Source organism: Eublepharis macularius, chromosome 12 (genome assembly GCF_028583425.1).
Source record: "Eublepharis macularius isolate TG4126 chromosome 12, MPM_Emac_v1.0, whole genome shotgun sequence".
NCBI lineage: Eukaryota > Metazoa > Chordata > Lepidosauria > Squamata > Eublepharidae > Eublepharis > Eublepharis macularius.
Genome location: NC_072801.1, coordinates 54754839 through 54826581, shown reverse-complemented (window position 1 = coordinate 54826581; position 71743 = coordinate 54754839). Strand labels below are relative to the sequence as shown.

Sequence of the window (71743 nt, the reverse complement as noted above, 5' to 3'; positions counted from 1 at the left end):
TCATAGAGTCAGAAGGAGAACAATGACTGCAAAGCAGGAAACAACAAACGTGAGTCTGCAAAGTGAGACCGTGTTTGAATGGGGCTTACCACCAGTGGTGAAAATGGAAGAACAGGACCCAGCAGACTCAATGCCAGAGGAGAAACTGAAGAGTGTAAGAAAACCCACTTTTGTTATCCAGGCGGGGACATCTGAAGAGTTTCTGAGATGGGTGGCATTGCCACAATCCAGGAATCAACACCAGGAGACAGAAGGGAGATGGGAGGTCCAGCGGCCAGAGATGGTTGTTCCTCAGGTTACATCAGCTTCCTCTCCTGCATGGGGCAACCTTCAAGTGCCTCAGCTCACTGTGGCAGATGATATCGAGGTCTATTTGTCCACCTTTGAACGTGTGGCTGATGTCTGCCAGTGGCCAAGAGAGCAGTGGGTGGTCCGACTTGTGCCTGCCCTTAGTGGGGCAGCCCAAGAGGTCTACAACAGCCTGAACTTGAGAGACAGAGAAGATTATGAGAAGGTGAAAGCTGCTATCTTGTGCTGCTGTGACATTGGCTGTGAGACTCGACGGCAGCGCTTCAGGCAGTTTGGTTTCCAGGAGGCTGGAGACCCCCGCCAGGCTTGCGGATACTTGCGTGAACTTTGCCATCGTTGGCTGAAGCCAGAGATTCGCACTAAGGAGCAGATTCTGGAGCTGTTGATTCTGGAACAGTTCCTGAACATCTTGCCAGAGAAAATACAGACTTGGGTTTGGGAATGTCATCCAGAGACCTGTGCCCAGGCTGTGGCCCTTGTGGAAGAGTTTACCTTCAGACAGCAAGAGGCCAAGAAATCAGATTTGCAGGTGAGCGAACCTTAGATGTCCCAGGTTTGAAGGGTGTGAGAAAGAAAGCTTTACTTCTGGAACCAGTAGTATACACAACTACCGTGGACTCATTTCACTCTATGGGATCTATATCTTTTATTTGGTGTCTTATTTGTTTTCTCCCATACAAGGAAAGAAGCAGAAGGTTATTTAATCTCCCCTGCATGACGGCAACACAGATTCTGTCTGTATTCTCTTTTTCTGTACTTTAGTTGTTCACTTGTTGGCTTATGTCTAGAAGTGAGTAGCAGAGCTTCATTATAAGGGAAGAGCCTTGCTAAAGCTTCTGCTGCAGTTGATCTCTCTGCCCACACAGCCTTGCTGTGAAATCACAGCGAAATAGCCATTTATTGCCAAACATAACTAGCATGTTCACAGAAAGCATGCTGCAAGCAATCTGTGTGGGTCTGTAGTGGAAACACTTCATGACTTCTTAAGATTAGAAGAGCTCAAGAAGTCCTCCCGCTTAGCCGCCAGCTGTGCGGCATGCGCCTCCGCCCCCGGCGCCCCCTCCGGCCCCCCACACTTGAGGCGGGGGCCTACCAGCCTCAATGGGCACTACATGGGTTTAAAGAGCTCTGGCTATGTGTATTATCAGAATAAGAAACATGGAAATGTTGATTCTAATATTTTAAAAATAAGAACCACTTCAAAACTGCTAACGATGATTCTTAGACAGAGCTAGATTCTGACCAGTGGCTAGGAGCTGTTAACCTGAAACCCCTAGTGATAGTTTGATGGTTACATGTCAGGTATAGAGTTATTTGGGGCAATTCGTCTTCAGGTCTACTGCAGTACAGAGTTTTATGGCAGTGCCATTAATGAAGGGCCCTCATCACACCTCAGGCATCCCATTCCAACTTGGAAATTATATGTTTGGTTCACTCTTCAGGTCACTGTTGGCATGAAAGTGGAGGAAGTGACCTCTGAAGAGGAGCTAACATCTCCCGCCCCATTGTGGGATGTTCCTGGCTCTCAGTCCCACCCTACATGCCACGCACAGGAGGCAGTGGGACGGAATGAACCCCTAGAAGCCCGGCATGGCCTGCCTAGAGAAGAGACTCAGCCTCCACAGGAGATAGGTAATTTATTTTATTTATTTAATTTTATTTATACCCTGCTTTTTTCCCTCTTGGGGACTCAAAGTGGACTATTACATTATTCTTCCTTCTTCCACTCAGTCATTGTACCATAAAATAGATTAGGCTGAGAGATTGTGAGGGGCCCAAAGTTATCTGGCAAGCTTCCATGGTAGAGCGGGGCTTTGAACCTGTTTATCTCACATCCTAGTGTGACACTTTAAGCACTACCACTGGAGTCTGTGAGCTGTGTAATCTTTGTATTAAACTTAAGGGCCCTATTTAAAGATCAAGGGGGGTTGTCTTACTGGTATCTCCTGACTTAGCCCCAAGTTTATATGTCTGGGTAAATTCTTCCTTACGCCCACATCTGTGATGGAGCAAACTAAAAATGTTCATGAAAATAAAAGGAAGAAAACTGGCTGGTTTTTCAAACACGTGAAAGTGTCCTTCAAGTCCAAGGAGTTTTAGTCCAAAGTTTAAGTATATGGCAGAAAAATCTATTTCAGTACTGATTGTTCTGCTGGAATAGAATGGCTATCCTGGATACCTTACTTCTGTAAAAACCCGAAGCTGAGAATATCCTTGTGGGGGATGCAACTCATCTGGTACACGGGCCTTGCTCCTCAGCAGTGATTTGATGCTTGTACTGGATTCTGATGCAGCCATTCTTCCCAGTAAGTGACAAATTCCGCAAGTGTGCAAAGAAAGCGAGTCGCATCAGAACAGTCTTGCCCAGCTTAGTCATAAGTGTAAAAAGTGTAATTCTGGCGGTACCAAGTTACTGCATTATCTCTATATTTCAAAAAAATCTGTACAATTGAACATCTAAGCAAGCCCTGCCTGGCTATGCAGATTAAATGGTTTTGCAGTGAATTTGGCAGGCTCTGTATATATGTGTGTGTTTTCCATTAACAAGTGTCCATAGTTGGTCAGGAGACTGACCAAGAGAGAGATCTTGGAGTCATGATAGATAACTCACTAAAAACGTCAGCACAGTGTGCGACTGCCATAAAAAAAGCTAATGCTATGCTAGGGGTTATTAGGAAAGGGATTGAAAACAAATCAGCCGGTATCATAATGCCTCTGTATAAATCGATGGTGAGGCCTCATTTGGAGTACTGTGTACAGTTCTGGTCGCCACACCTTAAAAAAGATATCATAGCACTGGAAAAAGTACAGAGAAGGGCAACTAAAATGATTAAAGGGTTGGAACACTTTCCCTATGAGGAAAGATTGAGGCGCTTGGGGCTCTTTAGCCTGGAGAAAAGACGACTGAGGGGAGACATGATAGAGGTTTACAAGATAATGCACGGGTTAGAGAAGGTAGAGAAAGATGTGTTTTTCTCCCTTTCTCACAATACAAGAACTCGTGGGCACTCTATGAAATTATTGAGCAGTCGGGTTAGAACAGATAGAAGAAAATACTACTTTACACAAAGGGTGATAAACACATGGAATTCGTTGCCACAGGAGGTGGTGGCAGCTACAGGCATTGCCAGCTTCAAGAGGGGACTGGACAAATATATGGAGCAGAGGTCCATCAGTGGCTATTAGCCACAGGAGATAGATGGTATTCTCTTTGTGGGGAGGTGGTGCTCTGTTGTCTTGGTGCTGGAAGGAAGGCAGTGGGAGGGCATCTGGTGTCCTGGCCTCACTGACAGTCCTTTAGATGGCACTGGATTTCTAGCCACTGTGTGTGACAGAATGTTGGACTGGATGGGCCACTGGCCTGATCCAACATGGCTTTGCTTATGTTCTTATGCTTAGTTTTAAGTTTTGGCATTTCCTGTATGTTAGGTGAGTTCTGAGGGATTGCCGTAGAAGGAAGGGCCCAGGGCTATATTTATTGCTTCTTTTAAGTCCCGCCCTTCCTCCAGTGAAGACCCGGGTTGTGCAGGCAATGACAAACCACCTCTGTTAGCCTCTTGCCATGAAAACCCCACCAGGGGTCGCCATAAATCAACTCTGACTTGAGGGCACTCCCCACCACCCCCTGATTGTCCCCGCCTCCGTTAGGTTAGGCAGAGTGATGGTGACTGGCTAAAAGTCACCCAGTGCACTAAGTGGGGTCTGAATCTGAATCTCTTAAATCCTCATCTGACCAGGACGCTACTCTTGCTCTCCTTATGTGAAGCTGCTTTATACCGAAGGAGATCATTGGTCCGTCGAGGTTAGTATTGTCTACTCAGACTGACAGCAGCAGAGGTCTTTCACCTCATCTACAAACTGACCTTTTAAACGGGAGATGCAAGGGATTGAATTTCGGACCTTCTGCAAGATAAGCAGATCTTTACCCCTCCCCAAATAGATGGATTATGCTGAGCTATTATCCTTGAAATCAATACAAAAATCGTGGAGCCTCCTTGTCCAGAGGACAATCCGTCGAATATCGTTGCTGGGGTGCGACAGGGGAAGGACTTGGTCTCCATACCCTGCCTGTAAGCCTTTTAGGGTTCTCTGGTTGGCTGCTGTGGAAAAGAGGATGTTGGATTAGATGGACCACAAGTTTCTTTACTCAACAAGTAATGAAATTGCAGAATTCACTCTCAGTGGAGGTAGCAATGACTGTGAACACAGATGGCTTTAAAAGTAGGTCAGACAACTCCAGGTTAGTAAAAGGAACCTTCAAGTTCATAGGCTAGGAGTGCTAGGATGTTGCCTCCAATGCTAGGAGGCAACATCAGGGAAGAGTGGGCTGATCTGAAAAAAGATACAATTTAACAAAGATAAGTGCTGGGTTCTGCACCTATGTAACAAAAATGCAAAGCGTGCATACTGGATGGGGGACAGGCTTCTGGGTAGCATTGTGTGTGAAGATCTTGGAATACAGGTGGATGGGAAGCTAAATATGAGCAGTCAGTGTGATGCAGCAGCAAAAAAGTCAAGTGCAATCTTCGGATGTATCAACAAAGGCATAGCATCCAAATCACAGGATGTCATTGTCACATTGGTCAGGATGTCATATACCACATTGGTCAGGCCCCGTCTGGAATATTGTGTGCAGTTCTGGAGACCTCACTTCAACAAGGACGTGGACAAATTGCAATGGGTGCAGAAGAGAGCAATCAGGATGATCAGGGGCCTGGAGACCAAGCCCTACGAAGAAAAACTGAGGGACCTGGGAATGTTCAGTTTGGAGAAGAGGTTGAGGGGAGACATGATTGCTCTCTTTAAGTAATTGAAAGGCTATCACTCAGGGGAGGGAGCTGTTCCTGTTGGCAACAGAGGATAGGACTTAAAATAATGGGTTTAAACTACAGGAGGGAGGATATTGGCTGGATATTAGGAAAAACGTCTTCACATTAAGTGTAGTTCAGCAGTGGAATCAGCTGCCTGGGGATATGGTGGGTTCCCCCTCATTGGCAGTCTTCGGGGAGCAGCTGGACGAATACTTGCCAGGGATGCTTTAGAATATCCCTGCATTGAGCAGGAGGTTGGGCTGGATGGTCTGTACGACCCCTCCCAGCTCTATGATTCTAAGGCTTCAGCCTCTATGCCCTGTTGTTGGACTTCCAAAGTTACTGGTAAACTGCTGTGTGAAAACAGATGCTGTACTCGATGAACCAAAGGTCCTGATTCAGCAGGACTCTTACGTTCTTATGACCATCAGTCTGGTGCAGCATGTCTCTCCTTATGTAAGTCCTAGCTATCTGTGGAGATGCCTCCACTGATAGAGATAAGTATACCAGTGGTCATAGATCCAGAGGAGTTAGCCGTGTTAGTCTGTAGTAGCAAAATCGAAAAGAGTCCAGTAGCACCTTTAAGACTAACCAACTTTACTGTAGCCTAAGCTTTCGAGAATCAGTTCTCTTCATCAGAAGCCAGTGCTGGTACGATTCTTCATGCTTTCTTTTGCACTATGGCTGTTAGTTGATTTTAGTTATTTATCACATTACCATTCCTCCAGGGTATTCCATTTTTTCTTCACAACAATCATGTGAGAAAGGCAAGCTTGAGATGAAGTTACTTGCTCAAGGCCATTTATTAAGCCTTCTGGGTGAGTAGAGGTTGAACCTAGGTCCCTGCTGTAGTAGGCTCAACATGTTAATACACATATTTCTCTCTACAGCTGTTTCTGGGTTTCTTGTTCACAGGGCCGGATTGACGGGGGGCAGGGGGGTAGTCTGCCCCCAGCGCCGCCAAAGAGGGGGTGCCGGGTGCAGCTGCCAGCCCCAGGAGCATGCGGGCAGCAGGACAGGGGGCGCTCTTGCCACGCGCGCCTTGTCCTGCGGGGCAGGCGAAAGGCAGCACGCATGGCTGGCTGGTCTTCGGTTGCCCTGGGCATCGGCAACCGTAGATCCAGCCCTGCTTGTTCATATGTGTTTCCTTCTATCAAGTCTATGGGGGATGTTTTGGGTTTGAGACTTTTTATTAAAATAATGAGAATATGCATAGGTTGCTTTCACCATTATAGTCAGTTGCTGATAACTTGCAAGAGTAAATTTTTTAAAAAGGGGAGTCAAGGGACCTTCTCTTTCTACAAGATGTGGGGCTATGTAGTATCAGGAATGCATAAACAAAAAGAGGTTAGAAAAGGCACATAGGTAGAGATGCACTTTTTCAGTGTAGTAGGGAATTGGTTAGAATGGGGGATATAACCTGATGTCCAGACAACCATAATAAAGAATATGGCCAAATGCTAGTATTCTGTCCATCCATACACACAAAACAAAATCGGGACTGTAATCTAGGCAGGATGTTATATAAGAGCATTGGACAAGCTATACATGCGGCATGAATTATATAGAAGAAAGTTGCTGCAGAAAATACTGAATTTTTGTCTCCTATTTCGTAGTATAGTTTGTGTTGCATTTCTTTTTGGACCTCTATTGCCAGTTTTATTGGTGTGTGTGTGTGTGTGTGTGTGTGTTCCTCTCGAAGGGACAAAAACAGTCACTTTTGACATAGTATGTGTTAACCTGGATATGAATGTGCTCCTTCATGCACAGCAACTCTTACCGGTCCAGCAAGCTCCTGTAGCAGGTTTGGGCAGACTGCCCCTTGTAGTGGTTGCTGGCCTTGCTAGTACAGGCCATGACTGATTTTGTGGGTGGGTGCTGGGATACCTACCCATGAGCCCCTAGGGCTGGACATGGTACTGTGAGCATAGGCAACTTGGTTGCTAAGTAACCCTGGAGAACATAGGGATCTTGTTTGTTCTTTAAACCACTTGGAAATCCAACCGGAACAAGCTGGAGTGGGGAGCTGGGCCTTGCTGGGCAGTAGTGGAAAATGAAGTTCAGCTTCATTTTTTTAACCTTAGCATAGCGTTCTTAGAAGACTGTTTACAGAAACATGATATTCCATCCACACAATGGATATGAAATTTCTCCAGTGCAGGGAAAGGAAAACAAGAATATAGTAAAAAAAAAAGAAAAGAAATCATGTGAGATGTAGGGCCAACAAAATAGCAAATGTATGTGTGGGTAGAGGGAGAAAGGAGTGGGAATTAGTGCTGTTTCCTTTTTAAAGAACAAATAAGCACCTCCGCAAAGGAATCGCATGAGCATTGGGAAAGTGCACAACATATAAAGCTTTTTGAAAACAGGGAGCTCTCAAAGTAGTATGGAGGCAAACTATTCTGTCTGCTGTTTATATTCCTGCTTATAGCTACTGCTGTAAAGGGATTCACAGTCTACAATGTGCAGATGAAACATGCATTTGGATTGCTCATTATTTGAGAGCAGGGAACGATCCCTCTGTCTCTCTTTATTTTCTTGTTTCTGTTAACTCTGTGAAGTACAGTGTCCATTGGCAGTGCATTTTCAGTCCCTGGCTTCTTGTCATATTATTGTTATGTATAATGATACATGATAATAATATGACAAGAAGCCAGGGACTTAAAATATGATGCCAACAGAATGAAAAGGTTCCAGTCTCGCAACACGGTATTCCCATCTCTTTCCCCCCGGCTTTGCAAAGATAATTGACTATGAGGGGCGGTTCTTGTCAATTGAGATATTTGTGAATGCACGGGGGGGGGGGGGGGGGCGGGAAATCATAGTGATTGGCACTTTTTAATTTCCCGTCTACCCAAAATGCAAACTAGGGACTTTGGATGCATGCTTCAAATTGCATTTTTGCAGACTTAGGTCCAATTTATATGTACAGCAGAATCAAGATGTAATACTTTTCTAGGGCTGTACCATTTCAGTCTGCAGACTGAAATTCATAATGCTCTGTGAAAAAGCCCTATGTGCCTAGAAAAATGGCATGCAAGGGAAGAAGGCTCAACTGATTTTTTTCCTGACATGCATGCTTTTTACATAAAATGAGGTTTTTTTGACCAAAAAAATATGTATGGTGAACCGTTCAGATCATCTGCAACATGATGTGGTACAGTCCAGGAACAGCTTCTATCGCTTGCTTTTGCTGTGTCTATAAATGGCGTCCCAGAGATAGCATCCTGTTGCTAAGAATAATTTGAATGGTGGTGAGAATAAAATTTGGATTATCTTCCTTTTTTTAAAAAAAATCAGCAGGTGCCAGGACTGCCCACCAGACTGCAGCTACCCCATCTGTGGATGACCCTGTAGCGCCAGAGATGCCCAGGGATATATGGAGGAATATGGCTGAGGCAACATCCTCAGAGTGGGAGGAGGACAAACATCCAGGTGAGCAGGACGGCTCTTCAGAAGACGAGCTTGCTATCCAAACAAGAGGACCCAGAGAGTGTCCAGCCTTCCTCCGTTCACTGGCCCTTAAGACTAGGGAGGAACCGAAGGGCACAGAAAGCCAAGCAAGGGCATTCTTCTGGGGAGAAAAACCTCACCAGTGTCGCGAGTGTGGGGACAGCTTCAGAGCAAAGCAAGAACTTGCCTTGCACAAGGGAATTCACCGGCGGGAGAGGCCCTTCCCCTGTGCTGTTTGCGGGAAGAGATTCACCCGACTGTACCACCTCACCACGCACTTGCGGATTCACTCTGGAGAGAAGCCTTACCACTGCATCGAGTGTGGGAAGCGATACGCAGATGCCTCCAATTTTTACAAACACCAGAGGAGCCACGCCGCTGAGAAGCCCTACCAGTGTGCAGAATGTGGGAAAACCTTTGGGGACCAGTCCCATTTTTATAAACACCAGAAGGGGCACCGAGGGGACAGACCTTACATTTGCAATGCATGCGGAGACTGTTTCAGCAAACAAAAGGATCTTGTTGCTCACCAGAAAATTCATGAGGATGGGAGGGTGCCCTCTCTGTATTGACTGGAGGTTGCAGGTGGAGTCACCACTCATTGTGACGTCTCCTTGGCGGTGTTGTAAGCTGTGCCCACAAAGCAGCCTGTGATGGAATACGGGACACTGGGCCAGGTCCCCTTGTGGCAGTGCTGTTGTGCCCTACTGGAGGAAATAACAGTGGGTCCAGAATTGTTGCTGCATGCTGGCGCACCTGTGGGTCATGCTCTCTAAGCTCTGATAAAACGTGCTTGGGAAATGCAGAAATGGAGGCTGGGAGGCTAAGGAACTGCAACAACATGGCACCACTCAAAGCGTTTTCCTAAGGGAAGCAGGAATACAGGAAAGGGGGCATGATGTACAAACGCTCAAATATACTTCCATTGTTTAACTCTGGAAGGTGGATGGCTATCAGTTTGCAATTGAAAATGCCTACCACTAATCATTCTTTTATGGATGCATATTCTGGGGCAGTGAATGGAGATTAAGGGAAGAATCTCTTAAGGTGGTACATTCTGCCTCATGAGTTTTCATCTCAGGGAGATTTTCTTTTTAGCAAAAAGTACAGAAATAAAATATAGATATCATACGGATGCCATTCTACGGAAGATTTCTTTATAAACTGGCAAATTCCAACACATGAAACCATCATTCTTTACTTGAATTACCATCATCGGGTTGGATCCCATGGAAGAATTCGGTGTGGGCAACTGTTCTTGCACTTGCAGAAGTCCTAAAAATTACTCCACGCTAATTACTACTTGTGCTAAGTGAAAGTGACTGTACCTCCACTATCTCTGCCTGCATGTCAGACATAACACAAAATTTTTCTTTTGATCCAATTCCAAAACCAGATTAAATGAAATCAGTTCAAATTATATTGAAATGCCGTGCTTTGTTGTAGCTGTGCTACTGCTTGGACAAGCGGAATTGCACAAAGTACATTTTCCTTTTTGCATACACAGCAGTTCAAATGGAGAGGCTTTGAAAAGATATCTCCATTAATGTCTGTATTTCATATTTTTAAGCATTTTCAGAAGCAGTTCTAAGAGCCCTGCCCCCAGCTCTTGCCAATGTTTACAGGGAGACGCCTGAAGCAAAAGTTCTGCTGCCCCTCTAACAAGCATAAGAACCCTATTGCAGGCCAGCCTGTCTAGTCAAGCATTCTGTTTGACTCAGAGGCCAGCCAGTTTCCTGGAGGCCAGCCAGCAGCGCATAGCAGCCAAGGCCTTCCCCAGATGTTGCCTCCTAGCATTGGTGTTTGGAGATTTACTTCCTCTAAAAATGGAGATTCCCTTTGGTCACCATAGCCACTGATGGACCGATCCTCTAGTCTCCTTTTAAAGCCATCCATGCTCATGGTCATCACTTCCTCCACTGGCAAGTGAGCACATCCTTTCAGCCTCGGCTTGTCAGAATAACAATATTGTGCATACAGATTGGTTTTTCAACAGTGGCCCTTCCATGTAAGGTGTATCAATTTATTATTATTCCCATGTGGGAGGCTGTAACTGGTTTACCAAAGGCCTCCTGGGAATTCATGGCCAAGAACTTGAACCGCAGGCTTTGGTTCCCAGCCCAGTCTCATGGCTGCCATGTTTTGTGCAATCCCAGGAGGTAAAGGGGAGCATGAAAGCACTTTCCACTGGCCAAAATGCACAGGTGAGCTAGGGAGAATGTGCTTATCCATCTCCTAAACTCATATCAGATAGATAAAGATGGGTAGCCTTCTTAGTCTGTCTGTAGCAGTAGAAAAGAGCAAGAGTCCAGAAGAGTCAGAAGTGAGCCGTGACTCATGAAAGCTCATATCCTATCACAATTTTTTTTAGTCTTATAGGTGCTGCTGGACTCTTGCCCATATCGGGTAGGATGAGCAAGCATTTTTTCCATGTAGATTTTACTTTTTTGAGGTGTGAGCCAGTCCTGAAACAGCTCAGACTGGTTTTCATTAGCTTCCCCTGTGGTTGCTTTTCAGCCACCTGCTTTCTACATGAAGGTAATTGCGTGCATCCAAACCAGAGCACAGCAAAGGAACCTGAATACTGCAGATTTAGCTCCCTGTGCCTAGCCTGGCCTGGTGTCTGTGGGAGAAAACATTAGAAACACCAGGCCAGGCTGGAACAGCAAACAATTTCTGCAAATTACCATTCCGTCCTCCATTAGTCCATGATAATTTTACTGTGTATGTACATAAATAAAAATTTATTACGGTCGTTGACCAGTAAACACTTTGAAAGAAAGCTGGTAAATAACAATTAAGACAACAGTGATGTTAAAATAGAATACATCCCCATATAAACAGAGGTTTAAAATTTCAGATATTCTAAAAATTAAGTTAAAAAATCAAAATTGAAGATACAATTAAAACCTATCTATACTTCTTTATTTCTTTCCTAATTTGGTAAGCCGACCATCCAAATTTGGCAACCATCCTGGTCAACTTTTGATTGTTTCCTACCAACGTAACTGACAAAAGAATTCTTCTGTTGTGACCTGGATAAGCATTAATAATAGGGTTGATAAAAACTTCCCTGATGTTATGGTATAAACTACAGTAAAAAAAAGACATGTTCTAACATTAACACTGTTAATTTCACAGTGTACAGTGTTTCTTTTTCAACAGATAGCTTTGGAACATTTTCCCCACTTTTAAAACTTACATTTCTATGTTCTGTCTAATTTCAATTTAATTTGGTCATTAGAGTTGATGGTGGATGATCTTGAAATTCTGGCACTGGCAATTAAATTAATGATGGCTCATTCACACATGTGAGCAGTCACTGGAATCAATGAAGGATAAACATGCAAGTGTGAACTGATCCTCAGGCATCTTTGGTTTGCCTTGGGGTATATACTATTTGTTGTCACTCAGGGTCTAGCTGATGTTATGTCAGGGAAAGGGGAAATTTGCCATGATCTCAGTGGCTTTAAGGCGATGTACTTTCCCTCAGTCCCTGTCAGCAATATGGAGACAATAAAACTGACGTATCTTAAGTAGTTGGAAGAGATACTGAGATGATGTCTGGAAAGGGCCATGTACAGTTTAAAGCAATACACAAATGCTAAGGGTTGGATCCAGCCAGCTTTCCCACTCTGTCTCCTTATATCTGCCCTAGTCCCACATGGCTTTAGCCCATGATCCCTAGCATAGTCTTTTTGGGAGTCAGAGGGGATTCCTCCTTCCTTTTTTCAAATAGTTGGCTCTAACTGGGCAAGGCTAAATGAAAAATGTCTAGATCCAGCCCTGCAGTGGGAGTATACATGCAGTGTACAGCCAGATTTATCTGTGTGTTTTGTTTGTGTGCTTTGTTTGAAGCCGATTTGGGCCCCAAATGGGTCAAATTGGACCTGTATGAAGCATGGGAGCGCTCCCGTGGCTGGTGCGACAACGTCACTTCTGGCGGATCTCAGTGCCACATGAGGTGAGTGCCAGGTCCTACCCTCTCCAGGCAGCAGAGGGTATAGGGACCTGGCAAAAGAAAAATTTAACCGAGGAGGTACACTTTAGAGAGAAAATGGTGGCCAGGGAAATGGCATAATTTTCCTTTGCTTCATACACCTCTTCAAGTAGCCTCTCTTTTTTAAAAAGTGTGTGTTTATATGTGTGCGTGCGTGGGGGAAGCGTTTTGATAATACAGTTATGTATGTGCCCAGCCCCTGAGAAATGCAGGTCTGATTTGTTAAAGAAATCGAATTTTGCTGCAAGAAAGTTCTATGGCTCCCCCTGGTGTTCAAATCTCCAAATAGCTACCTGTGAAGTACTGGCCTGATGGCAGAGCAGAAAAACTCTTCATTCAGTTTGAAGAAGTAAATGTGACGAGGTCAAGAAACTTTCAGCATCTTACTAGAGAACTGGAAGAAAAAATCTCCTACAGGGATGACCTTGTAACCGAACTTTTTCTCAGTTCACCAGATGCATACAACATCACCTCAGATCTTTGGCTACTCCCCTTACAAGCAGGGCCGGCGCACCAATTAAGGCCAGGTAGGCGGTGGCCGCAGGCGCGGGGTGCCGGAGGGAGCGCCGGAGGAGGTGCGGCGGGCGGGAGCGCGCACCACAAAGCACCAGCCTCCTATCCCACCCCACACCGCTGCTGCCGCCAGCACAAGCCCCCAGCCAGGCGCAGCCACCGCGGGCAGGCATCTGTGGCGGCACAGGCAACCGAGCGGGAGAGCTCGGAGGCCGCCCGCCGCAGCAATCGGGCTGGTGGCGGCGTGCGTGCTCCCTTGATGATGTCCTGCGTGATGTCATCACGCAGGCGCACGCGGGGGCGCCCGGCCGGCCGACCGCAAGCGTGGCAGATCCTTGCGCCGCCCCTGCTTACAAGTATCTAAGCATGAACAAAAGGGGGTTTCAGCCAACTTTCCCTGTCACTCTTGCCCAATTGGCCTTCTTAGTACAGTTCCTGCTCCACATGACATTTCTTTGTGCAGGCCACACAATCGATCCCTAGCATAGCTTTTTTGGTTGGTCAAAGGAGACCTCCCTTTTTGACTAGAGGACAGAAGCTGGTTGGATCTATTGCAGTGTGCTTTCCCCCTCCCTAGTGAACCTCTGCAGCCTGTTTCCACATACTTGGAATGAAGGAGCGAGGATATACTGCAGGGGTCCCCAACCCTTTTCAGCCTGCAGGCACCTTTGGAATTCTAATACAATGTGGTGGTGAGCACAGCCACAAAATGGCTGCCACAGGAGGCAGAGCCAGCCACTAAATGGCTGCCACAGCTTACCTTCAGTCACACAGTGAAGATCTTTGAACTATGGAGGCAGCTGCTGCCAAAGCAATGTCTTTTATAAATCTACACAGCCAAATACATTTTCAATGGCCAGTTAGAAGCCTTGTGAGGCAAAAGCCTCACCTGGCCCCACCCACTTTCTAAAAACATTTGACAGGCACCAGGAAAGGAGTTGTCACTCAGGCACTATTGCGCTCACAGCACCACGCTGATGTACTGATGTACTGCACTGACCTCACTTGAATAGCATTCTGAGAACAGCAGCACCTCTGTCCTTTAATAAACTGTCAGCAAATTGTTCCTGAGACAGTGTACAATAATAAATAAAAAAATGTGAAAAGATAATACATAAAACATAATTTACAAACAAGCCCATTTCCACCATATAATCGAAAACCAGCAGAAAACAAAACAATAAGAAATATAGGCAGTTAACTGGCAATAGCACAAGAAGGAAACCTGCCTAATAAATCTGTCACAAAATTCTTTGTTTGTTCTGTAACAGTCCAATGCAGCCACCACTCTGGAATGCGATAAGCCAGACATCCATAACACACTGAAGAGAATTACATGTCTCCCTTCCTTCATCAGTTTTCTAATAGGGTGGTGATGTGTGGTAAAATCCTCCACAGCACTTGGCTGGACATTACAAATGACCCACTTAACACTATGTGGTTACAAAAGAAAAGAGAAAACAAAGAATGTGTGATCTATGTTAGAGGATCAGAACAGGCAGAATCCCCATTCTGCCATGGAAGTTGTTCCTTGACCTTAGTCCAGTCACACACTCACAGCATGACTTACCTCACAGGGTTGTTGTGAGGATAAAATGGGGAAGGATGTAAGCCACTTTTGAGTCCCCGTCGGTGTTGTAATGTGTTAAAGCAGCCTCTAGCTTTGCGCATCTACAGGGCTGCTGTAGCAAATTGGTAAATAATCCAGTAGCATCTTTAAGACTAACCAACTTTATTGTAGCATAAGCTACAATAACTAAATTAAAGTTGGTTAGTCTTAAAGGTGCTACAGGACTCTACTATTTTGCACCTACAGACTAACACAGCTAACTCTTCTGGATCTGTAGCAAATTGGGGGCTGCTGCGCAGATGCTTAACTGAGAGGCTGACTAAAATGCAGGCTAAGCCAGAGTGAGAGCTGAATAAAAACCTGTTTATTGTATAAAAAGGATAAACTGAAGCTCCATCTTGGCAAACGACCAGCCTCAGGAGGGAGTGTTTCTCTACTTTTTGGTTGATGTTGTAAGTAGCTCCTCAAAATCGGAGAAAATGATTGCCACTGTGGGGACTGTGTCACAATTTGATCTGCGGCAACAAACTTGGGTCCTATCCTCTGCTGCCAACTGGAACAGCTCCTTGCCCTCCTCCAAATGACAGCCTTTCAAATATTTAAAGAGAGCAATCATGTCCCTCCTCAATCTCCTCCAAACTAAACATTCCCAAGGTCCTCAGTCTTTCCTCATAGGGCTCAGTCTCCAGACCAGATTTAGGATATAAAGTGGATGCTCAAGGGTTAAGCCCGGCAATGGACAAAATCCAAGCAATTCAGAATGCTCCCAGACCAAAGAATGGTCAAATCCACATTACTCATTCTAAGTCGCATGTTCCCCGCATTCCCCACGCAATCCCGAGTGCCGGTCACATTACCTCATTAAACAGACGCATTTCATTCGCATTTCTCCCGAATATGGGGTCACAGGTTTTCAACGGGAGTTTCATGGTGGCCGTGAACGGGCCAATGCGCAATTTACGTGGTTTTTTTAAAAACCACCCCCCTTCCTGTCTCTCCAGCCGTTCCGAGAGTTCCTATTGGCTGATTCAACTTGCAAGTGCTCCGTAGTCTGCAAAAGACTGTTTTTGACTTCATAGCATTGGATTTATTGATTATGCTGTTTCTGAATCAAATCTGGTAGTTTGAAAAATCATTTTGGGGTGAATCCATCCTCAGAACAGACTCGCGAAACTTCCTTTGTAACTGTTTTTTTTATTTTATTTTATATTACTGTAATATCGAAATTATGAAATATTGAAATGATGACACTCCAAGGAAGTGAAACTTCAGTAAAGTTCAGGCACTGAACTGTCCTGCATAAGAAATGCCCACGAAAGCTTCCCACATGCTTCCAAATTTCCAAAAAGAGCCATCAGTGCTGTCAGTGGGGGAAAGAGAGGCATCATTATTTTCAATGATGTTTCTTTATAAGGCAAGATCAAAATAACAGAAAAGTGCGCTCAAATTTTTTTTTAAAAAGTGGGCAGGGAAAAAAAGGTCCCGCCCCAAAAAGCGGTTTTCGAGCAGCCGTGTGACCAGAGGGACGCGCGAGAAAGATGGATTGGAAGCAGGAATGTGAACGAAGAGGAAAAAATCGCGGATTGGAGGCAAACGGAAGATATCTGATAAACATGCGGGTAATGGGTGAATGTGGATTTGACCAATGTTTCCTTGCTAAAAGCTTACTAAGGGCTACTTAATTATTATAGTACATTTTTATCTAACTTTGTAATGTTTCTCCAGGGCCGGATCGAGGGGGGGAAGGGGGGGTAGTCTGCCCCTGGCGCTGCCAAGGAGGGGGTGCCGGGCGCAGCTGCCAGCCTCTGGGAGTGCGCCGATGGCAGCGTGGACGGCTGAGTGGCTGCCCGTGCCATTCGCTTGCCCAGCAGGACACAGGGAGCGCACAGCAAGCTGGCCGCCCCTCAGCTGGGCAGGCGAATGGCACAGAGAGCTGGGAGGCCGCTTGCGCCACGCCCCTGCCCCGCTGAGGGGGCGGCCAGTTTGCCGCGTGATCCCTGTCCTACTGGGCGAGTGGCACTGTGTTTCTCTGGCCTCTTTACACATTGCTTAATAAAAGGGTCACATGGCCCTGGGGAGCATCTTAAGAACAGGTGTTTGAGAAATCAAAACCTCTGCAAACTGCAGATCTATGATCCATTATCAACCAGATAAAGACTTATTTATAACATGTAATGCTTCACCTTAGAGAATTGGGGCAATTTTGGCTCATCAGATAAAGGATGGTCTGAGAAACCCTAGGATTTGTGTCACAAACTTTATTTCCTGCTGAGCACAATTATTCACAGCTGGATCAGAAAGGATTAGCTGTTATGTTGCGAGTTCGAAAATTCTACAAATATATTCATGGGCAAAATTTTACAATTTGCGCGGATCACAAACCTCTGATTTCCTTATTTATTGAGATGAAAGCAGTACCACAGATGGCTTCGCCAAGGATCCAGAGATGGGCTGTCACTTTGTGAGCCTATGAATATAATACTGTATATAGAGCTGGAAAAGAACTGGGCCATGCAGATGCTTTGAGCTGCCTACCATTACCCGAAGGTCCTACAACTGCAAATGATGATGATTGTGTCTTACTCATAGATTGCCTTGCCTCTCTGCCAGTGACAGACAAATAAAAGCATGGACTGATACAGATCCCATATTAGCCAAAGTCAGGGAATTTGTTTTGAGTGGATGGCCACGTACTTTGAAAGACAAAAAACTTGTATTATTCTACCAACATTGATGTGAATTGAGTGTCTATGATGGATATGTATTATGGAGTCCCCATAGAGTAATTCCAACACAGGGATTGGAGACCATATTATGAGATCTGTACCAGGCTCACCTTGGAATCATGAAGATGAAAGATTTAGCTAGAAGTGCCCTATGGTGGCTGGGAAGGGACCAAGAAATTGAGCATATGGAATAGGCATGTGAATTATGCCAAGAAAGCCAAAAAATGCCTGCTGTGGCTCCCCTCCATCCTTGGGAGTGGCCAGCTCAAGCTTGGAGGTGATTACATATAATGCTGATCCTGTTCATGCTAAGATGTTCCTTCTATTGATGGACGTGCATTCTAAATGGATGATTTAGCCAATGTTTATGTCCACTAGTGAAGCTACCATTGAGCAGTTAAGGAGGTATTTCAATATACATGGACTGCCTGAAATGCTTGTGATGGATAATGGAAGTTCCTTTACAAAGTCAACAATTATAAAAAAAAGGAACAAAATGGCATTAAGCATGTTATGTCTGCACCATATCCCTCATCATCAAATGGACTAACGGAATGTGCAGTGCCGTCTTTTAAGGAAGGCATTTCCCAGAATATCAGGTGAAAGTCTCAATATGAAGCTTGCTCGTTATTTGTTCAATTATAGAATTACACTGCATTCCACTACAAATCTATCTCCAGCTTAAATGTTGAAGGGAAGCAAATTGAGGTCTAGGTATGATTTGTTACACCCATACCTTACAGGACGTATTCATCACAAACAACAACATGACAGGCGAGTGAGGGTTTTTTTTTCTGATAGGAGATGCAGTTTCTATTAAAAGCTTTGGCTCGAATCCATTGTGAATACAGTGACAGGGCTGGTGTCCTATTCTGTCACCTTACAGCATGGACAGATTGTGCAAAGACATGTGGATCAATTGAAGAGGCGAGTTCTCTTGCCCTGTCCCTAATATTGCATCCAAGTAGCAAGCCATGGGCCCAAACTATCTGGTGTCTCTTTCAGAATTAGGAGGGCCACTATAGGTCTCTCTGGGAGCCTGGTAACAAATGCTGAGAATTTGGATAAAACTGTCTGCTGTTGTGTACCCGGCAACCAGCCTTGGAATCTTCTACTGTGTAAAGGGATTCAACACTAGAATCTCAAAAATTCCTACTCATCATTCCCTGGCTGTGGAAAGTTTGAAAATCATTGATGAGACCTATAGGTATTACACATCCACACTCAATAACCCAGTGGGTCCCAATGAGGAAAAGACATACAATGAATAAGGACATTCTCCCCCCCCCCCAAAGCCACCTGTATTCCCTTTGCAATGTGAGGTTGAGCCATTTTTAAAAATGCTGTTTTTCCTATTCTCAAGTTATCAATGTGCATTGCATGCACTTCAGAATACTTTTGAAATGACCGTAGTGCTTCTGACAGCACTACCTTCTAATTTTCCTACCAAATTTCAGTGCATCCTTTTTAAAATGTATGTAGATTAGTGCTATAGCACTGTATCATTGTAACAATAAGTGTAGCAGGTTTTCTGAATTCCCAGCCAGTGTGGTGTAGTGGTTAGAATGTTGGCCTGTGACCTGGGAGCCCCAGCTTCCCCACTCTGCCATGGAGGCTTGCCTGCTCACTGTGGGCCAGTCACACCCTCTCAGCCTAACCTACCTCACAAAATTATTTTGAGGATAACATGCAGGAGAGGAGAATGATGTAAACTGCTTTGTGTGCTCATTGGGAAGAAAAATGAAGTACATAAATAAACAACAATGTTAGTACCCAGCACCAAACGAGACACTGTACGATTTAAAGCAGCCTTCACTGAGTTACTGAGCTAACGCTGCAGTGTTTTATGTAAACGTTCTTCCCACTTCTTGTGCACCTGACCTTTAGAAATTTATGATGATCTGGCAGGGAAATCACACCAGTTACAATAACTGCAGTAACCATAAGGAAGAAAAATAGGTGTGTTACCAAGCCATGACTGGGAAATCTTGCCAGTTAATATAACTACAATAATCATAAGGAAGTAAAATAACCTCCACAATTTAAGCCCAGTCAACACTCCTCTTTTGACCTTTGTACACAAGTGCAGAAATTGTTTTCTGTACTGTAGGATTGCACCACTCTTCAGTGTACATGGGAGAAAATATTTTCTGCTCGATTACATCTCATTGAGGCTCCATTTCGGAATATACTGGAGTTGAAAATATCTTTTATGCTATTCCAGTTTTTACCTTTCTTTCCCTCAGAACCCCTCGATTGTCACCAGTCAGAATTTCCTACCAACATTAAAGAAATTGTTCCCAATGCGTATGAGGGATAAGGGCTTTTGTTCAGCTAGCCACCTTCCTGCTTTTCTGAATACAGCCAGCAGAGGGCAATAGGACACAACTCTTAGAAAATACACCTCAATCTGTTTTCTGCATCTAGCTTCAATCCTGAGACCTCCGATTCGATTAAACAGACATAGAGGAACAGGAGGCATCTGCCAGGTTCTCTAGAACACATAAGTATATGAGTCCCCCAAAATTATTTCTTATTTAACAAGCAAGGTTCAATTTGGTATCCTTCCCTGCTTTTTTGCATGATGGATATACTATTGGGTTCCTTGATGGATATCATCATTTATATGTAGCAATCCGATCTATTAGCCTGTGCAACCTGGCCTCTGTCATTTTAGATGTTTAAATTATAGAGAATCAAGCTGTGTTTATGGCTCAAAATGGAAGCTGGACATGTACCCTTAGCACCAGAAGACTCAAAACATTTGTCAGCCTTTGGACCTGGATATAGGGGAGAAATTGTTGCTGCCATGAAGTCCATTATTCCATTGCACAGAGAGAGAAATTGAACTATTGGCTGCAAAAAGTAAAACTGAAATCAGGAGTGAAAAACCCTTCTCTGAAGAGATTAACTTTTGTGAATCATGCTGTGGAAATACATGTGAAACTCTTGTAACTGCAAGAGACAAAGTGGCTGCAAAAACTAGGCATATTCATTAAGATACAATACTAGACATGCATTAACAAAAAAATTAAAAAGAAGGAAGAGCTGATGTAGTAGTAAATACCTCAAAATACACGTTAAGATCATTAGAGACGCAACCACTCTGATTCAGCCTAGCATCTATTTTGAGTAGTTTGACTGTTCTTTCCTTTGAGGTTTTGTTAATGCACTTTTAGTGTTTTACCTTGATGGGTATATTTAGCTTTTGCAGTTGCATTTTTTGTAAGTTTGTCTGCCTGTCACACATGGTCACTGTACTCGCAGAGGTGGGTAATGGAAAATTACTCTGAGGACTTGATAAAGACAGTGCAAAGAAAGAATGCATTCCCCAGTCACTTAGATTGCACTGGTTGACTGTCATATCAAGCACAAATTCCAAACATCAATAGTCTTTTATGTGGTATGACCCTTTGAGCCATGGCATTGAACAGATTTTGGCCTTTACACTTGTGGCAGATTAAGGGAATTCCTATAATATAACGCTCCCTTGATTCCCTTCAAATCCAACTGTGCAAAAGAAGTTGTTGCAGTAAATTGACATTTTAGACAAAAAAATGTGATGGGATACACAATGAAACAATTCAAACCAAGCAGAGAATTCCTGCGTCACTTCCTTACAAACTATTTCTAAGTTACCTCATCAGTGGCTGTAGGTTATCTTCTCACACTGCTCCTTGAGGGCATAGGAGGAAGGCTATTAATGTCCTTATAAAGCAAAGTGATTGGGATTTCTTTTAAGCAAGTATCAACCTACCCAAGGCTGGGGCAAATATTCAAAGATAGATTATGTATGGGCAGATTATGTATAGGCATTTCCCCCCATATGAACTTGCCTGACAGGTGAGAGCATTTTGGAGGCCCTTCTCTGGGTGTCCTCACCTTCACAGCTTAATGACTACTAGAAGTCTGGTTACGGAAGAATTCCTTTCTGAGGGTTTGCCCATTGGGTGCCAGCTCTGATATCTTTTGAATCTGTTCTCTTTGCCAGTGTTTTGGAGTTTTAGTAGTGTTTTTTCCTTCTCCATGTTTTTTCACATGGAGAAGTGGGGCAGCTGCCAGGGCCCATGGCTTCTTGTGGGACCCACTGCTGCTGACTCCCTTTGATGCCTGCACTCACACCCTTCCACTGCCTGCTTGTGAGTGCGCTGCTACCTCTGCTCTCAGCTGCCTAGCATTGCTAGAGAAGGACATGTGGGTGGTGCACAAAGCATCAGCACTCCTGATGTCATGGAAATAGCACTCCTAGCTGCACCCTCCAACCCGCACCATCAGGGAAAGGACATGCAGGCAGTTTGGGAAGCTGTGACTGCAGGTGGTAAGAGAGCTCGTGAGTGGGCAAAGAAAGGACGCACAGGCATGCGGGGGCATGTGGGTGAGAGGAAAAGAAGGGGAGTCTAGTAGTAGGCATGGGGGGAACCTTAGCATTCTCTGCCCAGCCCCTCCCTGAAAACCTGGAACCTGCCCTGCCTATAATATATATTTCTTACTGCTGTTTTGTTGGTGATTGGATTTATTCTTATTGCTCTTTTATTATACTTTGGACTGTCCATTTTAGTTTTACTGCATTTTTGTTTTGTATTAATTGTTTTAAACTTGTTGTTGTTAAACTTGTTTTTGTTTGCATGTGCACTTGTTGTGAATGGTGGCTGTTCTGTGGAATATGAACATTGCCTTGAAGGCCATGTCTGGGCAGAAGGCATTTTTCAAATAAACATGGGTCTTTAAAAGTAGACGTGCTAGTTGGGGGTTCATTATGGGAACAGGAAAAGTGCCTAATGTGGTACTGGGAGTATAATTCAATTGCTTAAGCACCTCAGTTTTAATTTCTTAAAGCATTTTTTTTGTTTTTGAAATGATGCCAACAGGTTTGAAAGCTCATAAACAAGACCGGCTCCAGGAAAGAAGAGGAGCAATTTGGGTAGGGTTGCCCACTCCAGGATGGGAAATTCATAAAGATTTGGGGCTAGACCCTGAAGAGGGTGGGATTTGGGGAGGGACCTCAGCAGAGTATAAGGCCATAAAGTCCACCTTCCAAATCAACCATTTTCTCCAGGGGAACTGATCTCTGTGGCCTGGAAATCAGTGGTAATCCTAGGAGATCTCCAGCCACAATCTGGAGATTGAGCAAGAAGAGTGGATAACACACGAGTAGGAAACAAAACTCAATCACAACAAGTATCAAAATAATATAATGGAGTAAAAAACTCTCCACATCCAATCAAAGAATCATATACATCATAGTCAAAATGCCATGCACCCAATAAAGTAACACAATGCACCTAAAAATGTCCACAAATGGAACGATGTAAAGTCCAGTAAAGGAAGACATTTAACAGGTAAGTACCAATGAAGTCAGTAAATAGTTTCAATAAAGTCAGTAAGTAGTATTCTTCTCTTTTCAGATGGAGTGTTGACGGTGGGTTGCAGCTGAATGAGTCCACCATGCCATTTTCTCCAAGGGAACTAATCTCTGTGGCTTGGAAATCAGTGGTAATCCTAGGAGATCTCCAGCCACAATCTGGAGATTGGCAACTCTAAACTTGGGCTCTGATGAACAAGTTCAATGTAAAAAAAATCCAAACCTCTTTGTTCAGAAATAAGGGCTGCTGTAAAAGATACAAGAGCAAGGTATGTTGGTGTGGTCTTGCAACACTGTATGAACAAGGGTTGCCAGGTACCTAGTTTTTCCCTGGACAGTTTGGTTTTTTATCCAGCTCTCTAGGGAAATGCTGCAAAAACACTGAACATATAAAAGTCTGGTATTTTTGCTCGTGGGGGAAGTGCCCAGCTGGCCAGCCTCCTCCATGTCCGGGAAGAGGTGAGCCTGCTTGCCCCTGAACATCAGAGGAGTGCCCAGCTGGGGCAACCTCTTTCGTGCCCGGGAAGCAACAGACCTGCTCACCCCGCGAGCATTGGAGAAGCACCCAGCCAGGCCAGCCTCCTCCATGCCTGGGAAGCAGCAAGCCTGCTTGCCCACCTGCGCGTTGGAGAAACATCCAGCTGAGCCAGCCTTCTCTTGTGCCTGGGGAGTGGTGAGCCCCTTCGTCCCTGAGCGTCATTGGGGCAGTGATGCCGATGACATCACTGAGTGATATTGTCACACAGGAGATTTGAGTGTGTGTGCCCGCAAAAACGAGAGTGACAGGGCTCCTTTTTCCAGTTTGGTGGGGAGGCCATCTGGAAACCCTAGCATGAAACCAAATGCATTTTTTACTTGCAAAGACCTAGATGCAATCCCCTACGGTGTCCCCAGTAGATTTTTTTTGGATAATCATATGTAATTCATTTGAGCTTCTATTTTATGCTTTCCTCCAATACCACAAAACCTGTTCTGGTAGAATGTACTTAATGTATTTAAAGAAATTGTGGTCCAGGTGCTCCCTGGTTTCTAGCCCACATGACGCATTCAGCAGAAAGTGGCAACCACAATGTTGTTTTCAAAGTTCTGCCTCTACACAGTGTTATTGGAAAAGCTAGATCTAAATGTGGTATCTAGTTCTAGCGAGCTATTTTGCATACTTTGATTATGTAATTTTTTTTCCTTCCCAGTATCTGCATGTACATTCTCACAGTGCATTAATGGCTTATTAATATACTTTGACAACCGTCTCATACAATATGGTTAGTTGGAACCATAAAATGGTGAGTCTCATTTACTACTCCGTTCTCATGCATAGTGGACAATTCCAAACTGCTGATAGCTGAATTTCTTGATGCTTGATTTCAGAAAGAATCTCAGCAATCACAAGTAATATTCAAGAATATGCAGGAAAACAAATTATTTCCACCCTTTCACAATTCTCAGAAAACTTGTAATTGCTAGACCTATTAAATTAGCCACCGTACCCTTTGTGCCAAAAATCAGCCTCCATAAACCTCCTCAACTGAAGGCTGCTGCTCTGGAAGCCAGAGAGATTTCTTTTTCCTCTGTCTGACCTTGAATGCTTCTATGGTAGCATTCAAGGGATTAGGGAGTCTGGGTAATGTAGTATTTTCCCTTGAATTGATCGTATCAGTTGAGAGAGAGAGGGAGGAGGGGAGGGGAGGGCATGATTCCCTACAGCACTGGCTGAAACCAGGGCTGTTTCCCGATGGCTTACCTTCACCCGGGACGTCGCATTTTCCCCACAACGAGGTGCGACATCCCGGGTGAAGGTAAGCCATCTGGAAACAGCCCAGGAAGAAGGCAGTAGAGACAGAGAGAGAAATCCCTGTTTCAGCACCAGGCAGTTAAGTGGATGGGAATGGGAGGGGAACAGAGTTCTTCCTAAACTTCAGTTAAAGTCCAAGCTAGAGATGAACAGATGGGGCTAATGTTCACCTTATATTAAAGGAAAACCCAATCAAAAATCATTGTAAAGCTAAATGAATATGTTTTTTTCTACACAGAATCAACAAGCATTGCTTTACTCAAGGAACAAGAATAATTAACCAAGTGTATTCAATTAATTAAACAGCAAACCATGCAAGCTCAGACCGCTTTCATGAAATAATCTCAGTATGCCAAGTTCAAACAGCCAAAGAGGCGTATCCCATTTGCCCAACACCAGGGCTGGCAAGACGCTGCCTGCTGTTCCATCCGTAGGTACCTCCTCCAGGGCGGTTGCAAACCCACCACAATTTCTCAGCCACAACTATTGACTACAGGAGAATACACATTATGGATGACAATAAGTGTACTCTAAGAGAATCTATGGTAAATTGTAGATTTACACCAGTGAATGATGTCATTCAACAACTTTGTCTGGGAATCTCAACATTCATGCAAAAATGTTGGACATTCACCAATTTGGACATTCTCTCTAAGATTTTTATTAGATTTAAACTGATTGAATAGGCACTCTCTAAATCCTGAAAATTGTGTTTTGGAAAGGGTATGAGCCCAGATCACACTTTATTTTCCTCTGCTGTAAAAGTTCTACTCTGCTATGTATGACCATTTGTGCATTGTTCTACTGTTCTGTCAACTGTTCTATTTATTTTACTTTGTCAGCCATAACTTGCCAAAGTCAGTTTCCTTTTGTCATTTTGTTAGCTGCCACTTTGTTAAACCATAGTACAGCCATGCTTTGCACAGATTGCTCTGCCTTAAGCATGTCAAATAACCCTGCTCTGCTAAATTAACATATGAGCATTGAATGTTTGTAAAGTGTCACACCAAGGCTGAAGATAAAGGGAAGGGGAGATCAAAAGAAGAAATGAAGCAGAACCAAGGCCATCCAGGAGAACCTGCACATGTAGATTCTTCCAGGTGGAGATAACTACACGTGGACAATTTACCAGCACTCTTGTTGGGGGGTAGAGAGGAGACTGTGTTCTGACTGAGAGATCAGAAGATCATCTGGGGAGATTAATAACAGAGCAGAGTGGTGAAAACTCATTCAGACCTCAGTGGATTGTTGACTGGCCAGCTATAAGAAGACCTCACTCCAAATCACTCATCAGAGTCCATTCAACATCCACCAACCTTGAGAGACCAGCATGGGCACGGCTTCTCCCTTCTCCCTACATCTCATTGGAGACTACAGTGGGGAGAGGGGAAATCAGCAAATATCAAGAAGAAAGGCTGATTGGAGCCAAAAAGGAAAAAAAAGAAGAAAAAGAAGCACAGTAGTAGCGTTTCCATGAAATATAAAAAGACAAAACCCTTCAAATCAAGCCCAATGTTGTGCTAAAACTAGTACTTTAATTTTCCACCCAATTTTTTTTCTTCTGCCGGAGTGCCACCATCTTCCTCTGCACCATAGAAAGCAAATACAACATATATTCAAAGTGAAACACTGTGCTAAAAACATTTATTTATTTTTTGCCCTACAGGAACACACCAATGTTTCTGAACAATAAAGCAACAATAAAAATAAACCCCTATAACCAAATCCGTTCAAAGATTTGCTTTCGCTTCTACTTATTTTTAAGTGACTACATTTCAGAAATACAACTCCAGAAGCATGTCCTATTCAGATGCTCACCCCACTTGCCTATCCCATAGCTCGCTGTGCTTGCACTAATTATTGACAGTTTGAATACTGAGTGAGCAATTATGACTCTTGCTGAAAGCAGTTTACATTGTTGTCTTTTCCATTTTATCATCACAACAACCCTGTGAAGTAGGGCCGATTCCAGACGGCCCTCCCCATGCCGAAACGTCGCACGTCGTCGTGCGGAAAATGCGAAATATCGCGTTTTCTCGTGTGAGTTTTGCATGATGTTGCGCAACGTTGCGCAAAACTCGCGCGAGAAAACGCAATATTTTGCATTTTACGCGCAACGACGCACGACGTTTTGGCATGGGGAGGGCCGTCTGGAATTGGCCTAGGTCTGGCTGAAACAGTGTGACTACCCCAAAGTCAGCCAGAAACCTTCTGTGGCCAAACTTGGATCTCTTTGGTCCTCCTAACCTGACATTCTAATCACTGTATCACACAGGCTCTGATAGGTCAGGTCAGGTCAGGTCAGGTCAGGTCAGGTTTTTTTTTTTTGTCACAGAAGGGATATTTTTAGTGTTTAAGGTGCTACTGGACCTGAATTTTTGTCACATACGTTGTTTTTTTATCACATGGAGCATGTTTTCCAGCCTCCCTGTCTGTGCTGCTTTCCCTTACTGGCTTCTTGTGAGTAAACCTTTGCTTCCATTGTAAATACCAGGATGTTTCAGTTCCTTTTATTTTGGGCACTGCAATTCCCTTCATTATTTGGAAGCCAGTGGCCAATTTTGAAGCTCTTAGCTTTAGTTTCTGGTGCGTTACGCCTGCCCTAGACAGAAAGATGGGTTCTTTTATTATTACAGATTTTGAATTTTCCTTCAGTCTGTGGAGAACTCTTCATCATTACTGGAACTGCGAGAGAGATTTTGTTGACCTAATTGTGAAGGGAAATCCCAGTCTCTGTTGTGGCAGATGCTGAGGGGTTCCACCTTGTCTCCCACTTTAGAGTGACCTGGGCTGAAGAATGGATACAGCTTCTCAGAAGTGTCCATAGGAATCTTCACAATGGCTATCATACTGTTTATACTATAGAATGACAAGGTGTGGTCTTCACAGTCCAGATAAACCCCAATCATTTGAGGCTTAACAGAAAACTCACCGATTTCACGATCTGCCTCTTCTGGGTGATACTTCTCATTTGATTTTTTTAGGGACCAATATCCCTCCTGGAGTGCATCAAACACCTGCTTTTTCAACCCGGCTTTTGTGGTCTCTGTCAGCACTCCTAGTTCCCAATCTGGTTTGTCCCACACCCCCACCTGCCAGTACTGTTTTCCTTCCCCAAAACCCTCTTTCCCTACTACAATCAGGGCTCCAGGCGTGGCAGATGCTTCTGAAGATGTGAGATTGTGTTGTGCTTTGCTGCAATCTGCCGACACTGTGAGGTCAGGGTGTTTACAGCATGGATCCAGATGAACATGAACTGGAGAGACAAACCAAAACTTATAAACAAAAGGTTTACTACCAACGTGAAAGGGGATAAAAGAAAAGAACCCCAGGGGACTGAAGAGAATGAAGTGGCCATTATGTCTTTGATCAGAATTCAAGATGCTGTATGTTGCTTTTGTGAACTAAGGAAGACGTACCTCCCGCACTCTAGCAGCCACTGTTTTAAATTCCTTTCTGTTCTATCCTAGGGGAGTTCTACAACATACGATTGCTGTGGGATAATCTGGCAATGCACATGGAAAGTACAAAGTCTGGGAATAAAACATGCATGTATATCATAAGTACACAGAGCTTTTGTGTTTGTTTGTGTGTATATGTGTTGGTACTCTCCAGTACTGAGTACTGGCACCTTTGGGGCACTCTCCAGAAGACAGAGAGAGTAGATTCCCGAAAGGGGAGGTAAAATTGACAAAGCCTTGGGAGAGAGGGCAATGAAATTAACAAACCCTCTGAGGAGCAATCTCTGCAGCTCTGTAGAGAGGTGAAATTGACAGAGACTTTGGCTCTGTCTTTTAGGCGGGTAGAATTTTCTTTATTTAAACTATAAACCATAAACCATAACATAATAACTATCCACAATAAACAGAGAATAAGAAAAAACAACATTACAAAACAGAAGGCACACTAACTACGCTTCCTGGCTAACGTTGCGCTTCTCTACACTGGAGCGTCCCTGTGTAAGATGTAGAGAGACTCCCAGGAAGAACCTAGTGGGGAATCTGCAGTCAGAGGGGGGAATTGGTGAAAATCGGTGCTCTCTTATATATGAGTAATGGCACTATGGTGCCATTACTGCTTGAGAAAACCTGATTGGCCCAGGATTTTCTGATCCCCAGTTGTTTAAAGGTGCTTGCCATACTACAGCAGTTGTAACATCTAACATGAATTACCTCATGCTTGAACTACTTGCCTGCAATGTTGGCCTTGGTGGCAATTCTATCCCACTCCCTACCAACAGACTGCACTCACCTAAGTAGCTTTGAGCCTTCCTGAAGTCTGCAAAACAAAAACAAGGAAACTCAGGAAACTCATACTGCGTCCCCTGCAGAGGAAAAAGAAAGGCTGATGGATAAATGTGATGGGATGAACAGACTGCAGGGAACAAGGTAGATGACATTGTGGCCTCTCCCTGATGTGTCTGATTCAAGAATGCTTGGCAGGATGAAAACCACAACACGGTTTGATAAAAACAAAACAGTGTTTAAACAAATCACTTGTTGAAGCAAAACTATTAAGAATTCAAGAAGGAAGGAAAAGAAGACGATGCCCATTTCCTCTGCTAAATAAGTAACAGCAAACTGGAAATGGTGTAGAATGGGGGACTAGATGAGCACCTTCAAACTTTTCAGGATGTAAATGGGACCATGGTAAGTAAACCATTCCTCCACCTCACATACCCAGAACAGTCTTTTATTTTTTTTAATGAAGGATGTGCAATATGGACTTTAAAAAATCAATGATGTCAACACCTTTAAATTAACAGGGAACCATGTGCATCAGGATCTGTATTTATATACAAATGAAAAAAAAAATTAGGAACAGGACATTCTGTTATCTGAAAGGTATTTGGGACAATGCCTGGGAGCGTGTACTGACAAGAGTACTTACAAGCTGAGATCTTTCTATTAAAGAAACTACTTGTGTTGCAATGCACCCATGTGTTCCAGCCATAAGGGGGAAAATACCACACCAGAGAAGGCTGTAGAAAGTGTAATGAGAATACGGTGCATGCACAGTTTTCAAAATGTTATTGTAGAAACTCTCCAAACAAAATTGGGACACAGAATAGAATGCAGGATGGAGCCAGCCAACTCTTGGAAGAATTATGAAACAGAATGGGGGAATTCTGTTCTACAAAAAATTAAAAGGACGCTGATATAGCCATGTTGTGACTTACCAAATTCAGTCCGTGCTCTTTCTGAAACGAAAAGATTTGGTGTTAGTATAGTATCCTTTGAATCTACACAGAAAGGCGTTTCTTCTGACACACTTGAGGTCAAACCAAATGATACTCTGGACAGGAACTTGTTTTTAATTGCAAGGGCCCAACCAGTGTACAGCCTTAGCCAAGGAAGTTCTGCTGACAATTTTGGGAATAATTAGGCAGTAGTAATAAAGTTTGGAAGCTGCAGAGCATGTTGGGGCCTGGATCTACTACAATAAATTAGCGTACATGGGGGCTTCTATATGACTCATTGTAAACCCAATACTGTCCTGAACAGAGCCAGAAAGTTTGAACAGTGCAGATCCCTGACATTATACAAGAATAAAAATAGTGATGGATAAAATTTAATTGCATACCTGTGCCCTTTCTAATTGTGTTCTTTACGTTGTGGGGGCTGGGGCTAAAAGCCTTCACTGGGGTGGGGTATATGGAGGGCGTGGCCTCCACATCAAAGAAGGTACTGTCGAGATTTACTCACAGCTCTTTCCTTGTTTTGTCTGATCCTTGGATTATAGAAACAACAGTTGTATGGCAGGCCAAACCAGGTAATCTCTTCTGCTCCAAAAGCTGCTGGATCCTATGACTTTTCTTCACAAGTCCTTCTCCCATGTGCTGTGAAGGCAGCCCAGTGTCACCAGGCAGCTTCTTCTTGCTCTAGTATGGTTGCCAACCTCCAGATGAGCAAAGGAAGGAAGGCTACTGCCCACCAGAGGGTAACAACTATAACAATTTAAACACAATTCAGAAGTGTCAATCTGAAAACTTTTTAAACTGCTGAAAGTGCTCTATTATGTAATCAATGAATACAATAAATACAATTTTATGTATATAATATGTAACAGTAGGATTTCTAGGAAGAGTTCAAAAAGTAGCTGGACATTGAACACCAATTTTCTTTTTTTTCTTTTTTTTTAATTTCTAACATAGAAAACTACAAAAAACTACAGAAATATAAAGGAAAAAAGGGGACTGGGGAAAAAGGAAGAGCAACATATAAACAGAAAACACACACTACATCTACATTTCTTGTATTCCCTTCATACTGCAATTTTTCTTTAAAGTTAACTTTCTAATATGCTATCAGATTGGTAGATCTTATAAAATACAGACTACATTCAGGATCAGGTCTTCTCCCCCCCGCCCCCACGTCTTGGTCTCAGTTCTCTCTGCGCAGCTACAATAGCTGCGCTCGTTCCCTCCTCCCCCCCCCACTCTCCCCTTCAGACTTTGGACTTTCTTCTTGCTGAAACTCCTGATGGTTAAACAAAAATTCCCTCAGCTGTACTTCCGATGTTATCTTGTAGGTTTGATCCTTGTATCTGAACCAGGTGCCTTCCGGAAACAACCATTTGTATTTTACTTCACATTTCCTCAGGAAAGCCGCAAGTCTTTTATATTTAAATCTTCTTTTACGAGCCAAAAATGGAACATCCTTCAATATCTTAACCTTATTGCCCAGATAGTCCAAGTCCACATTATACGAATTATATAAGATGGTGTCCTGAGTCTTCTTAGATGAAAAGTCAATAATAATCTTGCGAGGCAGCTGATGCTTCATTGCATATTTTGAAGATGTCCGAAGGACTTCCAGAATATCGCTTTTTAACTCTTCTTTAGTTGCCTTAGCGAATGACGCCAAAAGTTCCGACACCAAGTCTTTTAAATTTTCACTTTGCTCCTCTTTTACATTCTGAAGACGCAGTACTGTTTTGGCACGGTCCACTTGTAATCCTATTATTTGATTCTCCAAGAGCTTCACTTCTTTGCTTGTTGCTTTCATGAGTACTACGTTTTCGCGTGCAGACTGCTCTGTTCCAGACGCTGTTTCTTTAATGGTTTTCACTTCGCTTTCCACTGAATCAACCTTTTGCCCCATTTCATTTAACTTCGCTACAAAGGGCTGCATAGCTTCAAAGACCGCTCGTCTGATCATCTCTTCCAGGGTTTCCCCCTTCCCCTGTAACATCGCCATCACCGATTTACTCATCGCAGGGCTCTGCTTTTTCGTCGCCATCTTAGGGGGGGGGCACCAGCTAAGCTCCGAAACTCCGTGGAGGGGAAGAAATCCGTGCCTTCTTAGCTTCAACTCCCACCAATCCTTCGCATATGCTTAGAAATCAGAAGGGATTCGCTTACTTACAGGTTTTCACCTTAAATCTGCTTATTGCCGTTCTCCATGGCCCGGCGGCACGCAATGTGCTTCGCAAGTCTGCCGACCTCCATTGGAGCAAATGGGCAATTTACCCCCTGCATTGCTTTCAGGGGGTTCTTCCCGCCGCGCTCCGGACCCTGACCCCCTCACTGGGAGTCCTGGGGGTTAACCCTCGCAGGTCAACCACCCGGTCAGGCTGCTCGGACGTTTCCTCCTGGACCTGCGGAGAGGAGCGTCCGACATGGCCGGGAAAACGAAACCGAATCGACATTGAACACCAATTTTCAATAGACACACCATACATAATATTATAAGTCTAAACAGCTTAATGCAATAAATACTAGTTCCTATATATAATCAAATGATAGAAATAAAGTTTGCAAGTAAACAGCAACTTTTCTGGTCCATAAATATGTTGTAATTGTATCTTCTTTCTTTATAGGTCCATATAGGAAAAGATGTGATGTCTGACTTCTTCAGAAGGAACGACTTGTACAGAATCTTGAAGAAGAGACTGTCAAGTTGGAGCCTAACGGGCGTTTGCCAGCATTATTAATCCCATTTTGCGATACCCACTTTCTCAAAGGCTCAACATTATCAAGACCATCAGAACATCTTTTTGCCAAACAACTTCAATGACCAAATGGTGTGTATTTTAGATGTAGCACTTTCTGCGCTTTAAAAAGTTTTCAGATTGACACTTCTGAATTGTGTTTAAATTGTTATAGTTGTTACCCTCTGGTGGGCAGTGGCCTTCCGTCCTTTGCAGTATTGTCTGGGGGAGCCCTTCTCTTTGTTTTTCAACCTCCAGATGAGGCCTGGAGACCTCCCAGAATGACAGCTTTTCTCCAGAGGACAGTTCCCCTTGAGAAAATGGCTGTTGGAAGAGTGGGGTCTATGGCATTATACCACACCAAAGACCCCCTCCTCCCTAAACCCCACCACCCCCAGGATCTATCCCCAGAACCTCCAGGAATTTCCTAACCTGGAACTGGCAACCCAATGCTCTAGGAACTTTGCAGCTCACTGAAAGACAATCGCCTAACGAAAGCAGAAGTGCCTAGGGCTGGAGGAAGTGGGACAGCCTCTGCTTGGAGAGAAGAACATGTGGAGGAAAGGTTTAGGATCTAAGCCTGTGTACAATCCAAAATACACTTACTAAGAAGCAGGGCTTTTTGGGGGGGGGGAAGACGTGTTGGAACTCAGTGGGTTGCCAGCACAGGAGGCAACTCTTGGCAGGAGGTAGTGCCCCTGGTACCATGCACATGCACAAAATGTGTGCACACTTCCAAGACTACACAATGATGTTACTTTGGGTCAGCTGGAACAAAGGGGGAGTTTTTTAAAAGTTTAAATCACCCTTGGCGAAAATGGTCACATGGCTAGTGGTCCCGCCCACTGATTTCCAGACAGAGAGGAGTTTAGATTGCCCTCTGCACCACTTTGGCATGGAGGGCAATCTAAACTCCCCTCTGTCTGGAGATCAGGGGGTGGGGCCACCAGCCATGTGACCATTTTCAAGAGGTGCCGGAACTCCATTCCACCGCGTTCCAGCTGAAAAAAAGCTAAGGAGTAAGTCCCATTGGACCTTATGGGACTGACTTCTGAGGAATGCTTTGGATTGTGTTGCAAGTTTGCCAGCAACCATGTGAGAAACATCCTGGAAATGAGGGTGAGTTTTATTTAGGGGTTCCTAAGTGTGATAAGATTCAAGAAAAATCCATGCTTCATATATAGGCCTTATTTCAGTGTCTGATCAGGACAGCACATTCTTATCTCCACTCAGTATCAAGCCATCATAAGGTACAGGATCTTACCAAGCCTTCTATGCAGGTCCAGATTTTCTATGAGAAACAAAAAAGAACACAGGAAGAAAAAACTCATCAAGGTCACTTGTCTGTGACAAGAGCAATATATGAATGTTAAAAACCTAAAATATTGTTGCTATTGTCTGTGACATTCTAGGCCTCTTGTTATCAGGTTGGATCAAACCTGGGGTTGCTGGGTCTCCTACTATAGTGGGAGCCTGCCAATCCCTGATGCTGCTCAATAGTTTGAGTTGAAAACATAAAGCAAAAAATTCTATTGTGTCAACGTATGGTTGCCAACTCTGAGATGGGAAATTATGGTACAAATAAATAAAAGGGGGCATGGGGAGACATCAGGTCTTCCACTTACAAAGAATAACAAGGAATAGCCCAATAGTACAGATAGTGATGAAAAGGAAAAGTAGAAGCATGAAGGAGAGAAAGAGGCTACTGTCTGGTCATCAGGAGCAGGGTTGCCAACCTCCAGTCTAGAGAGATCAGTTCCCCTGGAGAAAATGGCTGTTTTAGAGAGTGGACTCTATGGCATTATAACCCCACTGAGGTCCCTCTCCTCCTCAAATCCAGGCATCACCTCCAAAATCTCCAGGAATTTCACAACCAGGAGCTGGCAAACCTTATCAGGAGTCTTAATCCAGCAGCTCTGTTGGCACACCTTATTTTCTGCAACGCTGATGTCTCCTCTCCACATCCACGCTTTTATTTATTTTTAAAGTTACAGCACCATAAAAAGCTGTAGTGATCAGAGAGTTGATGACAATTTCTATCTGGGAAATAAAAGAATGATCCAAATACCTGATTCCAAGGTCTCCTTCTGAGAGGCTGAAAATACAAGCAAAATAGATTTAGTAAAAACTACAGGACAAAACACCAGCAGAGACTGCACAGATACATCAAATCACAGAAATCTCCTTCCAAGTCCTAACCAGAATCTACCTTGAATAAATTTTTCCTCCTCTTCAAAGCACCTTTTCATGGAATACTTCCGCTTTTCTTCAAGAGGTTTCCGGGGTGGGGGGTGAGAGAAGCAATGAACAGAACAGAAATGGATTAACTGTTGATGTCATGAAAATCAGTAAGGCTATTAAAAGTCTCAATAGTTTATAGAGAAGAGGCCACCGTTTATTGTGTCCTGGAACAGTAAATTTCAAGATGCAGCTCAGTCTTATATGTTTTATAATTAGATTTTATTTATTTGTTTATATATTTTAAACATCTGTGTACTGCCTTGTGTACTCAAACAGGGTCCTCAACGTGGTGAACGTTAAAACATTCAAAACAACTTTTTAAACATTTAAAATAATATAAAAATAATTCCATAAAAATGATGTAATGAGAAATATGTTATCTTATATGTAGGATATGATATGTTATTTTCTTTCTTATGGTATTGTTATTTTATATCAAAATAAATTTTATTTATAAAAATCCCTCAAGTGTTAGTAAGCAGTTATACTAATAATCCAATGCAAGAGATCACATTTGAAGAACTATCATCTAAGACTAATTCAAGAATATAATATTGATTTATTTTGGAAATCATTAATAATATTGTTATTTGAACATATGAAAATGGCATTTCTAAATCAGAACTTTGGTCTATCTGGGTCAGTATTAACTGTGCTAAATGGAAGTGGCTGTCAGACAAAGGACTTTCAAATTATCTGCTATTTGATCCCTTTAACTGGAGATGCTGGGACTTGAACCTGGGAGTTCTGCATACAAAGGAGATGCTCTTCTGTTGTACAACGTAAGGCTGTCAATCTCCCTGAGAGTCTGGAGTTCTCCCAGAATTACAGGTAATCTCCAGACTGTAGAGATCAGTTCCCCTGGAAAAAGTTGCAGTTTTGGAAGATGGACTTTATTTAGGGGTGCCACTCCCATTGGTGGCGCCCCCCTCTCCCGCTCTTGTACCTCTGAGCTGTGGGAGGAAGGCCCAGGGCCTCCAAGTGGCAGCAGGAAGGCCTAGTACTATGACCATTCTGGAAGCTCCATGGTTTTTATCATGGAGTTTTCAGGGATGGCCAAAGTGTCCCCCAACATGCTGATGCCACATCTGGGTTTTCACGTGGATGTGATGCCATGTGATGCTCTTTCTTCCCATTGCCCTGTCCACCAAAGGGGATGCCACCTGGTGGTCTGACATCCCTAACTCTATTGAATTACAAACCTGCTGAACTCCCTCCACTCTCCAAACTCCTCTGATCCTGGAGATTGTCCCCAAATCTCCAGGAATTTCTCAAGCCAGAACTAGCAGCTCTAGCACTATGGCCCCTCCCTTTCTATTTCTTTTAGCAACTGCGGGGGGGGGGGCGGGGGAGAGCTTATATAAACATGCACTCCTATGTTTTCTGCTAGCTGGATCAATTGGACTTTATAGTACCTTTATATATATAATATCCCGTAACTCCAAAAACTAGAAAAGACAGCATAAACAACACCCAGAATGCAGGGAGCCATGGAGAAGTCTGTGGGAAAACAGGAATGGCAAGACGACGATTCAGGGATGTGCTGGATTTTCATGCATATTTGTACTTGTGACAAAAAAGGATCCCTAAACGGTGAGGTTTGTGCACCAGCATGGCCATTACCCCCCTGCCTTGAAGAATTAGTCCGATTTAAGAACTTACCGTGTGATCTGCCCCTCACATCACTGCAAGTCAGAGTGTACCTGAGCAATCTGAGATGCAGCCACAAAAGAAAAGAAACTTTGAGTAATGGGTGAATCAGGTATTAACTGTTGGTATGCTGGTATTAATAATGATTGTGAATGTGAACAAAACCAAAAACAATCTGAATCAATTGATTTTTATAAATGAGCACAGAATATGGAAACAGATGTCTTTAATCACTAAATGTTCATAGAAAATATGGCCCAGAATGGTGCTGTAAAAACTTGATCAAGAAAGAATGTTTCTAAACAATCCAGAGGAGTACACAAAGAGAACAATTTGGTTGTAGCTGATTATCGGCCTTTCCCCCTCTGAAACTGGAAATCTATGAATGCTTATGGCTTCATAATAATTATGCAGCTCAAAGGATGCTTTACTCACGTGAAAGGAACATGGTGGATTTCTGTTTCATCTGCAAATGACTTCTCACATGGACTAAACAGGTGACTTCTGTTGTGCCTCTTAAGACTGTGATGGAGCTGAAAACACTGAACGACTGGTCATGATCCTGCTTAAGTTCAAATGGATGGCTCTGATTGTCCTTTATAAGCCATTGTAGTTCAGGATGGGGGAACCATCCTGAAGATCTGCAAGTCAGCTTGATTCCCTCACCTTCTGGACCCAAAATACCAATTGACACCATCCCCATGCCTGAAATAGAAGGGAGTTTGGCTAGTCATAACATTATGTGTAAGTGCTATGTTGGATCATAATCAGCAAATATATAGAGCAACACGGTAAATATCAGTACAACCGAAAAATAATCTCCCACGTAACAACAATGTCTCCCTGATTTATTTTTACATTAAATACGTGATTCACAAACGACAGAGAATTGGAAAGCTAATGATTATTATGGAGTGGTAGTTGCATGTATTTTTGACAACTGTGTTCTTTGAAAAAGAGATTTGGAAACGGATTCAATGTGGATCTGGACCATCCGTTAGAGAATTGATGTCACAGAATTATCAATGTACACCAGGAGAATATCACAAAGGGTTTACTTGTAATCTGTGACTTACGCAGTTTATTGGAACGAACTTACTGACTATACCCGATTTCAGTTGGAATACAAGGCGAGCTTGACCTTGGATGGAAGGACTAGTGTACACATGGTGCTAGAAAGCATTTGCACTTTAATATCTGTTGCAATAAGATTATAGCACTTGGAGCACTGTGCACTTTATATATTGATTTTTGAGCTTGTACAACGCCTGTATAAATATTAATCCATGACTGTTATGTGTGGTATAGCTTCTTGTTGAATCACTTATTTAATGTAAAAATGAATCAGGGAGACGTTGTTATGTTGGATCATAAAGCAAAACCTCCATCAAATGAACATACAGTGGAGATGGTGGTTTCGGATTTTCCGGGCTCTGTAGCTGTGGTCTTGGCATTGTAGTTCCTGATGTTTTGCCAGCAGCTGTGGCTGGCATCTTCAGAGGTGTAGCACCAAAAGACAGAGATCTCTCAGTGTTACAGTGGAGAGATTTTTCTAAAGACATGTGAAATCACTGTGAATATTTTAATTATTTTCAGACTGGGGAGAGTGAGAATAAGTAGAGTGAGGCCAAAGCAAACTTATGCTTCAAAGCTTAACCTTTTGCCAGAGACACTAATTATCTTATGACAGGCCTAGTACTCACACACTGGGCCTACTAGATAGTAAATTGTATGTACCACTTCTGTTATTTTTAGTAAGGATATTTTAAAATAAAGGAACACAGAATCATATGAGTTCCCAAATAAAATCTAAACCCTTAAATCAAATCTGCTGTTTGTGACTCTGCGACAGATATGAGATCTGAAAAACAGAGGGAAAGAATATTTTCCACTTGCTCTCACTCAAATCACATCATACTACTGATAATAACATTGTGATTTTTATTATTAACCAGATGTCATTAAAACTTTTCCAAAAGCTCTGAATCATGATCTGTAACAGGTCATATCATTTTACTGTCTGCCACTTATTTATCTGGTATCTTGGAACTATTCCACATGTATCATATAAATTTTAAGAAAATTAGCAGCGCAATCCTGCAGTTACATCTTTCAAAACCCATTAGGATTGCCACCCCTTGGATGGAAACCCAGGGAGCATTGGTGGGGGGAGGGGACTGTGGAAACCAGCAGCATGTGGCACTGAGATGTTACTTCTCGTTGAGTACCCAGAAGTGATGTCACAGTGTTGTGAAATGCTCTAGGCATTCCCAAAATCTTGATAATTTTTTATCATAATGATTTTGGAAGTTCCTAGAGCATTGCATGCTATCAGTTCCTCCTAGGGTTGCCAGTTCCTCACTGGGGGTGGGAGATTCCTTGTTCCTCCACAGTCCCCTCACTTACCTGGCCAGCAGAGGGGGGGAACGTGCCTCCTGGGGAGCGCTCCTGGGTGGCATGCTCCCGCGGCCCAATTGGGGCCAGATTTGGGCCAAATCAGGCCTGAATTGGCCCCAATCAGGCCGCTGTGGAGTGCAGCAGCACTCCTGCACTCCACAGCAGCCCCAATCGGCCCAATTTGGGCCTGATTCAGCCCCCTGAGGAGTGCAGGAGTGCTACCAGGGTGGCACATGGCCTGCATGATGATGTCATTTCCTGGAAATGATATCATTGTGCAGGCCAGGAGTGTGCGTGCTCTGTGCTTGCGCAAGACAGACATCGAAAGATACATGCCAGGCCTCCAACCTCCCACCAAGGGGGTAAGGGGACCTAGCAACCCTAGTTCCTCCCCATTTTTGCTCCTGCTGCTCTATTAAGTTGCAGTGGGAGCCTGAAGCATGGGTGCAAGAGATTGTGGTAGGCATGCAGACTGAGACAAAGCCATATATCTTTCTGCCAGTGACATTAATTAGATTTAGTTGGGGATACTCTCAGCTATCGTGTCTTAGTATTAGATGTAACGAGTATAACATCGATAAAGAAATGTATCTCAGACACCTGGAAACATGCCCTTGCATTTTGCTCAGAAAGTGCCATCAAAGCTTTTCCTAATTTTTGTGCTGCCTCTTCTTCTGCCAATGGAGGTACTGAGCAGAGTGCTGGGAAAGGCAGATAGTAGCATGTTTATCCTGTATCAGATGCCTAAACACTGCAGCTCCCAGTTCTATACTGAATATTCAGTCTTGAACCTTTCCCCCTTGTTCTTTCCATCACTCTAGATATTTGCACGTTGCTTTACTGGGATATATCAGATAGTTGGTTTCCAACCTGCAACATGAAGAACTGTTAGTGTGTTATCACTCCAGCCAGTAGATTTGACAATGCACCTGTAGATTCCTTCATCAGTAACTTGCACATTCTTTAGCTGCAAAGACACATTTCCTGTGGGCAGCCCCTCCTTGGCCAGTACTATCCGGGACTTGTAGCCTTGCCCAAATGTTTCCGGGCCAGAGGGAGCTTTGAACTGGTAGATGATAACGTTACCATCACCAATTTTTTGCCACTGAACTTCCATATTCTGTGGCTGTCTCCCAAGAGAGATCTGGCATGGCAGTATCACATTCTGACCCACAGTACCATTGGCAGATGGAGAAGAGCTCAGTTCAAAGTGTTCTGGAAAAATCAAACACAAATAGGATTTTTTAAAATGTTTAAAAGTAATGGATGTAGAACTTATATTAGAAGGTGAAACTTATCACCTTAAGAGATTTTGATTCAGCTGTTTGGATTTACTAGTTAGAAGGAATAGCTTGTCCTTTCAACATAAAACTGGGTATAAATCAGTGTGCAAGGATGCTTATATTGTTGCTTGACTTGTTACCATCTAAATGATGTTGATTTTTGCCATGCTTTCCATTGGATGGGCTTCAACACTTGTTGCATTGGCACTGAAATGACATTTTAAATGTAATTCACTTATTTTGTGGTCACATCAATGACTGCACAATCTGGCTACACAGGTAAATGCCTTATACTGAGCGAGACCATTGGTTTACCAAGCTAAATATTGTCTGATGGGCAGTGGCTCTTTAGGTCTTTTGAGTCACACACAACCTTATTCTTTTAACTGGAGAAGCCAGGAATTGAACCTGTAACATTCTGCATGCAAAGTGGCTGTTCTACCACTGGGCCATAACCTTAGCCATGAAACAAAGCTTTACCATCTTTTATTTGAACTCCCATTTAAATTTATCCTATCATTCCCTTCTGGAATGTGCTGCTGCTCAGTCTAACAATTCCATCTATCTTTGGTACATTATCAGAGACCACTCCTGATTGAAATAAATATAAGATGTGTTAATAAAATAAAAAATGATTCTTTTGGTTGTTTTGGGTCTGCGTGATCCCCAGCTTCCCTAGTTACAATCTATCAGCATCTATAACTGCCAAATACAACTTTACTGGCTCTGGAAATTCCATGTGTACAAGTGGAACTTACAAATTGCTACCTAGAGAAGCAAAAAGAACTCCAGTTATTGCAGACATTCGTTTACCGTACAGCAAGTGGTGCCCCATGCACACATGGAGCTCTGGCTCAGTTAAATTCTTCTTGACCAAAATCCATGAGAACATAGCGCATTCCTAGAATTGTTCTGAACATTTTACCTGATAAAGAGATTGATACCAGGATAACAACACAGAAGAAACCAAGAATGACACATTGCTTGAGATCCATGTTCCCTCATATCTCCTCAGGTAGTTCTGATCTAAAATAAAACAACAAACAAAATGGTGAATATGTTCTGAAGTGCTCTCTGCTGCCTTCACAATCAACCCAACAACCCATTGAATTAAAAGATAAGAAGCCTAAAATTATATATCTTTGACTACCAATAGAAACTGACCTTGTTCTCAGCATCAACAAACTCTGGAACTCTTCTGCCTTTCAAGACACCATCGTTTCGCTACATTGCCTTATTCCCCCGTTCTTCCTCTTTCTTGTTACCTTTGCCTCATTTTTCTTTCTTTCGTCATCTTCCAGTACTCCAAATGGTTTTCTCCAGCCTTGGCTTTCAAACTGGAGTGCTTTCTTTGGGAGCTTGAACATGACATTGTGAGGTAATCGTTCTCTTTCCAAGTTCTTCCTGTCCTCAATACTATGTTTTCTAAACCTGCTTTGCTCTGATCTTTTTGGAAATAATTTCATGCAAAAGTCAGACTCAGAACCATTTCCCCACCGTCAGTCCCTTGTGAGTGCCATTTCCCCCAAATGTTTCCTGTTCTGTCACTGTAGGAATTTTTTGGATGATTTTTTAAGATTGTAGTGAATATTGCACTATAATAACCTTCTAATGATAGATTGCTATTAATCTATTTCCGTTTCAAATTTTAGTCTGACTAAATTGCCAGTTTTCATCCCCCCCCCAAATGAAGTGTTCAACTCTTTTTATTGCAGACATATAAAGGGAAAAATGTGGGCAGTCTTTGTAAAAGTTGCCTGAAAAAAGTATGGGGACAGGAAAGCTGCAAGATAGTTACAGGCAGGGTGGGAATTAATTGCACAACCACAGAAAACTCCATGTGTGGAAGCTTTGTTGGTAACATACATGCCTGTGCATTCACAACAATGATGAAAGCAAAGCAAAGAATCCTTACTATGTGGTAGCAACTTTTGCTTGTAAGCCCCATGCAACATGGGTTAGTTATGTTGCTGTTTAAATAAGTGATTCTCAAAGTTTTTGAAACAAGTCCTGCTTCTAAATGTACTCTAACATTTGGAAACCACTTGAGAAGTAACTGCATGCTTGCACATCAGTTAAGGCTAAACTATATTCTATTTTAACATTGATTCATATTACTTATTTGGTTTAATCAGGTAAAATTTCCAGGGAACCTACCTGAGGCAGCTTACAGAGTAAAACACAATAAAAACAGAAAACATTAAATGTTATTAGTTAAAATCCAGCATTAAAAACCCAGAATTAACAAACCCAAACAGCCACAGCATAAAAACTGTGATCATGGTGCAGTTTAAAATAATAGTTTTCAGACTTAAAACAGACTGTAAAATGGCATTAAAAGATCAACCTCTTAATTTAAAACATGGGCTTAATTTAAAGCATGTTTTGGCCTGATTCCTAAAAGTGGGCAGTATAGGTGCCTGGTGAGCCTAAAGGGGAAGGGCATTCCCCAGCTGAGGTGCTACTTCTGAAAAAGCCCTGTCTCTGGTTCACACCTACCTCAGCCTCTGAACAGAGGGAACAAAAAGCAGGGGTTATGAGGCAGATCTTAACTCTCAGGCTGGATAATATGTTGAATTACTGAGCAACAGATTCTGTCTCATGATTATTGTTTACATTATGCAAAGGGAAACCCAAATTTGTCATTGCTGCCAAGATCCTCCTCTTCTAGGTCACCTTATGGCACCTCTTGTCTTCTAAATGGTTATTACCAACTTTTTGGTTCTGAGAACCATTTGTTTAGTACACAACACAGTGAGCCAACCTGGCTCAAGTTGTAGCCATGGAATTCCTCTTGGGTATGTTTCTGGCTGACAGGTAAGTTCCTGTCAGTCTCTTTTCATGGTGACAGAGGAATACAGATGGCTCAGCCTGGTTCAGGGGTTAGATAGACTTTTTTGGACCATTTCCCCAGACCATTCATGTTTCTGTTGCTACCAAAACTTGTCTTCCCTCCTGGCTCCGGCTGCCCAGTTTCTATTTTGGCCATCCTATATTCAAGACAACTCACTTCCTAACTTGATGCGCCTAAAGAGGGTGCTGCTGTGGAGGGAAACCCAGATGAGGCAGCCAGACCTCCCCCAATCACACCGGGTTGATGGCTGCACCGCCCAGTCATCAACCCGGTGTGATTGGATTCCCCATAGGGTGCTTCACATCCACAGTGCGACCCATCCCAACTCGGAGTTTTTCTTAGGGACCCTCAATGCTTTGCCATCCGTGGCTAAACACTCCAGTGAACTATGGGAATGAACCTGGAATGTACTGCATGAAAAATCATTTACAAGTGTTGTTCACTGGTGGAACTCATTGAGGGTTTATGGTCTATTGTGAAGCAATTAGTCACATTGTTAAGAATGTTTGATTATACTGTCATTTTTGTATGAACATACTTTATTATTGTACATAGTATACATGACTAAATTGATTTGTACTTTGTTATATATTTCATTGTGACTCCTTATTGTTGGTTTGTCGTTTATAGGATCGGGAGTGCAGCAGGTGGCCATGCCCGCCCCCCTTCATGTGGCCGTGATCTGGTGCAGAGGTGGTGGCCATGCCCGCCCCCCTGTCTTCATCTGGCCGGGATCAGTGACAGAGGAGGAAGGAATGCCTGCCTGACCGCCCTCCCCTTTCTAGAACTTGTTGTATTTCCCCCCACAACAGGCTTTGTTGCTAGTACCAATATAAAATGCACACACTTTGCATCAATAGGAAATCATGCATTCACTGGAATAACTATATGGGGTCCAACCAGTAATAACCAAAGATGATACAATTAAATTGTTACTAACATGAATTAATTTTCAAATATCGTGGGACGTAACTCAGATTGTTTGGTTAACTGTAGCAGCAACACAGCTCAGAATTAAACAAAGATCATCCCCCCCCCCCCCCCGACGCAGACACAATATGATAGCTTGGATGATTTTTGATGTTATCAAAAGTAAAAATTATACAGACAAATGTACCTTTTCCTGAGATTTAGAAGTAATCCTGATGTTGCCGGAAATTTTCATTCTGTAGCGATTGAAAAGAGAATAGTGTAGGAGAAAACAAGTGCTGAACCTTGACCAGGAAAAAATGAAAGCAAACAGGGAGCATTTGCATGTTAAATATTAACCTCTAAAAGTCATGTGAAGATTACTTCTCTTTTTCAGTAGAAAAACTGTTGGGGAAGAGCCATGGCTCAGTTGTGCAGCAACTGCTTGGCATGCAGAAGGTGTCAGGTTTAATCTACAGCGTCTCTAGTTAAGGATCAAGTTATAGGTGACTAGAAACAAAGCCCATTGTGGGGAAAAATACAATGGGCTCTAGAAAGGGGAGGGTGGGCAGGCAGGCATTCACTCCTCCTCCATCACTGATCCCAACCAGTGAAGGAGGGAGACAGGAATTGCCACCTGCTCTACAACTGATCTCAACAACAAGAAGAGGTAGTGGACTTTGCTACCTGTTGCATGTCTGATACAGACTGGGTAAAGGGGGGCAGGCATTGCCGCCTGCTCCGCTCTTGATCCCAGCCGGGTGAAGGGAAAATGGGCATTGCCTTCTGCTCTGCACCTGATTACAGCTGGGTGAAGAAGGGCAGACATTGCTGCCTTCTCCAAGCCTGATCCCAGCTGGGAGAAGGGAGGTGGGCATTGCCACCTGTTCCCTGCTGGGTGAAGGGAGGAGTGAACACTACCTCCTGCTCCTTGCCTGATCCTAACAGGTGAAGGCGGGCAATGGGCTTTGCTATGCGCTCTGTTCCTGATCCCAACTGGGTGAAGGAGTTGCAGGCATTGCCACCGTCTCTGCTCCTGATTCCGGCGGGTTGAAGGGGGGTAGAGGTTGCTGCCTGCTTGGCACCAGATACCGAAAGGGTGAAGATGGGGTGGGCATTGCTGCCTGCTCAGTGCATTATTCCACTAGGTTGAAGGGGGTGGGTATTGTCACCTGCTCCATTTCTTGTCCCAGCTGGGTTAAGGGAAGAAGGGAATTGCCTTCTGATCTGTGCGTGATCCCACCAAGGAGAAGGCACAAGGTGGGCATTGCTAACTGCTCCACTCCTGATCACAGCTGGGTGAAGGGGGTGGGCATTGCCATCTGCTCTGCTCATAATGCCAGCTGGGTTAAGGCAGAGAGTGGGCATAGCCACCTACTCCATTCCTGATCCCAGCTGGGAGAAGGCAGGTGGGCATTGCCACCTCCTTTGCTCCTAATACCCACTCTGTTAAGGCAGGGGTGGGCGTAACCTGCTCAGCTCCTATTGCTAGTTATGATAAGGAGGGTGTGTGTATTGCCACCTGCTCCACTCCTAATACCAGCTGGGTTAAGGGAGGGGTGGGAATAACTTGCTCAGCTCCTATTGCCAGTTATGATAAGGAGAGGGTGTGTATTGCCACCTGCTCTGCTCCTAATAACACCTGGGTTAAGGTGGGGGTGGGTATTGCCATCTGCTTCTCTCCTAATGCCAGTTGTGATAACGTGAGGGTGGGGATTGGCACCTTCTTCACTCCTAATACCAGCTCGGTTAAGGCACGGGCAGGCATTACCACCTACTCCGCTCCTGATCCCAGCTGGCTGAAGGGGGGCTGGCATTGCCACCTATTCTGCTCCTAATACCACCTGGGTTAAGGTGAGGGTCAGCATTGCCACCTCTTCCGCTCCTAATACCAGCTGGGTTAAGGTGGGGTGGGCATTGCCACCTTCTCCACTCCTAATACCAGCTGGGTTAAGGCAGGGGTGGGCATTGCCACCTGCTCTGCTTCAAATAACACCCGGGCTAAGGTGAGTGTGGGCATTGCCCCTCCTCTGCTTTTAACAGCTGGGTTAAAGTGGGGTGGGCATTGCCACCTGCTTCTCTCCTAATGCCAGTTGTGATAATATGGGGGTGGGCATTGACACCTTCACTCCTAACACCAGCTGGGTTAAGGTGGCGGTGGGCATTGCCACCCACTCTGCTTTTAATACCAGCTGGCTGAAGGGGGGCAGGCATTGCCACCTGCTCTGAACCTAATACCAGCTGGGTTGATATGGGGGTAGGCATTGCTAAGTGCTCTTCTCCTATTACTGGCTGTGTTAAGGCTGGAGATGGGCATTGCCACCTGCTCTGCTCCTAATACCAGTAGAACTACCAGAGAGAAAACTCTGGGGAGAAATCAACCACAACCTTGTAACTTATCACAATTATTTCAAAAGTGCAATGTGCTATAATCATATATCAAATTCATATCCAATAAATATATATCCATATACAATCATTCATATACATATACAAGAATAACCCAAACAAGATGGGCAATAAAGTCCAAAGAGAATCTCCTTCAGTATATAACTTCTTTTGCCTTCTTGTAAACGCGCATATGCATGCATGGAAATAACCCAACCGGGAATGGCAATAAGACAGTAGCAATGGTTGGTATATTAGTACGTTATGACTTTATATTATAGTGGAAAATGACGCCCCTGAAGAAGTGGAGGCACGAAATCTGAGTTTTTGAGCCGGCCCCAGATAGGGCGGGAACTGTATTCCATCCGTTCCGTTTTCTGCCGTTTAAAGGATAAGAAAAAGAGAAAAGAAGATACATCACTGAAAAAGATCTTTCTCTGGCCTTTATTGCCGTTCCCGGTTGGGTTACTTACATATATGCATATGAGCGTATGAGATTGGGCGTTGGGCGTTGAGAGGATTTTTCCACCAACCTCACCCTCACGGCTTTTTTCTTATTGGAAGAATTCAGTAAATAAAGACACGGAAGAAGAAATAACAACGGAGACGGTGTTTGGATAATAGGTTTATTATACATGGTCGTTCCAGTGGAATTTATTGAGATTAAGAATGGACTGCTGCTGCTATTTTCCTACTGGAATATGTTTTCATTGAACGTTCATATTGATTGTATATTTATGAATTGTATGATATGTAATTGTTATTGATGCACTAAATTAATTTATAGCACTTGCACTTTAAATATAAAAATTCTTATAAAAATTGTTTACAGTGATTAAGGCTGACTATTGCTTCCCATGGGTTTTCCCATTCTTGATTCTGATCTAGAGTAGGAGAGCAGAGAATCCATTGGAGCTTAAATTTCACCCCATGGGCTTCTAATATTAGCAACATCATCTGGACCCACTGGCATTCGATGAAACATCTTCCTGGTTGTGCTGAAACACCTGTAATAGGATATAGGAAAACTAAAAGTTTAAGAGATATACTAGTTCATGCAGATATTAAAGATCACAGTGTGAGTAGGAATGGTCCGACATCATACCTGTGGACATTGCAGTGTATGTAATTTAATTATTTTGGGCAATTTATTGAGTGTGCCAGATCAGGGGAGAGATGTAGCTTTAAGGAAATTCTTGACCTGTAATACCCAAGGGGTTACTTACATTATTAAATGCCCCTGCAATAAGTTCTATGTAGGGAGTACGTCTAGAGCAGTATGAATTCGTATACAGGAGCATCAGTCTAAAATTAGAAGGAGAGTCATGGAAGCACCACTCACAGCCCATTTTCTTGCATTGGGACACGCTGAGCAGGATATTAGATTTATGGTGCTTGAGGTGGTTAGAGATAGGGAGGACTGTATTTCAGCAAGGTATTTGCTCCAATGGGAGAGCTTTTGGATTTTCAAGCTACAAACTAAGGAACCTAAGGGTCTAAATGTGGACTTAGATTTATCATGTTTCCTTTAAGGGATGTATATGATTTAGGGAGGGGGTGATTCGGCCCCTTTAAGACAGATAAATAAATAATTGGTAATACTGCCACTATTTACAGACATTATCTCCGTAGAAGCCTTTCCAGGTTATTCTGGCTTACTTGAGTCAATGGATATGTTTGTGAGTATGAGCTTGCACAGTTTATATTAGTTTGTTGTATAATGCAGGCATGTTGAATGTTATGTCATGTGTTACGTCTTTACTCTGTTTAGATAATATAGCCCCTGAAAAAGCTGATAAAGCGAAACAAAGAGTGTTCACGTTTTGTCGGGCTCTGTCTTCTGTTCTGTTCTGCGGGTCGGATGTCTCCACTGAAGTGGCACCTTATGGGGGCTCTGCCTAGAAGCTGAACCATGATTTGGCTTTTGATTTTGAGCTGCATCTCTATCTTTGGCTGAAAGCACCTTGGGACTGAGTTCCTTTACTACGTTTTCGAGCAAGGCGCCTTCACTCTTTGCTACTTCTTTATGCAGCAAGAAGCCCTATTGCACATTGGAGATGCCTGAGAGTCTTGACATTATATGGAATATACTGTGGTTCGGTGGAGTCAGATATTTCATTGCTATGATATTTAATGTGTGTTTGATTGGTATATGGTGTTCAATTGTATTTATACATTAACTGTATTGATCATTGTATTTACTACATGATATTTATTGGAAGCACGTTGCACTTTTCTTACTTATAACACTTTACAGTAAATATTTTGGAATAGTTTACAGTTATACTTGGTTCTTGAGGGAGTCTTTGTTTGGCTAAAAGATTCTGATTCTATGATTGACTCCATTTCTGCAGCTTTAATGAGCTCTATTGGTTTTCCATCTACTCCAGGTGCTTTGTTTCTCCCAGTTTCTTTCAGTGCAATTTTACTTCACTTTCTAAGACTTCTGGTTCTTCATCAATGGACTCTTCTTCAAAAATATCTGTCATCCTTCCATCTCTTCTGTATAGTTCTTTAATGTATTTTTCCTACTTTCCTTTATTTTGTCCAGTTCCTAAGTTCATAAAGACATTAATAAATACAATGAATATATATCACTCATAAATAGATAATACAATGAATATCACTTGCAAAAAATAGTTATATGACTAAACTAGTTTGATACCCATGCTTTGCTATGGTTTTAACTACTTTAAATTCAGTTATAATATATATGGATATGTAACATTTTTTGGTTTGTGGGGTTTTTTTGGAGTTGGTTTTGTAGTATAATAGCATAGTATCCGAGCTTCACAAAGGTGTTTGAATAAAGTGAAGCATGTAATCCCTATTCAGGAGTCTTGTATTGTTTTTCTTCAACTGTCTGCAGTTTTCTTTACATGATTTTTACCTCAGAACACAGAGTTCCACAGCTGACCAATCAGAGAGGGGGGTGCAAGCAGGCAGCAGCCTGTCAGCCACATTGGAAAGTTGTATCCCTTTGGCAAGAAATAAAGTGAAAAATACGTACAACTGGTTTTTTTCTACTGAAGGACCTCTTTGTAGACCACATTGGTAGTTTCCCCTTCAGGTGCTAGGATAACCAGGCTGCTGGGTGAGCACACTCTGGAGCAGGCCTTGTAGAGCTGCCAATGTGAGAAGCAATCCTCCCTCGTCAATTCCTGCCACCTTCAGTGTCTTCCCCGGGACTTGTTTTTTTTATTTTTTATTTTTTTTTACATACAACTACTACATACATACATACCCTACAGAACAGTAACTACAAAAGACTACAATAACACAAGGGATAGGAAAGAGGAGAGAAAAAAGAGAGAGGGAGGGAGGGGTGGAAAAAAGGTGAAGGTACCCTACAAACACTAAACACTAAACACTACATTTCTGTTTTCCCTTCATACTGCCATTATTCAAAAGTTAAAGCTTTATATTATATTGATGGAGTGGTTGACCTTACTAAATGCAAATTACAATTTAATTTCAAGTTAAATTTTTCTTCCCCTCCTGGGTCCCGGACGGAGTTCTCTCTGCGCAACTGCAGCCGCAGTGCTCGTTTCCTCCCCCTCCCCCTCAGACTTCTCCTTTTCGTCTTGCTTGGTGCACTGGAATTCTGGGTTCCTGTCCTCAAAATCCCTTAGTTGATCTTCTGATAATATCTTAAAGGCTTGATCTTTATGGGTGAACCAGATTCCTTCCAGAAATAACCATTTGTACTTTATTCCACGTTCTCTCAGAAGAGCTGCGAACTTTTTATACTTAAAACGTCTTTTCCGGACTAGAAATGGGACGTCTTTCAATATCTTAATTTTGTTGCCCAAGAAGTCCAAATCCGCATTGTATGAATTATATAGGATAGTGTCCCGGATCCTCTTAGATGAAAAATCGATGATGATCTCGCGCGGCAACTGACGCTTCGTTGCATACTTTGAAGTAGCCCGACGGGCTTCCAAAATGGCGCTTTTAACTTCTTCTTTAGTTGCCCTCGCGGGTGTCGCCAATAGTTCCGAGACAAGACCCCGTAAGTCCTCGTTTTCCTCCTCTTTCACATTCTGGAGGCGCAAAATTGTCTGTGTTCGTTCCACTTGTAGCCCGATCAACTGATTCTCCACCAGTTTAAGCTCTTTATTCGTAGCCTTCACGAGTGACGCACTTTCCCGAGCAGACTTCTCTGCCCCCCCCCGCTGCTTCCTTGATGGTTTTCACTTCGCTCTCCATTAAGCCCACCCTTTGATCTGTTTCATTCAGCTTGTCAACAAAGGGTTTTATAGCTTCACCAACCGACCTCCGTACAATTTCCTCCAGCGATTCTCCCTTTAAGGCAGCCGAAACTGACTTGCCAAGGGCAGGACTTTGTTTTTTTGTTGCCATTGGGGGGGGGCACCAACCAAATTTTGAGACTCAGCAAAGGGGAAGAGTGAGCCTTCTTAGCTTCAGATCTCACCTCTCCTTCATGTATGCTTGTAATAACAGAAGGAATTCGCTTACTTGTAGGCTCTCGCCTAGTTCTGCTCTTTGCCGTTTCTCATGGCCCGGCAGCACTCGAGGCGCCGCGCACGTCCGCCGGCCTCCGTTGGGACAAACGGGCAATTAACCCCCCGCATTGATTCCAGGGGGCTCTTCCCGCAGCGTCCCGGACCCAGCCTCCCTCACTGGGAGTTTTGGGGGCTAATCTTCGCAGATCAGCCGCCCGGACAGGGTGCCCGGCCGCTTCCTCTCGAGCCAGCGAAGAGGAGCATCCGACATGGCGGAGAAAACGAAACCGACCTCCTTCCCCGGGACTTGTTGATAGTTATAACAAAGCAGGCCTTGAGTCTGCAGCCTCTTGAATTCAAAGGGGTTCTCTGATGGTATGAATGGTATGAACACTGACCACCCCCCCTGCCTGAGCACTGCCAGTGAACAATGTGGCCTCGATGATGTTCCTATGGAGGGCTTTCACTTGCCGTCTGGTGCTGTTGCAGAGTTTGGGAGGGTTGAGTTTCTGGAGCAGCATCACTGGAGCTCCCACTTTGAGGAGAAGCTTGTGGGCTGGGAATCCAAGAGGGTTGAGCATGTTGAGGAACTCCACGGGGTAGTGGACTGCATCATCCATTTGCACCACTGAGTCCACAGATCTGTACTCCGTTTCTGCCCGTTTTTTTTAAAACATTTTTAAATTTTTTTTTTAAAAAAACAACCAACCAAACAAACAAAAACAATGTACAGAAGTAAAATAGAACAACAACAAAGTCTTAGTGAACTATAGATGTGAAATTTGTGAAATGCTTTAGTTTTTATACAGGAATAAGGAAATTAGATAATAAACGTCATGCCAATATAGTTAAAACAAAGACAACTAGCATTTTTTTTTCAATTATTTGATAGTCGTTGCTTCAAATCTGAGTAACAAAAAGTAAATGCTTAGGTGGAGAGTGATTTGTATTGGAAATGAATTCAATGAATGGTAACCATTTTGCAATAAAATCAGTTTCTTTCAAATGTTTCTGCCCGTTTGAGGGAGTTAAGTTGTGTTTCATTAATGATGGCAGCCTTGTCGTACTTGGGTGTCAGAATGGCACGCTTGCACAGCCAGTCCATGGACTTCTCTGTGATAGTGGCAATAGCATACATCTTGGCTGTTAGGTCTGCTAGGGTCATCACTACTGTGCCCAGGCCTGCAGGGATGGTCATCTGTCCCTTGGACTTGGGACCTGCTGGTACTTGGCCACTGCTGTTCAGTGCACCTCAGGAGTCTTGTACTGTCTTTCTTCAACTGTCTGCAGTTTCCTTTACCTGATTTTTACCTTAGAACACAGAGTTCCACAGCTGACCCATCAGCCTCCCAGCCACACAGGAAAGCCAGGAAGATTGGCATCCTTAGAGGGGAAGACTGGGAGGTGTATTTTTACCTCGGGACACATTCAGTAACGTCCAACAGCAACAGGCTGCATATGCAAGTGGCCTCAAGGAAAAGTGGCTGAGTTAGCAGTTGGCGGGGGCGGGGAGAAACCTGTCAGCCATACAGGGAAGCTATATCTCTATGGGAAAACACATTTTACTCCTTTTTACCCCCTTAGGGGGCAAATTTCTTAAAATCCCTTCTTAGTGAACCTCTAAATCACAAAAGGAATGTTCTCTCCAAATTTCACATTTCTGGGTCCAGGGGTTTGGGCTGGGCGTTGATGAGTCAGTCAGGACACTTGTCTTTATATATATAGATGGCTGCAGCAATTTTAACATCAGCCCAGCATGAATACACCATAACCAATGAACAGTCCTTCTGATTCCTTTTCTTTAAGTGTGCTGAGAGAAGAAGCTTCAGAGTAAGTAATGTAGATAACAGTGTTGTACTGACTGTTTCTATTGTTCTCTTTCCAGTGGAGTTGTAAACAACCAGAACTATGAGAATCCACACCCACCTAACCCTACAGGGGGTAAGCTACTGGAACACAAGTTTTGTCTGAAGATTTCCTCAGGGGCAAAAATGCAGTCCACTTTGATAATATTATTGTAATCTACAATCTTTCCCACATCCTTTGAAGTGGCACACTACAATCAACAGCTGTGCGCCTTTTAACATCAACCCAGCATGAATACACCATAACCAATGAACAGTCTTTCTGGTTCCTTTTCTTTAGGTGTGCTGAGAGAAGAGGCTTCGGGGTATGTATGTAGATAGCAATGTTGTACTTACTGTTTCTATTGTTCTCTTTTCAGGTGGTGTTATAAAAAATGGGAACCATGAGAATCCATGCCTGCCTAGCCATACAGGGGGCTGGCTACTGGAACACAAGTTTTGTCTGAAGACTTCCTCAGGGGCAAAAATACAATCCACCTTGATAATATCTGTAATAATAAATACTTCTCAAAAAGATATATACCACACTCATTGAATTCTTTCCTTACAAATTAACAGTAAAAGCTTACCACCATCACCTAGAATCTCTCCCACATCCCTTGAAGTGGCACACTACAATCAATGGCCATGTGCACACCCTTCAGGTCAAATTACAAGGGCTGGATGTAGAGGGGGTGGGGGGGTCACTTGCACTGGGTGGTGCCAAACAGAGGGCACCGGGAGTGGCTGCTGGCTGGGAGTGTGTGCTCCCGGCCATCTGGCAGCTGCACAGGCAGCTGTGTAGGTTGGCTTGGACACTGTCCGTGCCACCCTGGCTGCCTGCCATGCTGATGGGGCAGCAGGCTTGCCCCACACTCTCGGCCCTTCGGAGGCAGCGCATGTGGCTGAGTGGCAGGGCTGAGAGGCTGCCCACACCACCTGCCACGCTGATGGCGTGGCCCTCTAGTGGCAGTGTGAGTAGCTGTGTGGCAGGGCTGGGACACTGCTTGTGCCACCCTAGCCATCTGCTGCTTCAACTGGAGAGCCATATTGGGGGGGGGCAGGTGCCCTGCATGATCACTCATGAAGTGACATCATCACATGCTTCTGGGAGCATTGCATGCACTTTGCACGCACACACATGTGTAGCCACAGGGGCGCCGCCGGACTTGGGTTGCCCCAGGTGCTGGCAACCCAAGATCCAGCTCTGCAAATTACCAATTTATCTGGCTACCAATTACAAACAGCAAGTCAGTTAAAGCGACCAACTGTCCTCTTAACAGCAATACAGCACTACTCAAAACAATACATAGTATCAATGTACATCCTAAGAATTACTATAGGAAACAGATTAAGGTAAGAGCGTTGTTCAGTCCTTGCAGTTTCAAACTGCTCAAGTTGTGAAGAGCAGTTTCAAACCGCTCAAGTTGTGAAGAGATAGGACTGCTTGTTCATTATTCATACTACCATTAAATATTGTGAGGGGGGGTGAGCTATGGGTCTGATGAAAGGAGTGAGTAGGGGCAGAGCCATGAGTAATGAAATAAAAGTACAATGGAATGCATCCAGTGAACAGTGTAAATTGGGAAATTGTCTACCTTTTCAGACAATAAAAGCACAATCCTATTCTTTTTATGAAACAGCATTCTTGAACAATTCTGCTCCTTTGAATATTTGTCTTTTTACTGTGCTTCCCCACATAACAACAGCAGCAGCAGCACAATAGAGATCTTTTAGAACTCTCTCTTTCTTAACTGTTCCTTATGGTTTAGTTCAGGCCTGAGGATAATTATGTGGCACTTGGGGAAAAAGATACAAACCAGCATGCCTGTACTAGAGGCCAAAATGGAGAAGATCTCCACAGCCACCTTGTATTTGCCTTTTGTGCTCAAGTAAGTGGGAATAAAGGACACCCATACACTGCCAAACACCAACATGCTGAAAGTGATGAACTTGGCTTCATTAAAACTGTCCGGCAACTTCCTGACTAGGAAAGCCAGCACAAAATTGACCATAGCCATGACTCCCATGTAACCCAGAACCAAGTAAAACATAATGGTGGTCCCTTCATTACATTCTAGAACTATTTCTTGAGCCAGCGAGTGTGTGTCCAAATCTGGAAATGGAGGAGCCATAGAGAGCCACACAGTACACATTCCTACTTGAATAAAGGAGCAGGAAGAAACAACAGAGATGGCCAGTCTTTTCCCCACCCATTTCCTGATCTTGCTTCCTGGCTTAGTGATCGTGAAAGCCAGAGCCACAGTGATGGTTTTGGCCAATACACAAGAAACAGCTATTGAGAAGATAATGCAAAAAGTTGTTTGTCGCAGGTAACAGGTCACCGTATGTGGATGACCAATGAATAACAAGGGACAAAGGAAGCAAAGCAGGAGGGAGATGAGCAGGGAGTAGGTGAGGTCCTGATTGTTGGCTCTGACGATGGGGGTGTCTCTGTACCTGATGAAGATTCCAAGCACGAAAACAGAAATCAGTGATAAGGACAGTGCCCACAAAGCTAAAGCGATACCCAATGGTTCTTCATATGATAGGAACTGTGGGACTTTGGGAAGGCATATATAGCGATTCTTGTTTGGATACTGATCTTCTGGACACTTGAAGCAGTCATCCATGTCTGTAAAGCAGAACAGGTGTTATTTCAACTTCTCTGAAAATATCTTAATTTCCCCTGTCACATATTTAATTCAGTGCCCAATGAAGTTAATGGTTCCATCCCAGATAGCCATATAAAGTACTTATTTTAAAGCATTCATGAATGATTGTATACACTACATCTTAGCCCTGTTCAGACATTTGAGCATGCACAAGTTGAACATGAAGAGGGAACCACATCACACCTGCTGGTTTTTCCTGTAAGCTGGTCTCATTCAATGGAAGGCCTAACACAGCCATACAGTTTTAAACTTCAGCAGGCATCTTACAGTCCAACAAGATTTTTAGTGTATAAGCTTTTGAAAGTCAAAGCTCTCTTCTTCCGATTTAAACTTGTACACACGAAGGTTTACTCAGATGACTGGGAAACTAGAAAAAGCAGTATCCCTAGTCACGTGTAAAAGAACTTATGTACTTACATGTCTTTCAGTGAAATCCTAAGCAGTGTTACTTCAGTCTAAGCCAAGTCTAAGCTTAGACTGGAGTAACTCCACTTAGGATTTCACAGTTTATTTATGTAGATATTTATATCCCATTTTGTCTCCAGTAATGACCCAAAGCAGCTTCCAATATCGTTTACCTCTCCTTCATTTTATCCTCAAAACAACAACACAGTAAAGTAGGTTAGGCTGGGAAAGAAAGTAACTAATTCAAGGTCTGCCAGGGAGCTTCTATAGCAGATTGGGGATTTGAACCTGATTCTCCCAGATCAAAAGGAGCTCCATGGCGCAGAGTGGTAAGCTGCAGTACTTGTCATATGTGCCTGACTGCATATCTGCCAATAATGTTTTGTATTGCCAATTATGTTCCTGTGTTGCGCATTTGGTTCTTTGAGAACATGGGAAATTCTTTGTTGATGCTAGCTTAACCTGCTATCTCACTTGTGGCTCGAGATGTATCTTTCCTGAGAACTGGGATGAGTTCATGTCTAGCCCAAACCTATTTTTTTCCCAGGGCTCTTTCGCGCCCAAACTTCAACGGCCCTTAACCTTAAGGTGAGAAGCTTCCCTATAACTAACACTACCCATCCCGTTTATGTTACTTCTGCCAATTCCTGAGCACCTTGAACTGGATTGATCTCCAATAAAGTTACTTCAACCAATACACCTGAGTGTTTGCTGTGAGGGGCTTGGGGATCTACCTGCCAAGGACTGACAGTACTGCAGCCCAAGCTCTGCTCATGACTTGAGTTCGATCCTGGTGGAAGCAAGGTTCAGGTAGCCAGTTCAAGGTTAACTCAGCCTTCCATCCTTCTGAGGTTGGTAAAATGAGTACCCAGTTTCCTGGGGGTAAAGTGTAGATGACTGGGGAAGGCAATGGCAAACCACTCCATAACAAAAAGTCTGTCAAGAAAATGTTGTGATGCGATGTCCTCCCCATGGGTCAGTAATGACTCAGTGCTTGCATAGGGGATTACCTTTACCTTTACCTTTTACCTCCCAGATCGTAGTGCAGCACTCTCACCCCTACACTATGCTGGCTTGATGTGTGTATTGTTCAGAGTTTCTATTGAACATATGGAGGTCAGAGGGTCGAGCTACCAGGTGAGGTCTCATTTCCTTCTATAAATATCTGTATAGGCTACAAATGTTACCTATGTTTCCTGCATAGCAGGAAGGCTATTAATGTTTTTGTTTCCTGTCCTAAACCCTGGTTTCTCAGGATGGATAATGTTATTAGAGGTATCCCAAAACTTCAGTTTGTGCACCAAAAATTTGCTGTACAACTTGGAGGCTATGTCCAGCAGGCTAATTGGTCAATAGTTTTGGAGGAACGATTTATAGCCATTTTTAAATACTGGGACTTCAATGCTTTTTTTAAAATTTTTTTTTATTGGATTAGAAATCACTATAATATCCATTACTATCAATTTCCTTTAAATATTCCAGTTCTAACCCCCTCCCTTCCCCCCCCTTTTGTTGACTTTTGTTGACTTATCCGTTTTTTCCATCCTGAGGGGAATCACCAGTTCGATTGATAGATTCTTGTTAAACAGGTATTGTTAAACACACAAGAGTTTCAGATTATGACTGCATAACACAATAAACACTGAGCAAAAATGGGGATGCTCTTTGGATGCTGGAAGGGAAGACTGAAGAATCAAAGGGTAAAGATCACTTTGGGGAAGATACTGGAACATTTTCTTTTATCTACTGCAAGATCTTTCAGAGACTAGGGTGGGGATGGAGGCCTGAACTTTTCTTCCCTATTGTTGTACTGTCATATGAACAATGATGTCCCCAGTCCTGCAACTATGTTCTCATGCACCAGCTTCTGGCCCTGGCTTGTTCCACATGAGGAAAAACTGCCCCCAGCAGTGAGCAGGATGTATCTTGAATGTTATGATTCTTACCCTTCTGGTCTGAAACCTTCCCTTCTGGGCAAGGATCACAATCATAACAACAAAATGGCTTCCCTTCCTTCATTTTTCTGCTGTGGCCTGGTTGGCAGTTGTCATTACACACAGCAAGTGGTAGCACCTATGTAAAAGAAAGTGAAGATTATTTCATTTTCATCTCATTGGCTTTCCTATGTTTTATGAACAGGTGTTAAATTACATCATAATTCTGAGAAAGAACTCTGTATTGAAGGAACCATTTCGACATCCTTGGACAGGAGAAGGATCTCTATTACCACTAGGGGCATGCATTCAAAATTCCTGATCATAACATATACACAACAATTGCTGTTTTGTGTCATTGCCATGATTTTCCAGAATGGTAACAGAAATCTGGTATTCTTAGACATTACAAAAGACATCCCCTGAAAAAACCCACATTGTTTTTCATTTTTGGGTGCTTACTGTCAGCAGTTGGCACCTTTTTGTTCTTTTATTTTCCAAGTTTTGCAGGCAGTAGTATTTCTCACAGGAGGTTCTTTGGGATCAGGAAAAAGGCTGGGAGGGGGAAGCAAGAGCCCCCTCCTCCACAAGTAACTTTTATGGCTTTTAAAGCAATGTTCTTGGAACTAACATGTGACTGTGATCAAAAAGGTGAACCTGGAGACAACTCATAAATAAACATATCATATAGCTTATATCTCAGACTCGCATGCCCCAACTCTCCACTGCCACCTCCTCCTATTCCAGGAACTCCATAAATTACTATTAATTACTACTAGTTAATCCTTAACTACTCCTTAAATTACTACTAATTACTACTTATTACTACTACTAGTACTAATTACTAAGAGTCTCTCTACACAAGACATCTTACACGAGGACACTCAAGTGACAGGTCTTACACTTGTTCTCCCCGGTGGATACACATGCACTGCTAGGGAGACCGAGTACACTTGAATATAAGACCACACAGAAAGTAAGTCACTTGAGTGTCCCTGTGTAAGATGTCTTGTGTAGAGAGACTCTAAGGAACCCCTTACAGTGGATGCCCAGTGTGAAGGCATGTTTCTCATAGAAGTTGGATGATTGATTCATTACATGTAATCAAACACGTGCAAACACACACACACATGCTGTATTTTCTTTTGAAAAATTTGAACTATTCTCAAAGACTGCAACGATGGGACAAGGGGGAGGTTTTCTGCAAAGGAAACTTTCCTTATTTTATGAAAGGAATGAAGGATCACAACAATGAAGGATAGCTAATGCAGAATTTTAAGTAGAAAGGTAAATTGTTTTATTGTCAGTCAGTCACTATAAGATAACATTAAAATTGGATGCAAACAGGGATTTAAAAAAAATGCAGTGGCGAATGCTGTTTTGTTGGTCTGCTGTCACCCCCCCCCCTTCATAGGGATTAGTAGAGATAAGTGCACTTGCATCAAAAGGCACCTACTGTGAGGGTCTGTAAAATCAAACCCCTTTGTTTATTCTCCTTGAATTTAAAGGGTTCTTTAGATTATAAGAAGGGCTATGTTCTGTGCAAATTTGGTGCCATTATCTTTAAAACAGCTGCCTCAGATCTCCATTGAAAATAATAGTCCTGAAATTCCAAAACACAAGAAAACACATAGAATTGAATCCTATACTGCTAATGTCCTATCCCAGAATCAGCATTCATTCTAAAGGTTTCTTATCCTCTGAACCCCGGATTTTTTTCTTGGAATACACTCCTAATTACAACTGTAATGCTGTTAGGGAATGTTTAATAAAGACCCCTACCATTTTAGTTTTGTGAACAAGAAACTTTGCCTGGCATGTGAAAGTTATGGAAAACACCTAAACAGCCCATTCCATGTCTCTTGGGACTGTTGCTATGCTGCAGGTTGGTATGACACTACACAACTATGTAAATATGTAATGATAAGCAATTTTTATCTATAAGGGTTCCACATTCAGCCTTGCAAGTTGCAGATTGTTTTTGTCCCGGCCTTCTCACAAGAAGGCCAAAAGGATTCTTATTTGCAGGGCTTTTTTTCCAGCAGGAACACGGTGGAACGGAGTTCCAGAACCTCTTGGAAATGGTCACATGGCCGGTGGCCCCGCCCCCTGATCTCCAGACAGAGGGGAGTTTAGATTGCCCTCCGCGCCGCTCGGCGCGGAGGGCAATTTAAACTCCCCTCTGTCTGGAGATCAGGGGGCGGGGCCACCGGCCATGTGACCATTCTCTCTGAGGGCAACCCACTGAGGGCCAAGCTACACATGACGAATGACACTTGAATGGCAAGTGTATTTCTCCCTGTTCACTTGCCCTCCACTCAATCCACTTGCCGTTCAAGTGTCATTCGTCATGTGTAGCTTGGCCCTCAGTTCCGCCACCTCTTTTCCCAGAAAAAAAGCCCTGCTTATTTATATTAAGTATTTTGGTTGTATCTTGCCATCATTCTGTGTAAGATGAAGTCTAAGTGAACTGTTTATCATAACCTTTTTGACCTTTTGATTTATTTTGTTTTGTAAACAATTTAGCATTGAAGTATTTAGGCATAAGGATAAGATAATTCAGTACACAACAGGCCCTGGTAACCTCAGGTGTCTGAGTTTTGTGTAACAATAAAACTCATATGTCACTGTATCACTGTGGTTGGTTTATATTTGGGTAAGTGGTAGAAGGGAAATTTATAATTGGCAGCAGAGTACTATTAAAGAAAATTCCCTATCAAATGGAAACAAAGTTACTATGATCAGTATGTTGAACTGCCACAGTCCAGTCAACTATGTATTCTCAAGTTAAGATTTAGAAGCTCCAAAGGGTTACTTGCTTACTTAGTCCTATGAGCCAGAACTGCTTTGTTCAGATGTTATCCCCAACACTGCAATCACATCCCCTTTGTATGGATGTCCTCTAGTAGGTGTGGAGAGGTTTCTCCTTTTATGCTTCAAGTGAAAGAGGCCTAACAGAATTTTATCATTGTGGTAGTCATTACACACTATTTATGTCATACACACACACACACGCACGCACACATGCACACACACACGCACGCACGCACACGCACACACACACACACACACATATATACATACACATACACATTTACACACACAAACACACACACTCAAAGTTTGTTCTTGTCTCTTGCTGCAAATCAATCATTCCTAATAAAACATTCGTTAAAAGTGTTTGAAAAAGGCAATCCTATGCGTGTCTTGTATTTTCAGAGCTCAGAGGCATTCTCAGCTGTCATTGCAAACCCCTTCTACAATCTGAGCCACATTTGAAACTCCGACACCACAACATTACTTCCTATCTATGCCTCTTTGGTTTGTTCTGTGGTTGGTTGCTGTTTTAAAGATGTTTCCCCACGTCTTAAAAATAGTGTCCCACTCACGGACTGCTGGTGGCTTCTTTGCTCAATTTCCAAGAGAGAGGCAGGCAGTCATGATTCTGTTTCCGTGGCACCACGAAGTGGTCCGTGAGTGGGGTGCTATTTTTAAGATTTAAGATTTCAGATGTCACATTTTGAGCCTTACTGGTAATCAGATATATGCACCTTGTTTCACCTTTGTTTGTGTTGGGAAAATATCCAAACTGTTTAAAAATTAGCATGTTAAAAAAACTTTATAGAGAAATCAGATAATTTAGATTAATCACACTATGAGTAACAATATGACAGACGGTACAGAGAAAAGAAGCAGACCATGCTGTGCCCTCAGCCCTTTACCTTGGGAGCTTGTTCAAGCTAATAGTTTAAATATCAGAAATATTTGATACCTTAATAATAGTGATTTCTTAAAGGCAAGATAAAAAAACACTAGCTGATAGTAGAAGGACAGAATAATGGATTTAGTTACAATTGTAGTTGCAAATAAGGCAGAATAAAATTCCAAATACTTCTCTCAGTACAGTCTATTGATCTTTTCCAAATGTTCTTTCCTGTACAATATTCATAACTGCCTATCCTCCTATGATATTAAGTGCTTTCCAAATGATCATACTCAGAAGTGCTGGATAAATTACTACTGGAATTCTTTCCTGTTCAGCCTTGTTAAGATCCCACCTGGTTAAATGCGCTCTGCCATAAAATGACCTTCTCATTAAAGGTGACCTCTTTGCTTGATGGAGCCCAGGGATTCATCCTTCCCACTTTTACTCTTGAGAAGGATTGGTTTGGGAAAGTAACCCAGTTGATAATGTCAAATCCAGCTGCTAATTCACCATTTTGATTGAAAGCCACCTCATCTCCAGCACTGTTGTTAAATGAAATGGTCTTTAGAAAGGAGTGAAGCTACAAATGAATGAAGCAAAACAGTTTGTACAACATTGTTAGAAGCTCTTTGTGGTATAGAGTTTTCTTTCTTTCTTGTACTGCCATGTCAAGTCAGTTATTTTAGAGCAAGAGAACTCCAAAAACCTTCACTCTATAGCAAATTTTCACCCCTCATAAGACTACTTAAAATATAAAATACAATTTTTAAAAAATAAAAAGAAGTGGGAAATGAAGGTATGAAAAATATGTATAGTGATTCAACCTTAGGTGAATTGAAGCTAAAACTAGGGACATTTCTCTCTTTTTTGCTAGGTCTCCACAAGCATCTGGTTGGCTATGCTGCTGCTGCTGCTGCTGTAAACCTTAGGAAACTACAACTTCTGATCACTACTCGACACCATTCTTTACCGCCTATGGCCGAGACAGAGGAGCGGGAAGGGTCGCGCGGCAAATAACAGCACACACACACACATGGCTGGGTAAAAAATGGCCACAACTTTATTAACATAACAAAAGAGACAGGAGTATTGGCGCGGCATGTGGATCAGATCCACCGGACTGCATCGGCTGACCCGCCTGCCAGCCGATGACCCCCCACTCCCCTCAGGCGCCCGCTGAGGGAGGGGACCAGAGGAGTGGCATTGAGAAGGGGGGGAGGTCACCTGGTGTACACCCTTGGTGATCCCCCTGCCACCTGGGAGGGAGGATGCCCCGGCAGCCCCCGAGCTGGGCGTGCCTTCATACTCCCTCCCAAGATTCCTTATGGGAATCCCCTGCCTGGGGAGCCTGCGCCCGAGGGCCTGGCTCCCCAACAAATGGGATCCGATCCAATGCCCAACCGCCCAAAGTTGTGACAGATAACACAAGAAACAGGGAGCGGAGGGTGGGTGCACGCTCGCCGCCGCAGAAGTGTGCGGGGGCGTGTCCAGCAGCCGGCTAAATACCCGGCTGCCGGACCCAGCTGCTGGACCTTGGAGGGAACCGCCGCCAGGGCCGCGCGGCCGGCCCCGCCCACCGCCGGCTCGACCCCGGGCCGCCGCTATTGGCTGGCCCGGAGTTTGAACCGATTGGTCGCTGGCTCGACCGGGGCATGCCGGGCGAGCCAGCGAGCATGGTGGCCGACGCGGTTCCCGCTCCCCGCCCGCCGGCGGCAACAGGAGGCGCAGGTAAGTCTGGGCCCCCCATTTACTTGAAGACCACCCCCTCTCCCTTCTCCTCAGACATCTCTCCTCTTCCTTTTTCTTCAGAAATATTTTCTTTCTCTTCTTCCCCAGCAACATCCTATATCTTCCTCTCAGGAACAAGCTGTGTTCCCTGCCAAAATCAACGAGGGCCAAATCCATAGGATTACCCATATATCAGCATGTGTTTGCTTGTGCATGCACATATAGATAGCCCTCCATTTTCTGCAAAATATTAAAAAATGAATTATTTTCAGGGTGCAAAAATGTCAAAGGAAAATTCACTGCATATTTCTATTTTATCCCTTAAAAAAAATACAGACTGATCCACCACTACCCCTTCTGTGAGGAAAAAGCTAATTCAATTCATATTCCATAGGCCTGCACTGCACGTAAGATTTTCTATAGAGCATCCTTTGGGTTAGGCATTCAGTACCTAAGAATTTTACCCCAGTTGGATGGTTGTGGTGGAAATATTCCCACGGAAACCAATGGAAATGAATAATGAATATAAATAAGGAAAATGACTACATGTAATAATGATACAGAAACAAAAAGAAAACTATAAATTTTAAAAGTTGTCTGCATGTCTATAGAACTGATATGGATGTGGACTATAGAACTAAATTGTCTGTAGAACTGATATGGATGTGAAACATTACCTGCCATAGCTGCCATTTTAGTGGATGAAGTCTTTCTCCATCTGCTCTGTGTTTGTGTCTCAACGAGTACATGGCATTTAAGGCACGTGCTATGGCGTGGACAGCATTGTAGATGCTGTAGCTTTGGACAGTCATCCTCATTTCAAAAAAGGTCCCTGGAAGGTCCTCCAGCTTCTCCGTTCCACTGCAGATTTCCCTGTCCTCCTCACCTGTATTAGAACCAGGGAATGAACAGCTGAACGCCTGCTCCCAGAAGGCTCTGATGAAGCCGTCTCCTTTTGGATCTTGAGGATTTAAGACATGAAGGAAATTTTGGAACTCAGACAGCTCACTGGATTGAATTGCAAAGGATAAGGAACCGCTGAAGACTTGTGCATCCAAACCTTCTTGATAAGTGTTTGATGTGAAATCCCATTCCGCTGTCAGAATCCACACCTTATTCATGGCGGTCACTGCCCTATTTCCCAGTTTTGCCAGATGCATTAACCCAAACAGTGCAAATGCAGTCTGAATATGGGCACTGAGAACAATAACGTTGGCCATGTTTAAAGAAAGGGACATACTCCCCGTGTACTCCATTAAATAGATAATGTCAAACAAGGACACCATGGTTGGTATTCTTTCAGTGAAAGCAGTACAGATGCCATTCTGGGAAAACATTGAAGTCAAAACCTGCATGAAATGAATTCCTTTGTCATCATCCATCGCAACAATTCCAACCCAAATCCATTGGAAACGTAGAAGTAACTGAACAATTCCTGTGAACTGATACGCTTCTTTGGGGACCATTTGGTACAAAAAAGGGAGATGGGTTTTATCATTTATGAAGCAGTAAGCGACCTAAGCAAAAGACAATGAAATAAAAAAACTAGGGCAGAAATTATGAATCTTTTATGCAATTCATGTGTTTGCTGAGCTGTAATGCTTCCTCCTACTTCTGAGGTAATATTCACTGAAAAATCCTGGAGTAGACAACCAAAATTTTCTTAAGCTATGTTCACACCAGGCTTCTTGATTAGGCAGTCATGTGCAAGCTAAAAAGCATAACCCCCTATCCCCATCCCTGAACGTGTAGAAGAATTGCTTTTAAGTGTCCCAGGATATTCTGTCACATTGGACAACACGAGAACCTTACTTGTTGTGAGTAGAATGCCATATGGGGAGATTATTTCCACTATATGATAGTTTGAGGGGCTTACCTACAAATGGACAATTATGTGGTCTATCATGTTGTATTGCATGGTACTGGAGCAGTACCTGTATGTCAACTGATTTACTCAATATAATCTATCTGCTGCAGCCTACCCTTTCATGTAGTAAGGAATATATTGGATCAAGCCAGCTTTCCTGCTCAGTTTTGACCAATTCCCCTCCTCATTACAGCCCCTGTCTCACACATGAGTTTTGTCCATGCAGTTCTTATGATTCCCAGCATAGGGCAAACATTTCCTTTTTTTCAACAGCAGAAAAGCAGGTTGGATCCAACCTAAGGTGTTCTGGATCAGACAAATGGTCCATATTTTCCAGGATCCTGTTTCTGATAGCAGCCAAGGCCCTTTTCACACTACTTACCTGCTCCCAGAACATTGCGAAATATCGTGCAAGAAACGCAGAAGATAGCATCTTCTCGTGAGAGTTTTGCGCAATGTCGCACAAAACTCTTGCGAGAAGACACTATCTTCCGTGTTTTTTGCACGATATTTCGCAACGTCCTGGGAGCAGGTAAGTCGTGTGAAAAGGGCCCAAGAAAGAAAAAAAGGGAGCCCTTCCCACTGCCAAGATAAAAGCACAAAAGTACTTGATAGCAATAATGAATGTTTTTTTCTACAGTGCTTGATTTATTTCAGGCAGTGTTTTATCAAGAAGATTATTCAAAGTGAAATCTGCTAGCAAACCATTTTTTTTCCTTTTGGACTTGCATTGAACTTATTTATTAAATTGTCTAATATTTAATTCTTCGTTCACTCTTTTCATGTGTGATTATATTGCATGAAGTAGTTTAATGAGCTGCTACAGTAAATGTGATTAATGGTATTGTTTACGGTATATTGTTGGAATACATTTAGTATTTTCTATGGTAAATTTTATCATATCTATTATTTTTAGAATGGAATACAACTTGTTGCCAGACTCTCACATCTGATCATATCATGGTGCTTGTGAGCAGACCATGCTTTCATAGGAGAAAGAAGCCACTATCTTGACCTTCAGCTATCTATAATTCCTCCTAGATTAGTTCTCCTTGCTTGGACATGAAGATAACAACAACAACAGCATTCCAGTTATATACTGCCCATCAAGATAACTCAATGCCTACTCAGAGCAGTTTACAAAGTGTGTTATCATCATCACGATAAACATCATGTAATGTGGGAGGGGGGCTGAGAGAGCTCTGAGAGAGCTGTGAGTGACACAAGGTCACCCAGCTGGCTTCAAGCTGGAGTGGGGAATCAAAACCAGTTCTCCAGATTAGAGTCCTGCCATTCTTATCCGCTACACCAAACTGTAGACTGACTCTGCATAGACTGAGAGACATAGGACAGAACAGAACCAGTTAAATAGAATGTGCCAATCCTGTATTTCCCCCCCTTGAGAGAATTCTTAAAACTGCTTTTCTCAGGATAGATTTTTCTGTCAAAATAAGGCAGACTTTTCTGCTTAGTATCAATAATCTCTCTCTCTCTCTCTCTCTCTCTCTCACACACACATACCCTTCTCCATATAAAAGCTCAACAGATGGAAAAGAAAAAAAGAGACAAATGGTACATCAAAGCTATGAACCTTTCATGCCCTATGACTTACTTGTGGAATCCTGTAGAGGCCTAAGATGTTGGTAACCTGGAGAGAGGTTTCAGAGTCCAATGTCCCAATGATAGCTACTAGATTCTTCTGAATGCCACAGCTGAAATTGGGAATCGGCCGATTCCAGGTAGACTGAAGGAACAGGGTATTCTGATACGTCATCCTTGCATCAAAGTAGTTTTCATAGATGTGGAACCCTAAAGTTACATTTGGTAAGATCTTGGGGTTTTTCTTGATCTCATTCACAGCAAATACCAAAGCGAGGACATGCTGGTAGTTCTTTGGCACTGTGCTGAAGCAAGATTTGATTTATGTTGAACACATAGATATTTTTATTAAATATTTATAAATAGTAATTTTAAAATGTATATTTTTACTCCCCTGCCTCTTGTCTCAAGCTGGCTTACAAGATTAATTAAAAGTTACATATTAAAATATTGCAAAAAGTGGAGGCAAAGAGGGATGATAAAAATAGAAATATGAAAGCCATAGAAAAGCCATAGGACTAGAGAAATGTGGCAGGGAAAAATAAGGAACTTTTACCCTTCCATGACCTACAATAATAGTTTAGTAATTATAAAGTAATAGCATGTGTTTTACACAAAACCAACTTCCTTACACAATTGGTTCCATTTTATGGCTTCCCTTGAAGGACGTAAGGTCTGAAAAGACAAAAAGTTGAGAAACAATTCCCCCAATAACAAAGTCTCCTTGCTGATAATATTCATGTGGGATCTGCAGAGGGCCATTCATGTCACACATCATCTGGTATGCCTTGAACCCAAGAAGATGCAGCAGAAAAAATAATGCAGTAGCCGTAAGACAGAGGCCAGCCATCTTGAGGGAACTGGGGTGGGACTGTGGCTTAGAAGTATAACATCTACTGGGCATGCGGAAGGTCCCAAGTTCAATTCCTGCTATCTTCAGTTGAAAGGACCTGGTAGTAGGTGATGTGAAAATTCTCAATCTAATACCCTGGAAAGCTGCTGCTAGTCTAAGTGGTCAGCATGTACCTTGATGGACCAATGGTCTCATTCAATAGCCCTGTTCACATGTTATAGTTAACACACATACAGCCTGCACATATGTACATACATCAGTTTGTAAGAAAAGGCCGATGTGCATACACTTTACAAATGAAACCAGTGACCAGTACCTGGATAAATGTGGGGTTACAACGTTCAGCCATATGTGCATTAAATGTAACATGAGAATTACTCAATGCATGTATAAAGACAAAGCAAGAACGATTTGTACATGAATGCATTGTAACTTGTGAAAAGGGCTAGTATCAGGGTAGCTTTAAGCATTTGTGCAAGTCTAAACTAGGAATGACGGGTGTACTGCCAGTTCACAGTCCCTAGCCCCAGGGCTGAATATTACAAGGGCATGTTCAGACTGGTTTATTTGATTGCATTCATGGTCTCTGAAAATGCACACAGGAGTCATAATTTCATAATTGCAGGGTTCATAATTTCTTCCCCATTGTATTATGATTGTTCTCTATCGTGTGTAGTTAAACAGCGTGAACTGGCAGACTTTCACCGCTCAGCTTCACTTATGGTCTCTGTTCATCGAACCAATTCTTGGAGAGAATTGGCCAATATCTTTATCAGAGTCCTTTCTTGGTTCATGATCTTGGCACAGCTGATGGTGCTTTATATACGTGAGTTATCACATGGCCCTATCAGCATTGTAGTTCTGCTGCATCTAGATGTATGTTGTAGCTCAGTATATGGTGATGATACATGTCACATCTTAAAGTTACATCATACCACACCTCATGATTCATTATATCATTGTTCTTTGCAGCTCTTAATGGAAGCAAAGTGAATTGCTTTATATTCAACCAAAAAATTATTGCAGATTATGATCTACTGCCTAAACAGAGCTGTGTCATGCAATATATCTAGCTAAGCAATACATGAAATATGAATGGAGTTGGGGTTTCCCTGACCTGGCCTTGAAGAGGCTTTAGGCTTTCTTTTTGCACCATTTTCTCAAGAGGAAATGGCTGCAGGGAGGAGGGAGCTGTTTGCCGCTTTCTCAGGCTCCATGTGTCCTAGGATCATGTGACTAAAGATACGGTAGAGCCTGAGAAGGAGGCAAACAAGCCTTCCCACTGCCATTTCGGGTTGGGAAAACAGTTGCAGCATTCATGAGTCTCCATGAGCAAAGGGTGCTTCGGCAGGTGATGCTTCTCCTGGTGGTTTGCCCCATTGCCCGCTGGACCCCTTCCACTGCCAACACTTGCCACCAACAGGCAACCTAGGAAAGTGCGCACTAGGCACTCTCCCAGTGGGATGCAACAATGTCACTTTCCAAAGTGATGTCATCGCACCAGCTGTGAGTGTGTGCTCACACTTCAATGGGGCCAGTTGGGCTGAATTGCCTCCACACAAAGCCTGGAAACACACTCTTGGCTGGCGTGATGACACTACTTCCAAGAAGTAATGTCATTACATGTTGCTGGGAGTGCGTGCACGAGAAGAAAACTCTCTGTAAGTCCTGTATCCCCCACACCCCCGCAGGGAGGGTATAGGGACCTGGGAACCCTATGTGACTCCCTTGATACTATATACTCTGACCCAGCTTGAATCACATGCATTTAGATAGACCCTGACAAGAAGTGAGAAAGGGGGCCTTCATAACTGCATTCTAGTTCAGTTAAATCACAGTCAAGTTGTAAGTTGTGTGAAAATAAACTCACTTTTGCGTGGTTTAAATAAAATGGAAGGATGCAATGCTATGAGCTGAATGCACTGGAACAAACTTGAGCATGTTGTTTTGAGCAACTCTCTGCTCCTTATGGGACTATTACCTTTAAAAAACATAACCTTGAGTTTGTGATTTATTTTTAAAAATGGATAATATGTGGTAGGGAGGAAGTTATAGAAATAGGAATAGCATACCTTCAAGCCTTTGAAAGCTCAGTTAGAGCCAGAAGGGTGTATAAACTTGAGGGTACAATGAATGCCATGAAAAACAAAGATATTTTGAATTTGGCAATATACCCAATAAACTTTTAGCTTGAATTTTACAGAAAGGAAGAAAGAAAACTGGTTACATCAATCTCAGTAAATGAAAAAGATTTACATGAACAAAGGATATAGGTGTCTGAAGGGAGCTCTGACTCTCAAAAGCTTACATCTTGAAAATTTTGTTGGTCTCTAAGAGTTTCGTATGGGTTAGAATCTACATGAACAAAGGTGTCTAATGAAGGGAGCTTTGACTCTTGAAAGCTCATACTTTGGAAATCTAGTTGGTCTTTAAGGTGCTATTGGACCCAGATCTTACTCTTTGACTGCAGAGTACAGACCAACACGGCAACCCAACTGAAATAACTGAATTTTATAAAACTTTGAAAAACAAACTTAAAAGACGGTTTACTTACTGTAATTAATGACATTACAAAGAATTCCAGATTCTGAGAAAGAAGCAAAAATAATAGTGTCGAAGGCTTTCACGGCTGGAGAATGTTAGTAGTTGTATTTTCCGGGCTGTATGGCTGTGGTCTTGGCATTGTAGTTCCTGACATTTCGCCAGCAGCTGTGACTGGCATCTTTTGAGGTGTAGCACCAAAAGACAGAGATTTCTCAGTGTCAATGTGTGGAGAAGATGTTAGCAGGTAATTTGTCCAGAGGAGTTAGCCGTGTTAGTCTGTAGTAGCAAAATCAAAAAGAGTCCAGTAGCACCTTTAAGACTAACCAATTTTATTATAGCATAAGCTTTCGAGAATCAAGTTCTCTTCATCAGATGCCTGATCAAAACTGGGCAGATACAGAAGAGGAGGGGGAAAGAAGGTGGGTTTGGGCTGAGTCATCCTGAGTAGATATAAATTACCTGCTAACACCTTCTCCACACATTGACACTGAGAGATCTCTGTCTTTCGGTGCTACACCTCTGAAGATGACAGTCACAGCTGCTGGCGAAATGTCAGGAACTACAATGCCAAGACCATGGCCATACAGCCCAGAAAATCTACAACTAAGTAAAAATAATAGTGATTCCCAAACCAGAGAAAGATGTATTTCCATTAGATTAATAGAAAATTATTGCTAAGTGTATTGATTCTAATCAAAAGGGGTTTATTGGAAATGGTGTATGTCATCAAATATCATTGAATGTAATTTATGGAGCACACAAAGCACATGATAAAGTGAGATTTCCCCCTCCAATTTCCCCACAGCATTATGGTTCATTCACGCACATCTGGGGTTTCCTCCAGCTTTTCTGTGATCTTTCTCAAACCTGCTTTGCACTGAAGTTTAGGGAAAGATCACAATGAAGCATTGATGGCTGCTGTGGGGGGAGAGGATCTGGATTTTCAGACCTACACATGGCAGCTATTTCCTTTGACTCTGTGTCTGGAGGCAGCTATTTCCTCCCCCTGCCACTGGGGTTTTAATTTTTTTTAAAAAATGGCACAAATGTATTGTTTACCGATATGTTCTTGTACTGGTAGGTGCAGCAGTTTCTCGGAATTCCAGACATTCATTTTTTTAAAGTAAGCCTCTAGCCCCTTCCTTTGCAGAGATAGGTCTTTTCCCTTATTTCTTTGTAAAGGAAGGGACTAAAGACTTACTTAATAAAAGCTGAGGATTCAGAGAAACTGCTATGCCTATTGGTACAGTGGTATATTAATATAATGAAATTCTAGTGCTGATTTAAAACAAAAATTGCAAAAGTGTTGGCCCAGGAGAGGATAGTGGTGGTCAGTTCTGGGGGATTTAGGCTGGGAAACTGAGGAAACCAGCCACATGGAAGCTTCATTGCTGCTGTGCTTTTTCTGCATCTACACAAGCAACAACGAAACCATAAAATCCCATCCCTGTGTAGAAGACACCTATGTTGGTTTTTTTAAGATGCCAAAAAGGGTGTGATAGAGTTAAAGAGTTATACTTACATTTTAGAATATGTTAACCTTGGAAAACAGTTTAAAACCTGGACCTCCCTTATATATCAGTCTCTGTATGCTGGGATTTCAATTAATAGTATTAATTCAGAAAAGTTTCCTCTAGACATAGGCACGAACCAAAAAAAATTAACGAACTGGTGGTTCGTGGTTCAGTGCCGATGACGAACCCAAACCAGCGAACTGCAATGAACTTTTCCCATTGCTGAACTGGTTCAAGGTTCGTGGTTTGTGGGCATCGGAACCGCCCCCATTGCACTTAGCCCATATTCACAGGGAGTGTTTAGCAGGCTCTCCTCCAGCCAGCATCCAAGTTTAGTCAAGATTGCAATAGGGATCTTGGAGTTATACCCTCTCCAATCTGAGGCCCCCAGGAAACTCCCACTCAATACAATTAGAGC

The 71743-nt window shown here is 43.1% G+C and overlaps 3 protein-coding genes across 5 annotated transcripts in view; 1 reads left to right on the top strand and 2 right to left on the bottom strand.

The window, feature by feature from the left end:
* LOC129338545 (zinc finger protein with KRAB and SCAN domains 1-like) overlaps positions 1-9993 on the top strand; it is a 14896-nt gene extending 4903 nt beyond the window's left edge. The window contains exons 2-4 of the mRNA XM_054992854.1: positions 1-838; positions 1752-1941; positions 8421-9993. The exon at positions 1-838 is cut by the window's left edge and continues 192 nt beyond it. Coding sequence (XP_054848829.1) covers positions 23-838; positions 1752-1941; positions 8421-9145 — 1731 coding nt within the window. The 5' untranslated portion in view covers positions 1-22 and the 3' untranslated portion in view covers positions 9146-9993. The remainder of the gene's footprint in view (positions 839-1751; positions 1942-8420) is intronic.
* A 16659-nt stretch (positions 9994-26652) lies between these two features.
* On the bottom strand, positions 26653-44109 carry LOC129338548 (butyrophilin-like protein 2). Of its 3 annotated transcripts, XM_054992861.1 has the most exons (10): positions 44011-44109; positions 40965-41065; positions 39627-39971; positions 36795-37064; positions 34678-34734; positions 34537-34563; positions 33733-33759; positions 29716-29736; positions 28788-28814; positions 26653-27792 (listed from the first exon to the last, which is right to left on the bottom strand). In XM_054992861.1, exons 2-10 carry the CDS (start codon positions 41032-41034, stop codon positions 27188-27190), a joined length of 1449 nt encoding a protein of 482 aa, XP_054848836.1. In that variant the 5' UTR covers positions 41035-41065; positions 44011-44109; the 3' UTR covers positions 26653-27187. The 3 variants fall into 3 exon arrangements, with proteins under 3 accessions (XP_054848836.1, XP_054848837.1, XP_054848838.1); XM_054992862.1 differs by lacking the exon at positions 39627-39971; XM_054992863.1 differs by lacking the exon at positions 26653-27792 and having other exon boundaries at positions 28795-28860.
* Positions 44110-54233: 10124 nt separating this feature from the next.
* LOC129339428 (vomeronasal type-2 receptor 26-like) lies at positions 54234-66589 on the bottom strand. The gene is made up of 5 exons (XM_054994007.1): positions 66428-66589; positions 63626-64465; positions 61573-61800; positions 57527-57653; positions 54234-55135 (listed from the first exon to the last, which is right to left on the bottom strand). The coding sequence occupies exons 1-5, from the start codon at positions 66587-66589 to the stop codon at positions 54234-54236; spliced, it is 2259 nt and encodes a 752-aa protein (XP_054849982.1).
* Positions 66590-71743: the final 5154 nt, after the last annotated feature.

Coding starts and splice junctions, on each gene's coding strand:
- LOC129338548 (XM_054992861.1), bottom strand. CDS start 41,034: ATGGATCTCAAGCAATGTGTCATTCTTGGTTTCTTCTGTGTTGTTATC. Junction 29,737..33,732: donor GGACCTGCATAGAAGGCTTG/GTAAGATCCTGT, acceptor TTTTCGTTTCAG/AAAGAGCACGGACTGAATTT. Junction 27,793..28,787: donor GAAGGCTCAAAGCTACTTAG/GTGAGTGCAGTC, acceptor TTGTCTCTCCAG/TTCATGTTCATCTGGATCCA.
- LOC129339428 (XM_054994007.1), bottom strand. CDS start 66,589: ATGACGTATCAGAATACCCTGTTCCTTCAGTCTACCTGGAATCGGCCG. Junction 64,466..66,427: donor GCCTCTACAGGATTCCACAA/GTAAGTCATAGG, acceptor TCTTTTGCTTAG/GTCGCTTACTGCTTCATAAA. Junction 57,654..61,572: donor GGCAGAGCGCATTTAACCAG/GTGGGATCTTAA, acceptor TCTTTTACATAG/GTGCTACCACTTGCTGTGTG.